General features: G+C 49.9%; 3 protein-coding genes and 1 long non-coding RNA gene across 5 annotated transcripts; 1 reads left to right on the plus strand and 3 right to left on the minus strand.

Annotated features, from left to right (window-relative positions):
• The first annotated feature begins 1,783 nt into the window (after positions 1-1,783).
• LOC105866338 (sialic acid-binding Ig-like lectin 8) lies at positions 1,784-8,289 on the plus strand. The gene is made up of 7 exons (XM_075998961.1): positions 1,784-2,198; positions 2,399-2,677; positions 2,892-2,939; positions 3,779-4,048; positions 4,651-4,747; positions 5,099-5,195; positions 8,071-8,289. The coding sequence occupies exons 1-7, from the start codon at positions 1,784-1,786 to the stop codon at positions 8,287-8,289; spliced, it is 1,425 nt and encodes a 474-aa protein (XP_075855076.1).
• Positions 8,290-8,433: 144 nt separating this feature from the next.
• Positions 8,434-13,665, minus strand: LOC105862910 (sialic acid-binding Ig-like lectin 8). 2 transcript variants are annotated; one of them, XM_075998963.1, is made up of 7 exons: positions 13,193-13,665; positions 12,720-12,998; positions 12,454-12,501; positions 10,247-10,504; positions 9,835-9,928; positions 9,421-9,501; positions 8,434-9,052 (listed from the first exon to the last, which is right to left on the minus strand). In XM_075998963.1, exons 1-6 carry the CDS (start codon positions 13,617-13,619, stop codon positions 9,429-9,431), a joined length of 1,179 nt encoding a protein of 392 aa, XP_075855078.1. In that variant the 5' UTR covers positions 13,620-13,665; the 3' UTR covers positions 8,434-9,052; positions 9,421-9,428. The 2 variants fall into 2 exon arrangements, with proteins under 2 accessions (XP_075855078.1, XP_075855077.1); XM_075998962.1 differs by having other exon boundaries at positions 8,434-9,047; positions 13,193-13,664.
• A 23,158-nt stretch (positions 13,666-36,823) lies between these two features.
• Positions 36,824-45,811, minus strand: LOC105865530 (sialic acid-binding Ig-like lectin 8). Its single transcript, XM_075998960.1, has 7 exons — positions 45,346-45,811; positions 44,867-45,145; positions 44,602-44,649; positions 43,490-43,759; positions 42,781-42,877; positions 42,341-42,437; positions 36,824-37,375 (listed from the first exon to the last, which is right to left on the minus strand). The coding sequence occupies exons 1-7, from the start codon at positions 45,770-45,772 to the stop codon at positions 37,184-37,186; spliced, it is 1,410 nt and encodes a 469-aa protein (XP_075855075.1). The 5' UTR covers positions 45,773-45,811; the 3' UTR covers positions 36,824-37,183.
• Positions 45,812-50,123: 4,312 nt separating this feature from the next.
• LOC142865767 (uncharacterized) lies at positions 50,124-51,266 on the minus strand. The gene is made up of 3 exons (XR_012915894.1): positions 51,118-51,266; positions 50,706-50,786; positions 50,124-50,345 (listed from the first exon to the last, which is right to left on the minus strand). It is a non-coding gene; the product is annotated as an uncharacterized LOC142865767 (long non-coding RNA).
• Positions 51,267-69,307: the final 18,041 nt, after the last annotated feature.

Raw genomic sequence — 69,307 nt, forward strand, 5'->3', positions numbered from 1 at the left:
TTATACACACACACACATGCAATGTTCATGGAGGGAAGACAACATTGTTAAGATCCCAGTTTTCTCCAAATTGATCCATAAATTCAATGAAATTTCAAACAAATTTTCGGGAAGAGCTTTTGTAGAAATTGGCAAGTAGATTCCAAAATGTATATGGAAAATGAAAGTCTAGAACGTCCTAACATTGTGAAAATCGCCCCTCAATCCATTTAAGGAGACGCCCTGAATCCCCTGTCCTGTCTCCCAGGACCCCCACTGCCTCCACAGCCCCGACTGACACGGCAGGGACAAGTTCTCCACATCCAGGGGCAGGAGCTGTTTCCCAACACAGCCCGATGGCTCCCAGGGATGGGCCACTCCCCGCTGGCTGTCCTCATTCCTTGTCCCTGAGCACAGACTCCCAGCAGAGGGGTCTGTGAGAGCAAAGCCCTGAGCCAGGGCAGAGTGGCAGGTTCTGGGACAGGGAGGGGAAGGAGGGCCAGGCACGGGGACAGCTGTCTAGCGATCAGTGTCAGAGGCTGGGACAGCGGTGAGCAAGGGGACACTGGTCCCTCTGTCACCTCCCACAGCCCCAGTGCTGAGAACGTGCCAGCATCTCTGCTGAGCTCTCACCCTGCTCTGGGCGCTGCGTGGTCTGCGCCATCCCACCTCTCCTCACCCCTCCCACCCCGAGTCCTGACCGCAGCCCTCACCCCGGCATCGCCAGGACTTGAACTCAGCCCGGGGGGAGCAGCCCCAGCCTCTGCCTGCGCAGCCCCAGCACAGGGTCCTCCGGTGACCTGTCCAGCGCCCTGCGGGACGGTGAGGGCAGCACTGGGTCTGCCACACTCGCCTGCTTCTCTCTTCCCCAGAGAGGACCCGTCCCTGTGTGTCTGGAGGAACCAATGACACAGTGAGCACAGGGAAGGCGGCCTCCCGCTACTACAGGAAACAGAAATATCACTTGAGGATTCAGAAAGTTTAACATTTAAGATGACAAATGATGACACTATGTAAGCAGTCAACAAAAGACAGTTGGTGGCACTTTCCTAATATCGATGAATGAGTCTCAAGGCAAAGTGCTTCAGCACCGATGAAGAAAGAGAACTTTATAGAGATCAAAACTTTAACTATCAGAATAAGAAACAAATTCTAAATATGTGTGCATCTACTCATGGAGCTTTGAAACACACAAAACACCCATATTCACAGAGTCCCAGCTGCTGTCGTGAGGGGCTCCAGGTGCCGGGAGACCTCATGTTTCCCCAGCTGGACGGTGACTCCATGAGGACAGCGCCCGGGTCTGCTGTGCTGACCTCCATGTGCAGAGAGGGGACGGCCACACGTGGCTGCAGGAGGGGAGGAGGCTGCTGCCCACCCCGCCTGGGCCTCCACCAAGGCCATGTCCCTCAGCCCCACCCCAGACCCCCCAAACTGTGACTCCGGGGTCCCGCCAGATGGGACCCATTATGACCTTCCAGAAAATGTCCCCTGAGTGGAAGGACTTTGATAGGGAGGCAGGGGATGTGGTTGGGGGCTGCATGGGGTGGGAACTTGGGTGACTGTCACCCGTCTGGGCACAGGGTCCCCAGGAGTGGATGTTGGTGGTGACAATTGATCTCTAAGTCCTGCCCTGGCCCTGACAGTGTCAGCCTGTGACGTTCCTCCTCTGAGGAGGGTCACGGTTCTGACCTCGCCCCCATCTTCCTGTGGGGCCTCCTCTAAGTCCTGCAGCTCTCAGTTCCCGAGAGAAGAACCCCGAGGAGCAGACTGTCCCCGGCGGCCCTGGCACCTGCGACCTGACATGCTGCTGCTACTGGCCCTGCTTTGGGGGACGGCGGGGGTGGAGGGATGGGGAGGGTACCGGCTGCAAGTGCAGAGTGTGGTGACGGTGCAGGAGGGCCTGTGTGTCCGTGTGTCCTGCTCCTTCCCCTGCCCTCTGTACCACTGGAGGGACTCTGACCCTGTTCATGGCTACTGGTTCCGGGAAGGGGCCAGTGTGGAGAGGGATGCTCCCGTGGTCACAAACAACCCAGCTAGGAAAGTGCAGGAGGAGACCCGGGGCCAATTCCACCTCTTAGGGGATCTTAGGAGGAACGACTGCTCCCTGAGCATCAGAGACGCCACAATGAGGGTCGAGGGGTCATACTTTTTTGGGGTGGAGCGTGGATTGATGAAATGGAACTATGAACAAAACAAGCTGGTTGTGCAGGTGACAGGTAAGGCTCCGGCTCCAGGAGTGTCCAGAGGTGGAGGTAGTGGGGGCCGCAGGGCGGGGATGGGCTGGGACCCCGTGCTGGGAGGGGCTGGGGGTGAAGTGTGTGGGGCTCAGGGCAGGAGCTGGACTAGAGCCTGAGTCCTCTCAGGGCCGCACCTCGACCCTCCCTCCTGACCCTGCGTGTCCCCCTCTCCTCCCCAGCCCTGACCCACACGCCCGACATCCTCCTCCCGGGGACCCTGGAGTGCGGCCGCCCCAGCACCCTGACCTGCTCTGTGCCCTGGGCCTGTGAGCAGGGGACGCGCCCCAGGATCTCCTGGGAGGGGGCTTCCGTGGCTCCCCAGGGCCCCACCATCGGCCACTCCTCAGTGCTCACCCTCGTCCCTCAGCCCCAGGACCACGGCACCAGCCTCACCTGCCAGGTGACCTTGCCTGGGGCCAGTGTGACCACGACGAGGACCGTCCACCTCAACGTGTCCTGTGAGAGCTGGCTGGGAGCCTGGGGTCCTGCTGGGGTCCCCAGTCCAGCGGTTGGGGTCAGGGCTGCACACGGGGTGCTGGAACCTGGGTCCTATTGGGGAAGGTTAGGGGGACCCTGGCTCCCTCCTCCCCCCTTACGTGGCTCCTGGGGACAGAGGCAGCGTCCACTCAGCCCTCAGCAGTGACTTAGGGCTGCCATGTGTGTCTGCCCCAGACTCTCCTCAGAACCTGACCATGACTGTCTTCCATGGAAACGGCTCAGGTAGGACGGGCCCTCCCTGGGCTGTGGGAGCTGGGCCTCTTCAGTCAGGGCAGGTGCGTCCTTCTCATCCTGGACTCACCTAGTCACCTGAGACCTCCCTGCTGGTGACCCAGGGCCCCTTCCTCCCCTAAGACACCTTCTCACCCCCTCGGCCCACAAGGACAGGGTGACAGTCACACAGCAGAACTGGCCTCCAAGACCCTTGTCATTCGTCTCCTGAACACTCCTTCAGCCTTGTCTGTTTTTTTCCCCAAGTGTTTACCTAATTCTGAGTGGGTGATACGGTCACATGGGTGACAATTCCAAATGCACAGCAGGGTGAGTCCTCAGAGGCCTGTCCCCTCCCCAGAACCCACCAGGGTCCCCCAGGCTGCTAGAGCCTTGGTCTGTTCACCTGCAGGACCTCAGAGGTGGTTTGACATCCGTAGTGCAGCCATCCCCATGGTCCTGTGTGACTGTGTGGTGTCCCCCTGCATGGATTTACCCTGAGTCTAGATACATCTTATGCCAATGGAAAGTCATGGCGTTATTTTATCTTATCAGCAGACACACTGCAAGGAATATCTTCTATCTCCTTTCACACTTGTGTGTATGTTTGTGGGATAAATTCTTACAAATAATAAATGGGTCCTAAGTTTTCTTTAATTTTGAGAAATATGGCCAAGTGTTTCTGTATAAAGGGTGTACACGTTACATTCCCAACAGGGATAGGTCAACGTGTGTGTTTGCCTCCACTGCACTCTCCGTATGTGTCTTCCCCTCAGCAGGGTCTTTCTCTGTCTTTCCTTCCTGTCTGCAGATCTCTCTGTCTCTCTGACCTTCTGTCTGTTACTCTGCAGAAGTCACTGGGCTTGGGAACGGCTCATCTGTGTCAGTCCTGGAAGGCCAGTCCCTGCGTCTGGTCTGCGCTGTCAACAGCAACCCCCCTGCCAGGATCACCTGGACCTGGGGGAGACTCACCCTCAACCCCTCCCAGCCCTTGGGCCCTGGGGTGCTGGAGCTGCCTCGAGTGCACCTCAGGGATGAAGGAGAATTCACCTGCCAAGCTCAGAACCCTCTGGGCTCCCAGCACGTCTCCCTGAGCCTCTCCCTGCAGACTGAGGACCCAGGTGGGTCGGGGAGAAATAGAGAAGAACACACCTGCCCCAACTTTGGAGTCCACCCAGCAATCCCTTAACCTAAAGGGAGGCTCAGCTGTGAGGCCTGGAACTTCCTTGTGACTCAGAGCACCACTGTCCTCTTCCTGCCTGGCAAGGGGCCTGGGGTGGGGCGAGGGGCAGAAGTGGACCTGGGGGGGAGGGGCTGGGGCTGGACAGGGGTGTTTGGGGAGAGAAGGTCCTTGCTCCGCAGGGCTGGGACTAGGGTGAGACACATCAGGAATTCAACTTGGGTACAAAATTTCAGAAGACATAAGGACAAACCAGTCACCAATCAAGGGAAGTAATATTGCTATGCAATGATTTTTTTTAAAACAATAAGTTGAACACAGTAAAATCTATGATGAACAAAATTTCTAAATTTTTAAAGGCTGCAGCAGCACTTCCATGTGTCACTGGTCCCACCAGCAGCCTCCCCACCTCCTCTCTCCCATCCTAGTTCCTTGCCTCTGAGATGGGGAGGGGAGTAGGAGCCCAGGGCCCTACAGGGCTGGGAGGAGGAGAGACCCAGCACTTGCAGGTGAGTCACCAGAGTTGCTCTCCTGCATCTGCAGGCACAGTGCAGCCTGTCTCGGGGGGGACGCTGGGGGCTGTCTGTGGAGCTGGAGCCACAGCCCTGGTCTTCCTCTCCTTCTGCGTCATCTTCATCATGTAAGCATTGACCGTGGGGGGAGGGCAGGCCCGGTGCAGAGTCCCTGTGGACAGAGGTGGAGGGAGCTGGATGGGGCATGAGCTTGAAGAAAGGGCAGGAAGGGGGTGAGGAGTGCACTGTGAGAATTTCATGAGCTCCCTTGTTTTGGGGGCTCCTAGTCTATGGCTATCTGGGGACCCCTCATCCAGGAGGCTGGTGGGTGTGTTCTCAGTATTGGCATCTGTGGGACTGGTAACCCCTGTCCCACCATGGCCATCCCTCCAGCCCCTTCCTAGGAAGAAAATGTGGGGTCACCCTTCCCACTGTGCCCTCATCTGCCCAGACTAAGGCTCTCTGGTCTGTCCTCTCAGCGTGAGGTCCCGCAGGAGGAAGGCGGCAAGAGCAGCAGCGGGCGTGGGGGACACAGGTGTGGAGGAGCCAGACGCTGTCAGGGTCCCAGGCTCTCGGGTAAGTTACTGGGTATGTCCACATCCAGCTTCCTGCCTGGACACCTCCCACAGGATGTCCTCCAGTATTGCTCAGCTGGCATGGCCAAAGTTGCCTCCTCATCTCCTCCTCCCACACAAAAGCTGCCGCCCCCTGCAGCATTCCCCAGGGTGCCAGTAGCACAGAAGTCCATCCCCTCTGCTTGTTCCACGGCCAGGGACACAGGAAGAGTTACCTCCTGTATGTCCTTTCTTTCTTCCCCTATGCCAAAAGTTTGCCATGTCTTGCCCGTTTATCCCCTAAGAACAGCCAGCATTGGTCCCCACTCTCCATCCTGACCCCTCTCATTGCTGAGGCCTCAGGTTCTCCTCTTGGACCCTCTCATCTCCCTGCCTCTCACCTCCCCTTCCCTACCTGGAGGGATTGTCCAAAAGCCATCACTGCCCTGTCCCCCCTTATTTGCCCAGATGCTCCCTCATCCCAAACACTGTTAGAACAGGGGCCAGAAAACATTTTCTGTAAAGACCAGATGGTAAATGTGTTTGGTTCTGTGGGTTATACAGTCTCTGCTGCAGTTACTCAACTCTGCTGTTGTAGCATGAAACTCGCCATAGACCACGTGTAAATGATGAGTTTAGCTGTGTTTCAATAAAACTTTATTTAAAGAGGCAGAGAGTGGGTGGACTTTGACCAGGGTATAGTTTGCCCACCCAAGGTCTAGAGAAGAAAACCCCAAGTTCTAGCCCAACAGCCCTGCCATTCAGGCCTCTTAGGTACCTACATGTCCCTTAGGGATGGAATTACCCAGAGGTGACTGAGACTCTTGAGCTAGATGCAAAATTTTAGGGGTTGGGAAAACTCTCAGTGATTGAGACAATTTATGTAATGTTTTTATAGATGGAAATCAAGGAAACAATTCATGATGAGTAAAATATCAACATTTTAAATAATGACAGTTCCAGTAAACTGAAGTTAATTAAAAGTTTTTAAGATCATCACTTAATCAAGACAAATTGTCTCTCAGGGCAGCATTCTCATCTGAGAATCAGGGAAGGAAAGAAGTGGATTTTGAAAGTATTGTCTCTTTTTTGCTTCCAGTAGAGCTAGGCTCCAATTTGTTCAGGAAAGCACACTCCCTAATCTGGGTGTATTTTAATTTTTATTCTTCATGGATATTTAGCATTCATTTTATATTTTAAAATGTTGCATTGAAATATTCTTCATCTCAATGGCTGATATCTTTGGCTATTTTGGACTCTGTTGAGTAACACCATTCTTCACCTTGGCCCAGCCCTGACCTCCAGCCACTTCCTGCCTCCTGCTCTGAGCTCCACCCACGCTGGGCTTTTCATTATTGTCACCCACAACAAGGTGATTTGCACGTCTGCATCTTTGCATGGGCTGTTCCTCCATCATCAGAGGCTCTTCCCTCCTCACTGCACTTCCTGTAGGACATTCAGAGCAACAGAGTGAAACGCGTCATTTCATTCTTTAAGGTGGTCCGAAAAATTATTGGGCACCTACCAAGAGACAAGCTCTGTATGTGCCTGGGTCCCATTTGTGAAAAGCAATTAAACATCATGGACTCAGTGAGGTCTTCTTTTAGAGAGAGGGATATATCCACACCAGTCACTAACCAACCAAGAAAACAATAAATTAATGAAGGAAATGTGAAAAATAGGCACGTAATTTGGGGAAAATACAGGTTATAGGAAATAGAATATGCTGAGGAGATGGAGATGGCCTATGGTATATTGTGTTACATATGATCTACATGTCATCTGTCTAGAGATCTACATATCTATGCAACTATTCTCTCTCTCTCTCTCTCTCTCTCTCTCTCTCTCTCTAACTCACTATCCTTCTATCTCTCCAACCTTCCATCATTTATGCATGTATCTATCTGTCTTGGTAAAAACGAAAGCACATAGCACAAAGTTGAACATAGTAACCATTTTTAAGTGTACAGTTGTACAACAGGTTCTAGAATTTTTCACCTTGCAAAACTGAAACCCTATGTCCACTGAATATCAACTCCCCACTTCCCCACCCTGCCGTCCTCTTATCCAAGAGACCCTGGTGACCACCATGATACTTCCTGTTTCTGTTAATGTGATGACCACATATTTCATATAAGTGGAGTCGTACAGTATTTGACTTCTTGTGACTGGCTTATTTACTTAACATTACAACCTCAAGATTCAGGACCTGGTGTGTCAGCCCCGTCCTCCCCCTGCTCCTCCTCCTGCCGCCTCTGCTGTCACACAGGGGCCCCCAGAGAGTCCCCAGCACCGGCCTGCCACTGCCTCTGAGCACTGCGCTCGCTGTTCCCTCTTCCCTCCTCCTTGTATGCTTTTCCTGACTCAGGTTCAGAGCCTGACTCCTCACCGCCCTCACGCCTGTGCCCACACATCACTCCTCACACTGTCCGACACAGAACCTGTCCCCAAAATGCCACATGCTCCTTTTTCAGTGTGATTTTTCTCCAAAGGCATATCACAATCCCACATACTCTTATTTTGTTTATTTAGTTTTTCCTTCTTTTCTCCTGAATGCCAATGTCTTCTTTACCTCTATTATTGTGGGAATGTATAAGTTACTTAAAATTGGCCATTTTTAAGATTTCATAGGATTCAGTGGCATCAAGCACATCTCAGTATTGTGCACTATGACCACTATCGATTTCCTGAGCTTTCTCGTCATCCCAAACCGACACTCAGCAGCAGTTGCACAATCGCTCCTGTCCCCGCCCTGTCCCCAGCTGCTGGCAACCGCCGTTCTACTTCCTGTCTCGATTAATTTGCCTATTCTAGGCAGGTCACATAAGCAGAATCACACAACATTTGGCCTTTTGTGTCTGGCCTACCATATCATTCCACTTACCATATTGTTTCAGAGTTCATCCCTACAGAAGTCTGCTCCTCCCTGTGTAAGGCTCCAGACTATCTCGTGGGCTGTGTGCACCACCTTGTGTTTCTCCCTTCATCCGCCAGGGGACACGGGCTGTTGGCATCACTTAACTGTTGTGAGTAACGCTGCTGCGAACACCGGCTTAGCTATAACAGCTGAAGTCCACACTCTCAGTTCCTTTAAGAATATGTCTAGGAGTGGATAGCTGGTCACTTGGAAATTCTATGTTTAACTTTTGGAGGAAATACCAAGGGGGGTTTCTGCAGAATTACAGCATTTTACATGCAATGCAAAAGGATTCCAATTTCTCCACAACAGTGCAAATATTTATTGTATTCTTCTTTTTAAATAACAGCTATCTTAATGGGTGTGAAGTCGCATCTCATTTGTAATTTTGATTTGTATTTTCCAAATGACTGTGGCGTTGACATCCTTCCATGTGCTCATCGGCTTCTTGTACCTCCTCTTTGGAAGCGCGACTGTTCAAGGCTTTGGATGTTGTTGAAGTTATATTCACCGATGCGACTCTCGCACTCTGACAGTCTTGGCACGTAGTAGGTGTTTAGTAATTCCTCCTGAACGAGTCTATGAATGGCTGAAGGACTGAGTGTCCCTCTGCCACCCAAAAGCACACAAGGAACACACACTACCCTGAGTGACATTTAAGGCTGAGCCTGAAGGATGAGCAGGACGTACAGGCAGAAATGGGGAGGGAAGGGCGTTTCAGGAGGAGGAACTGCACATGCAAAGTGTCAGATCGCAGAGGACTTGGCCCAGGGGGTGTGGGGACACGTGGGGAGATGCAGGGAAGGGAGGGATCAGGAGGACAGTCGGCAGGGGACAGACCCTGCGAGGACCCAGTCCCGGCCGTGGCGTTTGCACCACTGCAGCAATGGGGGAGGCACGGCCGTCCACACTGCGCGGGGCCGGAGGAGGACGCCTCTGGAGGCCCAGTCTGGAGGCCTGCGCTGGGGAGAGACAGAGGCAGGGGTGGGGTGGACTCAGGGAGCAGGGAGGAGGTGAGGCCGCAGGAATGACCAGGGCAGGGGTGGGGAAAAGGACACCAGGATGAGCGGAGCTCAGGAGAAGGAGGGACAAGAGTGAGTGACTCACAGGGTATAGGGGAGGAGGGTCAAGATGGGGAACCTCACCCTGGATCTGCACATAGAGACTCAGCAGCCCAGTCATCAGCGGGACAGGGGTTCCAACAAGACAAGGGGGCTTGGGGAAGAGATGGGTGGTTCAGCCTTGGCCATGCTGTGCAGAGCAACCCTGGAGGCCATCACGGAGGAGGTGTCCAGTGGGTTGTGGCAGGGTGAGATGCTGCATCACTCACCTGAGAGATTAGCCTGTGACAATGTCTACATCCTCCATGGCCCCTGCTGTCCGCTGCACCTTCCCCCTGCGGGACCTCACTCTGAGGGAACAGACTAGGGCCTGTCATTGGGCAGGACCAGGGTGCAGAGGGCAGCAGCCTCACCTCCCTGGGCCTGTCAGGGGCAGGAGGGGACTGAGGAGGAGAGAGCAGGTCTAGCCCCCAAGGCCCCCTCGATGACAGCAAGAACTTCCCCCCGGACTCCCATCCAGAGCTGGGGACAGACACACTGGCTGCGTGGGATCTCACCACCCGCTCAGCCCCTGCTGGCCCAGGCCCTCTCCCCTTTCTGGTCCCTCCAGCACAGGGCGTGGGGATCAGGGTCGTGTCCCCAGCCCTCCCACCCCTCCCCTTGGTCCCTGGGGCCACGCTCACCTGAGGAAGATGAGGCAGAGGCAGAGAAGCAGGATCTTCATAGCAGATCCCACGACGGCCACAAGAGCCACCTCTGCCACGGGCCCCGGGTTCCCTGTGGACAGTGGGGTGAGCCAGCTTCCCCTCAAAACCACAGTCCGCGTCCTTCCTCCCTTACTGGGACTCGGCTGTGGGCTCCCCAGGCCTCACTGTGTCCCTGGGTGTGGGGCCACCTCAGCACAGGGCTGACCCGCCCTGCCCAGACGGACCACAGCAGGCGGAGGGCTCTGGCCCCGGGGACGCTCTGAGCTCACAGCTGAGTGTGACCCTCAGTGGGGCACAGCCCTCTGACCCCACTGAGCCCAGGGGCTGCTTGCTCGGTGACCTGGGGGCTGCGGGCCATGGCTGGGCTCTGGTGTGCAGCCCCTGACACGCTGCAGGGAGAGGCTCAGGGAGATGTGCTGGGAGCCCAGAGGGTTCTGAGCTTGGCAGGTGAATTCTCCTTTATCCCTGAGATGCACTCGAGGCAGCTCCAGCAAAAGAGGTCCCGAAGGTTGTGAGGGGTACAGGGTCAGGCTTTCCCGGGTCCAGCTCAGCCTGGCAGGAGGGTTGCTGCTGACAGCACAGAGCAGATGCAGGGATTGGCCCTCTAGGACTGACAGAGATGAGCTGGTCTCCAGGACAGTGGGTGCTGTAGAGAAAGAGACAGAGGGTTAGAGTGACAAATCTGGTGAGAGAAAGAGGAATGTAGAAAGAGATCGGGAAGAGCGAAAGACTCAGACATATGGACGTAGACTGAGAGAAACAGACTCTGTGAGATGGACCCAGAGAGATGGAGCACGAGCCCCGAGCCTGGCTCCAGCCCCAGTTTCTCTGTGCCGGGCAATGTCAATTCTCCTCTGCACAGATGGGTCCTGTTGGGCTGGACTGTGGCCCCAGAAGTCACAGAGGAAGGGGCTCGGGCTCACAGGACACCAGATATGACGTCAGCTCAGGCCCATGTTCCAGGCTCTCTTCACTGCTCTCGCTGACGGCTCAGAATCCAGGTTCACCCGAAGAGTCTTGATCTCTCTCCAGCCCTTCCCGTGACAGTGGTTCACTGAGTTATTGTTGTGCCTCTACGTGGGGCTCACTCCAGAAATTCAGAGTCTGGGGGGAGCAAGGGCTTAGAAACAGCTGCCCCCAAGGTCACATGACTCGTAGTGGAGGGGACTCAGGCTGTACCAGCCCTGGACAATGTAAATGAGAAGACCCAAATGCTGTGGGCCAGGAGGGCTTCCTGGGGGAGGCACACCTACTTGGCACCTGGAGGGGGGTGTGAAGGACCAGCAGGCGGCTAGAGGATGAGGGGTGGAAGGGAGTTCCAGGCAGCAGGAACAGACAGTGCAAAGATGACCAGGGCCTGAGCCAGTTCAGGAAAATGTGAATAGACCTGGGGGTCTGGGGTTGGAGGTAGGGTGGAGCACGGGGTGGAGTCCAGAGACAGGACACAGGAGGAATGCAGGGAGATTTGTTTTCATAACCTCACAGTGGGGAACCAAAGGCATTGATAAATGTAGCTAAAAAATAAAGAGGTCCCTGAACGGTGTGAAAATCATAGACATCCAAGGACAAACCCACCTGGAATATTGGGAAATGTATTTACAAAAACATCTCAGGCAAAAATACTGACTTCTCAAACTGAAAAGAACTTCCAAGAATCATTAATTAAGGTCAAGCCACTCTTGAAAACTGAACAAAGACTATGAACAGACAGTTCCCAGAATAAAAGAAATACAGATGTCTCTTTGTGATAGAAACAGATGAACAACTTTATTCATAATAAAGGGAATGCTCCTTAAAGCTCCATGGAGATTCTGTCACCTGCTACTGGCAGAGACCAAAGGTCCCATCACACTGGGTTGGTGAGGCTGGGCGACACTCGCACATCCACTCCTCCCTGCTGGAAATCTAAACTCCTGTATCCTGGATGGGGAAGAACTTCGGGTGTGTCTCAATCTTAGACCCAGCTATTTTGCATTTGGACAATCATCCCTCAGAGACACAAACCCATTTGTGAAAGGAGGTACAAGATTATTCACGGCAGCATTTCTGTTGATAGATTAAATTAGTGCCTTGAGGTTTCACTAAAATAAAGTGTGTCCAAAACCAGAGTCCACCCATGCAGGGGGACACCACACAGGCCCAGAGGAACATGGGGACAGTCTGCACGACTGACGTCAAACCACCTCTGAGGTCCTGCAGGTGAACAGACCAAGGCTCGGAGCAGCCTGTGCAGGCCTGGTGGGTTCAGCAGAGGAGACGGGACTCTGAGGACTCACTCTGCTGTGCACTTGGAATTGTCGCCCATGAGACCGTATCACCCACCCAGAAGTGCATAAGGTATTGGAGAAATAGACAGATAAGGCTGAAGGAGTGTTCAGGACACGGATGACAAGGGGCCTGAGGTCGGCCCTGCTGTGAGTGTCACCCTGTCCTTGTTGTGGGCCAAGGGGGTGTCCAGGTGTCTGAGGGGAGGGAGGGGCCCTGGGGTCAACAGGAGGGAGGTCTCAGGTGACCCTGTGAGTCCAGGTGAGGAGGACGCGCCTGCCCTGATGGAAGAGACCCAAATCCCACAGCCCAGGGAGTGCCCCGTCCTACCTGAGCCGTCTCCTCGGAGGACAGTCACCGTCAAGTTCTGAGGAGAGTCTGGGGCAGAGAGACACAGCAGCCCCAAGTCACTGTTGAGGGCTGGGTGGACACTGGCCTCTGTCCCCAGGAGCCACATCAGGGGGGAGAGTGGCACCAGCATCCTCCTGTCCCTCCCCCCTGGACCCCACAGCCCAGCACCCCGTGTGCAGCCCTGACCCCATCCCGCTGCCCTGGGGACCCCAGCAGGACCCCAGGCTTCCCAGTCCGGCTCTCACAGGACACGTTGAGATGGACGGTCCTTGTCATGGTCACACTGGCCCCAGGCAAGGTCACCTGGCAGGTGAGGCTGGTGCCGTGGTCCTGGGGCTGAGGGACGAGGGTGAGCACCGAGGAGCGGCCGATGGTGGGGCCCTGGGGAGCCACGGAAGCCCCCTCCCAGGAGATCCTGGGCCACGTCCCCTGCTCACAGGCCCAGGGCACAGAGCAGGTCAGGGTGCTGGGGCGGCCGCACTCCAGGGTCCCCGGGAGGAGGATGTCGGGCGTGTGGGTCAGGGCTGGGGAGGAGACGGGGACACGTCAGGAGGGAGGGTCCAAGGTGGGGTCCTGAGAGGACTCAGGCTCTGGTCCAGCTCCTGCCCTGAGCCCCACACGCTTCACCCCCAGCCCCTCCCAGCACAGGGTCCCAGCCCAGCCCTGCCCTGAGGCCCAACCACCTCCCCAGTGGGCACCTGGGGATCCGGAGCCTTACCTGTCACATGTACAAAGAGCTTGTTTTCTACATAGCTCCATTTCAACCTTCCTCGCTCCACATGAAAAAAGTATGAGCCCTGGTCCCTCCTTGTGGCGTCTCTGATGCTCAGGGAGCAGTTGTTGCTCCGGGGATCCCAGAGGAGGAGGAATCGGCCCTGGGTCTCTGCCTGCACTTTCCTAGCTGGGTCGTTCGTGGCCACTGAAGCGTCATGATGTGGATCGGCCCCTTCCCTGAACCAGTAGCCATGAACAGGGTCAGAGTCAGTCCGGCTGTCCCCTTGGTAGGAGAAGGAGCAGGGCACACGGACACACAGGCCCTCCTGCACTGTCACCACCCTCTGCACTTGCAGCCTGTAACCTCCCCTGTCCCCTTCCTGTCCCTCCACCCCCGCCATCCCCCAGAGCAGGGCCAGCAGCAGCAACATGTCCAGGCCAAGGTGCCTGGGCCGCCAGGGACAGTCTGCTCCTCGGGGTTCTTCTCTTGAGAACTGAGAGATGCAGGACTTAGAGGAGGTCCCACAGGAAGACGGGGGCGAGGTCAGAACCATGACCCTCCTCAGAGGAGGAACTTGACACCCTGACGCTGTCAGGGCCTGGAAAGGACTTTCATATCAAGTGTCACCACCCCCATCCACACCTGGGTACCCTATGCCCACAGAGGGCAACAGTCACCCAATTCCTACCCCTGAAGGGCTCAAACACATCTCCTGCTTTTCTGACAACACCATTCCCTATTGGGTACCGTTTCTGAAAGGTGACAATGGGTCCCATCTGGCTGGACCCCTGAGTTTCAGGCTGTGGGTGTTTGTGGAGGTCAGGGGTGGCGCTCAGGGACATGGTGATGGGGGAGACCCCGGAGGGGAGGGCAGCAGCCTCCTCCCCTGTCACCAACCACATGTGGCCGCCCCTCTGCACATCGAGGTCAGCACAGCAGACCTGGGTCCTGTCCTCATGGAGTCACCGTCCAGGGAGAGACAATAAATCTCTGGACCTCTGATCTCCCTGTGACAGTAGGTTCACGGGGGCACACAGGCAGGGTGGGGGTGGCTCCCCCGAGGCTGAAGGTGTTGTGTCAGGAGGACTGGGCACAGGGACATGGGGTGCAGGTTGAGGATTCTACAAGGACACAGAAGGGAGCTGGGCTCACGGGAGGCCTGGGAACCTGCGATTATTCAGTGCGATTATACAGAAATGAAAGTGAGAAAGGGAAAGGAACATTTTTACATGGGTAGAAACTTCTATTTTTGTCAACACATTCTGGGTGTCAGGTCAGATTTTGTCACCCCTGTCACCTCACGCAGCCACATTCTGGCTCCTCCAGAGCATGATGGGTCCCCTCCCTCAGGGCTTTGCTGCAGGTTCTGCTCCCAGGAGTGGCCCAGGGAACAGGAGACATGGGGCGAGGGACACCAGCCTTGAGGCTGCCCACCCTCAGGGATGTCAGGGTTAACGGGGAGAAGAAACTTGCGCTTGAATTCAAGTGAAGATGAGTTTAAACTGTGTGGCTGCAGGCTGGCAGGAAGTGAGGTAGTTGTCAGGGGGGAAAACTGGCCCAGGTCAGATTTTGTTTAAAGTCTTTCCGGGAGGAGATACAAGACACATAGACAAAAGTGCCCACAAATGAACCTCTCAGTGATTTGCAGAAAGGAACACCCAGGACCACCTGTTTTCCCCCTTGCTGTGGTCCAAGCCCCACTCCCTCCTGGAGGAGCCCCTGCCAGATGGTAATGTTAATTATCCTCCTGCATTTTGTTTGTTTGTTTGTGTGTAATTGTACATCTGAGCATGCTGCCTGGAATCCTGTGACTTTGAGAATGGTTTCCTGAAGCGTGGGACACATGGAAAACAGTCTTTTCTTCCACTCGACCTCATGGATTGTCCTGTCCCCTGCTGTGCTCTGACTGCCCATAACCAGGGGCATCCCTTGGCTGTGAGGACTGAGGAGGGACAGTGCAGGGTGTGAGCAGCCACAGCCGCCCCCACTACCATGTCCTGCATTTCCAGCTGGTGTAACTTCCTGCAGCCTCATTCCCCCTGTCCCCCGACCCCGGACCTCTTCTTTGCCCAGTGACTCTCTCCAAGGGAGAAAGCTGCAGCAGTGCAGTGGTCAGAAGGGCTGTGTGTGGCTACTCTGTTTCCAAGAGTCCCCAATTTGCAATTGAAATGAGAAAATCGAAACAGGGAGATGAGACATCGGGACGCCAAAGATATTCTAGCCCTGTGCCAAACAGGAACATATGGTCCACTTATGACCCACAAGGGCTGGGAGGCCTCTGGCCCCATTTCCCCAATGTGGACAAAAGGCACTGGGGTCCCGACTGACAAGTGTTACGGCCTGAGTGTCTGTGGCCCCCCCTCCCCAGATCCATATGCTGAAATCCTGACTCCAAAGGCAACGGTTTCAGAAGGTGGGGTCTTCGGGAGGTGATAGGATCATGACAGTGGGGCACCCATGAATGGGATTTGTGTCCTTATAGGAGAGATGGAGGAAGCTTGTTTCTACCCTTTCACCATTTGAGAATGCAAAGAGAAGGAGGCCCTCATGAGACACCAAACCGGCTGGCATCTTGATCTTGCACTTCCTAGCATGGAGAACTGTGAGAAATACATTTCTATTCTTTAAAGGAAAAATGCAGTTTATGATATTTTTATAGCAACCTGAGGGGACTAAGGTTCTCACTGAATTCCCCAAATCCCATGGGTGCCCTGTCTCATGTGCCACTATCTCCTCATGAGACACTTGGTCAAACTTGGTCTGTCTAGGTCTGACTGGGCTGGGAGAGGGGAACCTTGTGTTAATCTGATAGGGAAGAATTGTAAAGTTTCTCCCATGAGATGAGGGAAGAGATTTCATTCATTCATTCACTCGCTCAGCAGCCAGGCACTAAGCATTAATGCTGTGCCTCAATGTTTCAGGGAAAGGTGTGAATAGCACAGACCCAGTCCTTGCCTTTGAACAGAGCGATATCCGCTTTGGAGACAGACAAGTCACCTGACGTTCCCAAGGTCAGAGGGTGGGTGGCTGTGATGGGGAGGCACAGACTGTTGATGGGGGATCTTGATCTTCTGGAGTGGAGGGTGAATTCTCAGGAAGGAACAGGCAGAGGAGACACAGTAGGGACTCTCAGGCAGTCACTGTGGGTGTGACTATCTGGGAAATCGGGGATCCCTGCACTTTGAGGTATTGTGTTTCCATTCCTCTCACCCTTCCACTGCCCTGGAGTCCCTCAGGCAGCTACCAAGCTCTGCCCTCTGTGTGTCACCAACCCCACCTCTGCCTTGGTGGGAGAGGTCACCACCCATAGGGGGCGTCCTTCTGCCCAGGATAGACTCTGGCTCCTGGAGATCTCTAAGACTGACTGAAGGTGCTGTCCGTGGTGCTGATACAGAGTTGAGCCCTCATTTGGGAGTTGTCTGCAGCTTGGGGAGGGGCTGATCACAGAACATTGGCCCTAGGTTAAAATCAACATGTCAGATGTGCTGGGAGAGTGTAGGTCCATCTGGAACGAGGCACTCGGGAGAGGGAATGGCCTATATTTTTGTGCCTTGTCCTTCTGTCCCACTCAGCAATGCCTGATGGACAATGCCAGGTTGTTGTCATGCTCCAGGGGCAGAAAAGGGAAGGCTCTGTGCAGCCCCTACACACCTGTTCCCTCTTCATGCTGTCGACATCCCTGACTGACAGAGGCAAACCCCCTCAACACATAGAGGGGGCATCTGACACTCAGACCCTGTGCAGCTCTAGGAACTTGTCTCCAAATACAGCCCCTAACAATGTCAGTACACCCTGTGCAAGAGAGTGTTCCTGTCATTACACAAGGGAGTTTATCATTATTATTGTCTCCTCTTCTTGAGTCTGGATTGGGCTTACGACTGCTTTCACAAACAGAAAGTGGAGGACAATACATGCTGAGACTTCCATGGATCAGACAGTAAGCAGGCCTGGAAGATTCCTCCCTGGACTTATGGATCCTGAAGCCTCTATGTGAGCATATCAGGGCACTCCTAAAAAAGACATACTACATGGAATAGAACTGAGCTGTCAGACATCCAGCCCCAGTCCAGGCCATGACTTCAATGCAACTGCCTGAAAGAGTCCAAAGAAAATCTACTAATGAAACTGCCCAGCTCAGTCCCAGCCAAACTGCAGCACCGTGACATACAGTGAAAAGATCGCTTTGGCCACTGAATTGGGGGATGGTTTGATGTGCGGCAGTAGATAACTAAAACATGAGCCCACACAAATCATTGCTAATAGGGAAACGGAAAGATGGGGGTTTACTTGCCTAACTAATTTATCTACATGGTTTATTTAAAGGATTACAGATTACTTGTCAAAGGAAATTCAAAGTCTTCAGTGTCTTCATTTCAACTTAGCCTGGATGAAAGCACATTTTCCAGAATCTCCTTCCCCATTAGCTTCCAGGTTGAAGTTAACATAAGAGAAGAAGGAAATTGAAGCAGGAGCCACAAGGCTCTGAGTGCCAGTAGATGTGAGGTGCTACTGCAGGTATCACACATGGTAGCTGATTGCTGGCCCACCTTGTTGCTGAGGCATAGCAGCTGGTGAACTACTGGGCTGCAAGGAGGCTGCTGGGAACAGACACAGTCTGGGTATCAGGGAGCAGAGAACCATAGAGTGACACATGCATTGGTGACACAGGTGTCCAAGACAGTGTGCAGTGACAGGCAAAGAATCCAGGAAAATGGCATCCCTAATATTCTGCTCTTCCTAACACATTGTCTCACCTCCCTTTGACCTGAAAAGTAGAGCTATTTGCCTATTCATGGGAGCCCCATCTTCCAAGGGCCAAGGGCAGGAAACACCTCAGTACTCAGAATGCTCGGCGTGCAGGTGTGGGTTTCTGTGTGAGTGTGTGAGTGTGTGGGTGTGTGGACCAGAGAGGGAGAGAGAAGAAGAGAGAGACTCTGAATGTGTGAGAGAGATTGAGTCTGATTGTGTGTCTGTGAGTCTGCACGTGCTGAGCATTGGCCTCCTAGGACAGTGGGACTGTTACTTTCATGTTTCAACTTGAGGGGTCCGTGAGGTGCTCAGATAAAACCTTATTCTCTTTGCGTGTGTGAGTGGGTTTGCAGACCACATTAGCATATGAGTCAGAGGATCAGTTGGGTAGATGGGCATCGCCTACACCTCTGAGGCCTCAACAGCATAAAACTGGAGCAGGGGAGGATTCCTTCCTTCCCGTCTTCTCCATGGGGCTGGAACACCCGCCTTCTGCTGCCCTGCACCAACACTGACCCCACTGGTGTTCCTGGTCCTGCAGCTCGCAGGTGGCAGACTGTGGGACATCGTGGCCTCTGAGATGACCTGAGCCAATCCCTCAGGATAAATGTTCATGTGCATACACACATACATGCATATATACATATATGTAACCCATAATGAGAGGGGTTCTGTTTTTCTGGAAAAAACTGACTCATACAGCCAAAAGGGGAAAGATAGGAAAGTCTCATGGGCCACTTTCCTAGTTTGACATGATTTTGGTGATAAATAGGGCCCAGGGAAGGGCTGTTTAAGTATGAGAGGCTGGGAGTGACACTGTCACATCTGTGTTTTCAGGTGTCCACTCTGGCTGCCCTGTGGGGACAGGGAGCAGGAGGGGCAGCTGGAGGGTACCAGGACAGCAAGCAGGAGTTTGGGGCCCCTTATCATCCCAAATGCTGTGGGCGGGGACTGCTGTCACTCAATGCAGAACGACCTCATTCACATTAGTAACCCCTGAGAATATTGAGCCTGGCTTTGCCAATAGTAGATGATACAAACGCAGAAATACAAAGGACAGATTTAGGGTGAAAAATGACAAATCTAATATACTATAGGAACCAGATTTGGGTGAAAACTGTATGAGCCAGGTTTGGGTGAAAACTGTATAGTGATAACAGGTAACTTTATTTTCTTCTTCTTTTTCTTCTCTTTAAGGCAGAGTCTCCCTCTGTTGCCCAGGCTAGAGTGCCATGGCATCAGCCTAGCTCATGGCAACCTCAAACTCCTGGGCTCAAGCGATCCTCATGCCTCAGCCTCCTGAGTAGCTGGGACTAGAGGCAGATGCCACCACACCTTGCTAATTTTTATGTTTTAAGTAGAGATGAGATCTCACTCATGCTCAGACTGGTCTCAAAATCTGACCTCAAGTGAACCCTCCTGCCTGGGCTTCCCAAAGTGCTAGGATAACAGGAATGTGCCGCCCCGCCTGGCAACAAGGTAACTTTTGAGTGGTGGGAGCACAAGGTCCTGAAGTCTGCTCTGCCATCAGAAGACTGGGACAGGGAACAGGAGGGAACAGGGATGGGCAGGACAGTGGGAGGTACATACATGGGGAGAGGGGCAGACAGGGCACAAAGGGGCAGGCAGTAGGGTGTGAGTGGACAGTTTCCAAAGAGAAGCTGACATGATGTCCCACGTCTGTCCCTCAGGGCCTGGTGTCCACAGCTCAGTTCTGTCTGGAGAAGGAGGGGTGAGTCAGGCCTCCCAGCCCAGCTCCCCTGGGGGCCCCACACCTGCACAGCCAACACGGGTCTCAGGTCACAGTTGGTCAGTTTAATTCTGGCTCCAGGTGGGTGAGGACAGCTCAGCCCCACGTGGGACTCAGGAACTCAATACTGGGTTTCCCTGGAGACAGGCAGGCCTGTTCACCTGCTGCAGTAGCTCCAGGTGAGGCCACAGGGGAAGAGGAAACCAGCCCTGATCAGGGTCCCCCATCAGGGTGAGGACCAAGGACCCAGGAGCCCTCGTGGTTCCCAGTCACACATCTGCAGCCAGAGGAGCCCCTGGGGAAGGGGAGAGGAGGTGAGGATCTGTCCCCAGGCCTCAGCCCCTCCCACAGCCCAAACACCTGACCAGCACCTGCCTCTCCATCCTCTACATGGGCAGCTCCAAGGCCCTGGTGCTGAGAGCTGGGGAGGATTCAGGGCTTTTGCCTCCTGGGACCTCAGTGTGGCAGAGGTTACTGCCAGCCACACTCACCAGGTGCAGGGACTGGCCCCCCTGATGGGCAGGGACGTGCCATTGCTCAGGGTCGTCAGGGCTGTGTGAGAGACAGAAGGAGCAGGAGGCTGAGCTGGGAGGCCTGTCTCTCCCTTACCCCAAATCAAAGACAAACAGAAGGCACATATTTGACCCATACTCATGAATAAACAGTCCATGAGTTCACAAAGCTGAAAGCCCCTGGAGGGAAAGTGGCTGAGCTGAGGGTGGAAGGAGGGGGAGTTGTCACAGAGCATCCTGGGTGGAGAGGAGGAGAAAGGCTCTGAGACAGCCTGGCAGGTGAAGGGACCTGCAAGTATATCCGGGATCTTCCAGGGGGACACGCTGGGACATGGTGAGCTAAGGGTGCTGGGAGAGCTCGGGGGCTCTGAGCAGGGAACAGCATGGTGGGTTGTGGGTGCAGGAAACTCTCTTTGGCCCTGGGTGCTGTGAGGGGCACAGCATGAGGGGAGGGGCTGTGGGGGGGAGGGTGCCATATCCAGGACAGAAAAGGACATGGGGATGGAGGAATGGGATGAGGCAGGGAGGGCAGGAGAAAGGGCTGAAGGGCAACATTTTTTGGAATGAAGGATACAGGACCCACCGAGTCCTGAGCATGGTGGGTGGGAAAAGGAGGCATCTAGGGTAAGTCCTGCGTTCTGCCTGGTGACAGGAGTCGGGAGTGGTGACCACAGGTGCAGGAGGAGGCTGGAGGGGCCGCAAGTGGGGGAGGCATCAGGGCAGAGCTCAGAGGAAAGGACTAGTCACTGGGGCACACGAAGGAGTAGCAGCAGCCCAGAGCACAGGCGCTATCCTGGAACTATCTGATCACAGGGTCAAGAGCAGAGGAAGAACAGACTGGGAAAAACTAGAGAAAACCACAACAGGAAGCCAGAGTGTGAGGACGAAACAGTCGTTGTGCACGTGAGGGAAGCTGCAGGCCCAGCGCTGCCGGAGACAGGAGGTTCCGGGAGCTGAGCCTTCCCCACTTCCTCCCCCTGCAGCCCACAGCACGGTCTGGAGACAGCAAAGCACTCCCCAAGGTCACAATGCTGCTCCTGTCTCTGTTACTTGGAAGAGTGTATGAGAAATTGGAATTACTTCTGCCTTGCACATGGGAAAGAAATTGCCAGTGAATTTGATCCTTAGAATGTAATATTAGCTACTAAATCATTCCTTAGTGAATGAAGGGTTATTTGGGTTGCTTTTTACTTCTAGAGGTGGTCAAAGTTAATTATGATTTTCCAATAGTTTTTCTATATCATCTAAATTTTATCATTGATTACCATTTATTTGTGTGAAGTATCCTTTTGTAGCTCATTAAAATTAAAGATATTGGAGCAGAACATACTATTCTGCTGTTGAGATCGTGCACATATGCTTGGTCAATTTTCATGACAGGAAAATATTCTTGTAACAGTGGTGCAGATCAGGAAGCCCCAGCCCCCATTCCTAGTTCCTGCCCCTCCACACAGAGCAAACCCTGTGATGATTTTTATTTTACATAATTGCAAACTTTCTGTGTGTACTCTTCTGCCTCTGACTTTTGTACTCTTGTAAAATCTCTCCCCACTATTTCACCCGTCAGTAACTGTCACTGCTGAAAGAATCGTACTGTGTGTTTGTGCCACACAGGATCCGACCCTCCTACTTTAGGGAGCTATTTAGATAATTTCCAGTTGCAGGCTTTGATGAGACCATGTCATCTAGTATGCACACTCACTGTGGCTGGGTATGTTTTCTAGAGTGGGATTTCTCAAAAATTCCAACTAAAAACTGGGTGGTGGAAGGCAGTGAGCTCTGCTAACTCTGTGACATGTACGGGTGTGGTTTGTACGGCTTCTCCTATGGAATTCTAGTCTTTGATTTCAGCCCAGTCTGTCCACCAGGTGAGTGAGCACATGTGCATATCTGTCTCAGTGACCATCTTCAGAGTTTTCACAGCTGAACTTTCTTTCCATAGTCCTGCTTCTGGAGAAGAGGTAAGTATTTAAGGGCATAGAATTTTTAAAGCCACCATATAACCTTCAATTTCTTTCCTATCTGATTTATTTAGAAGTATATGGCATTATGTTTTATTGGACACTGGTTTTGGTTGTTGCTGGTGAAAACTTTAGTTCCTGTTATTTAAATGTCATGTGTTCATTTAATACACTAAGAGACTTGGCGCTCCTGGCATCAGAGTACATTGACACCAGGAACTTCTTACCAGAGGGGTAAGAACCTAGAACTCGGCTGGGCGCCGTAGCTCACGCCTGTAATCCTAGCACTCTGGGAGGCCGAGACGGGCGGATTGCTCAAGGTCAGGAGTTCAAAACCAGCCTGAGCGAGACCTCGTCTCTACCATAAAAAATAGAAAGAAATTAATTGGCCAACTAATATATATATATATATATATATATATATATATATATATATAAATCAGCCGGGCACGGTGGCTCGTGCCTGTAGTCCCAGCTACTGGGAGGCTGAGGCAGCAGGATTGCTTGAGCCCAGGAGTTTGAGGTTGCTGTGAGCTAGGCTGAGGCCACGGCACTCACTCTAGTCTAGGCAAGAAAGCAAGACTCTGTCTCAAAAAAAAAAAAAAAAAAAAAAAAAAACTCAGGAACCCACGCCTTGTACTAAGACGCATATAGGATGATCTGCACAAGTCATCCCATCCCTGTGAGCTGGCACTTATTACTTCTGACTTAGCACGCAGGAAACTGAGGCACAGAGAGATGAAGTGATTAGGTAATCAGGATTGAATCCAAGGTTCCCTTATTCTAACACATGTATTTTTTTTCCTATACAAGAGAAGTCCCAGAAATAATTTCTCAACTATTAAGCAGAGACACATTTACTCCATAAGAACAAGTGTGTGAAGTGTCCCTTCCCCAGACAGGACTTGGGCTCCAACAGCAGGCCACAAGCCCTGGGTGGTTCCTCACCAGCATCTGTTCTCTGGGTACAATGAAAATCGGTCTCACATGTTTCTTTCTGATATTATAATATGACTACTGGACATTTTGCGTTGTATACCTGACTCACATTCCGCTAGAGTCACACTGGGAGCCTGTTGTGTGGAAGATGTAATAGCGCACAGTCGCTCAGGCCCTCCTGCACTGTCCCTGTCTGGCACTTCCAGCCCGAATCTCAAGTCCTGAGCCAGGATTTCCCTGTGGGGCAGTGAGGATTGCCCACCCCAGCCCCACCCCTAGCGAGTCTACAGGGAGTCATCAAGAGGGCTCACTGTGTTCCTGCAAGTGCAGGCTCAGAGCAGCCTGGTCTGGCCACAGTGGACCTCGCAGGCCACACACTGCTCAGCGGCCAGTCTGAGAGATGGGGCGGCTGAGAAGGTGGAAGGAGAAAAGGGAAGTGAGAGGTCTGGGGCTCCTCCCGCACCAGCTCTGCCTTCTGCACAGCTGGGACTTCCCCACCACACGCGCCCTCCCCTCCCCGCGACGCCACAGCGCCCTCTGCTGGCCGTGGCCCGCACTGCTCCCGCAGCCTGGGCGCGGGCTCCCACCTGTGCAGCGGAGTCCCTGGGGGCCAGGTGGGGTGAGGCCGACCCTGGAGGGGCACCCGCGGTGCCAGCGGGCAGAGACAGGGTCACGGCCTGGCGTGATCGGGCTGAGCCAGCGGGAGCCCAGGGAGGGAGTGAGGACCTGCCGGAGCCGGGACAGGTGAGCGGGGAGGAGAAAGGTGAGCAGGGCTGTCGGGGACGCGCGCTCAGCCCACAGCAGCGAGCACGGACGGAGCCCGCGACCCTGGAGGAAACATGAGTGAGAAAAAGCAATGACAGCACTCTGCCCACAGCGAGCTCACGTCCTAGTGTAATCGAGTAGGAAGAAGTGTTCCAAGGTGTGCAGTGGGGACCGTGAGAGGAAACAAAGCAGCGTTAATCGAGAGGACAGGGAAGTCACCGGGGACAGTAGCCTGGCTTCGCTGCCCTGACTGCAGAGCCCTGGCTGAAAGGAATATGCGCGCAGGAACGCCCAGGGCACCGCCCGCGGCATCTGATTGGCCAAGCCCTCAAGACTCTGCTGGGCTCACAATGGGGGGAGGGACTTGCATTGTCAGCTCCTGATTGGCTCTCACAGCTGAGTCTCAGCTCCAAGAGGCATGTGGCCCTGTACATGACAATCCATCTGCCTTATTGACTTCCTGAGGAGGAGCATCCAGCTGCAGATTGGCTAAAAGTAATCCTATGCAGCCCCTGATTGGCTGTGGGGCGGACGCGCTCTCTGTGAGGCAGGACCCACAGTGACAGTTGGGCGTCCACACCGCCTTCGCTGCGCACGGGACAGACGGTGACTGGACCCACGGGGCCCGAGCTGTCTTGCTGGTGTCCCCGGCATTCGTCGGGTGAGGGACCTGCCTTGGGGCTCCACACACTGGGCTTCCCGGAGAGCGGGGCTCCCGTCAGGCGGGGGACTCATTGGAGCATCCTTGAGCCCGAGGCGGCCGAGCCCCTTGGTGGCGCAGAGCCCGGTTCCGCGTCCGTCGTGCGGCCACACCGCGGACCGGTCGGTGGCTCACAGCAGCCGCGTCTGTGCTCCTCAGCCCGGCACCGCGCGGGGCGCCCGGCCAGCACGGAGGGCAGCCGGGTCATCCGCCCCGTGAGGGACCAGGTGAGTGGCCGGGTTAGGGATCAGGTGAGCGTCCTGAGTCAGAGCCCGGGTCACTTGCAAACCAGCTAATCAGATAATCCACCGTTCCCTTCCTGCCCTGTCATCGGTCAGTCAGGCTCCCACGAAGTCGGTCTCTTAGCGAGGCTGTCCCGACAGGGCACCGGGGGTTACTCACGCCCCTCCCGTGTGTGCCAGGTAATTGTCTCACACTGTCAGTCATTGGTTTTCTTAGAAATTCAGTTTTCAGGTCAGTCATCCCTAAGTCAGTACTGATGGGCTGCAGCCCCACCCACCATTTCACCCCTTTGGCCTCAGACACCTTCTTCAACCTCTCTGCTCCAGGGTCCGAGGAAATCCAAGCTTGAACCTCACACTCCATCTCCTCCTACTCCTCTTTTGGGGAATGGGGTGGTGACTCAGCCAGCAGGACAGCTCTGCAGCAGCAGGACTCCCTGGTGTCCGTGCAGGGGACTCTTCCCTTCTCCCCTGACTCACCTGTATGTCTGTGTTTCCTGAGGCCCAGAGCCGTTCCCACCTTCCTGACCAAGCCCAAGGGCCCTGCCCACCCCCAGTGGTCAGTCTGAGTGTGGATGCAGCTGCTGCTGCAGGAACAGGCCAGCACCACAGTGGCCAGGCCAGCAGGATCCACTGGACCTCAGGCAGCAGGGACAGGGAGACTGTGACATCAGTGTGTGGAGGAGGTGGAAATTGAAAGCTAAAAGGTCAACCAGATGACAGAAAGTGGTTGCTCAGATTTAGCAGCAGCACTGTTTTTGGTTTCCTGCTGGGGCTTTGGGTCTGGTTGGACTGGGAACCAGGGCTCCAGTCTTCCCAGGGAAAAGATCCCAGGGAGGAGCCATCTCAGGACCCAGGTGTCTGATGCCCCATGTTGTGTGTCTGTAATGTGTGTATGATAACCTTGTCAGTGTTTCTATATCTGTGGTGTGTGTCTATGTGCATGTGTGTGTTTCTGTTTCTGTGCATGTCTGTGGACTATATGCATGCATCTGGGATATGGGTGTGTGTGTGTGTGTGTGTGTGTGTTTGAAATATGTGTGTGTCTGTGTGGCTGTGTCTATATATGTGTGTCTTGGGTCTTTTTCTGCACGTCTGAGTTCTGTGTCTCCGTAAGTGCCTATGGTGTGTGTGTACATGGGTGCATACTCCAATGTCAGTTTCTCAGTGATGAGGTCATTACAACATAGTGAAGAATCCATCCCCTATTCTCTATATAGCTTTACTATCTTTTTAAGGGCAAACTCGTTATTACTGGTCAACATAATATCATCTAATTAATTATTCTTTACCATTCTCTCACACTATTAAAATTAAGCTTCATGAAGGATTTTTTGTCTTTTTTATTAATTACTCAGTATGCCCTTCTTGAAAAAAGCTTGGCATATGTTAGGTGCTCATTATATACTTATTTGAAAATTGTAAGGAAATTTGGAAGAAGCAAAATAGGAGTGGAGGGCGATGATGTGGGAGGGCAAGTCAGGGAAGGGATCACTTTACTGGTGGAGTGTGAGCAGCCAGTGAGACTGACATATTGACGATATAGTTTATATGAATGTCCACACTGTTCCTCTGGACCAAGTGTCACTAAGGGAGAAGTAACCAGTATGCAGGAAGCTCTCACTATGCCCCAAGACTGGTGTTTTCCATGTGCATCCTTATTTAATCCTTACAGCAGCCCTGTGAGATAGGACATCTTGCATTCATTTTGCAGAACAGGAAATTGAGACATGGAGGGGAAAGTAGCTCACCCAATGTCATGCGCTCAGCATATAAAAGAGCATAGATTGGTTCCAAGGCTTCTGGGAACAAAAGATAATATCAATATAGCAGGAAATTCACAAATGGTGCATTAACACATTGACTATGGGGAGTTAAATCTCCATGAATCAGCCCTTGATCGTCCTTCCCATAGAGGATGTGAATCTTCTTGCTCAGTCCAACGCTCCTGTCACTTCCTACTGGGTCCTAATCTCTGAGCAGTCACTGGCGGTTTACTCCAAAGGATTCATCCTAGGGAACCTGAGAGAGGCATAACATAACTCCTCCTCCATCCCCATGATAGAGGTAGCCCCCCAAAATTGATGGGTCAGTGGAGCTATGGAACTTGGACGACTTCTTGTGTTCCTGTGGGAGAGGAGAGAAGGGGCCAGAGAGGGGCAGTGGGAGGGGGACCTTGAGAAGGCAGAGAGGGTCCATGAACTAAGTCTGATTCTGAGCGGACATTTCTTCACCCTTCTATTCTTTCATCAAACGTTTCTTAAGGTCCACTTATTCAGTTAATGAACACATAGAGCACTTACTGATTCATTCCAATTCTCCTGAACACTCACACAGATGTATGTGGAAAACACTGTTATTTTACCCATTTTACAGATAGGGAAACGAAGTCTAAGAGAAGTTAGACACCTCCCTAGCTGACACATTTATTGACCATGAACGCAACCCCAGAGCTTGCTGAGAACTCCTGTGTGCTGGGAACTAAATCCACAGGCAGGCAGCAAAGCAGTGGTGGCCCTGTGACCTCCAGTACATCCAGGAGATGAAGACAGATGCAGAGTAGTAATACACATGCAACTGCAAATTGTGACCTGGTACAGGTGAACAGGAGAGAGTAGAAGAACAAAGGTCATATCAGACCCAAACTTGTCCTCGTGGAGCTTGCAGTGTCTTTGGGAAGCCATGGGAATACTGTCACCACAAGAAGTGAAAAGCCTCATGCAAATAAGCCCATGTGGTGTCATTGGAGACAGGAAGTCAGATTCTGCCAGAAATGGCAAAGATTTAGCGAGTGTAGCCATTTTCTGCTGCAGGCCCATTTCTTGCCTCTACATTTACTGCAACATGTCTCAAAAGAGTCCTTGGCACTCACAGTTTCTACTTCCTCCCTTCAGTGCTCTCTTGAACTCTCTGCAATGAAGATACATCTCCACTAGGCTACCATAACTCTTTTTGACAAATACACTGTGATACCACTTACGTAAATTCAAATGGTCGTTTTCAGTCCCTCTCTTACAGGATTTATCAGTGTTCGAAACAAATGACTAGTCTCTCTTCCCTGAAGTTCCTTGTTCTCTTGGTCATCAGTACCCGACCCTTGCGATCTCCTGGTCATTCATTCCTCTTCCCTAGCTGCTGCATCTCAGTCTTCGTGCCATTTGCACCTCATCTCCCTGACACTAAAAGCTGGAATTTCCCAGGGCTTTGTCTGTGGAACTGCAAGGAGACATTGGGACTTTATTGCTTACAGTGTGAGTTAATAAATGCTTGACAAGTACAAGAATTTCATCTTAGTAATCATAGACAATGTGAGATGTATAGAAAAATACCTTCTGATGAATAAGAAGGAGCAGATGAATAAACATGCAGAAAAAATTTCTTACCAAGCAATAGCCCATTGGAAGATTTGAGAAAGATCAATCGCATTGTGAATGTGCCTTACTGGAAACAGGTTTGTATATGGAAATGTCATCATCACTAATCAGGACCATTTTTCTAAGTCTTCCAGCCCTTCACCTTTTGCTGGTTCCACAATTTCCATCTCCATGGGGCTTGTGGCTGCTTTCACATCCTCTCCCACAATATGTAAATCACACACTGTCCAGGAAGTACCACAGTGGAGTTAATATTCACTTAAAAAATGAGACAGCCACATGCAGAAGAATGAAACAGGACCTCTATCTCCCACCACTCACAAAAATTAATTCAAGATGGATAAAAGACTTAAATGTAAGGCACAAAACCATATAATTTCATAAGAAATTTTAGGAAAAACTCTTCTAGACATTGGTCTATGCAAAGAACTTATGATCAAGACCACAATGTCAATTACAGCAGCAAGAAAAATAAATGCATGGGACTTGATTAAATTAAAATACTTCTGCACAGCTAACGAGTAAATACACAATCTACAAAATGAGAAAAATTTATTTGCAATCTACCCATCCAATATAGGGCTAATACCTGGAATCTACAAAGAAATAAAATCAGCAAGAAAATATCAACTCCATTAAAAAGTGTGCAAAAGACAAGAACAAAATTTTCTCAAAAGGTAGACAAATGGACAACAAACTTCAAAAAATGCTCAACATAACTAACCATCTGGGAAATGCAAATTAAAACCACAATGAGAGGGCCGGGCGCTGTGGCTCACGCCTGTAATCCTAGCTCTTGGGAGGCCGAGGCGGGCGGATTGCTCAAGGTCAGGAGTTCGAAACCAGCCTGAGCAAGAGCGAGACCCCGTCTCTACTATAAATAGAAAGAAATTAATTGGCCAACTGATATATATATAAAAAAATTAGCCGGGCATGGTGGCGCATGCCTGTAGTCCCAGCTACCCGGGAGGCTGAGGCAGAAGGATCACTCGAGCCCAGGAGTTTGAGGTTGCTGTGAGCTAGGCTGACGCCACGGCACTCACTCTAGCCTGGGCAACAAAGTGAGACTCTGTCTCAAAAAAAAAAAAAAAAAAAAAAAAAAAAAAAAAAAAACCACAATGAGATAATACCTTACTCCTGTTAGAATGGCTTTTATTATAAAGTACAAAAACATTAGATGATGGCATGGATGTAGACAGAAAGGAATTCTTATACACTCTTGGTGGGATTGCAAACTAGTACAACTCCTATGGAAAACAGTAGGGAGATTTCTCAAAGAACTAAAATTAGACCTACCATTTGATCCAGTAATCCCACTACTGTGTATCTACACAAAGGAAAAGAACTCATTTTATAAAAAGACACCTGAACTCAAATGTTTATTGCAGCACAATTCACAATAGCAAAGATGTGGAATCAACCAAAATGCCCATCAATTCATAAGTACATTAACAAAATATGATATATGTATATCGTGGTAGTATTACTAGGTGATAAAAATGAATTAATGCCTTTTCCAATAATTTCGAAGGTAATGGAGACCATTATCCTAAGTGAAGTATCACAAGAATGGAAAAACACACACGACATGTACTCTCTAATAAATTGGAACTCACTGATGGGCAGGCAAGTACATAGAGCAAAGTAAAAGTCACTGGAGAGGAGGGGAAGGGCAAAACCCCAGCTAACCAGTATAGTGAACACTACATGGGTTATGGGCACATTTAGACACTGACTCAAGCCATGTATCAGAAACTAATTTTGAAGTTAAAAACAAACAAAAATTTATAAAAGCAGAATAACATGTTTATGGGAATTTCATTAACTACCTTTATAAATGTCACTGATCTTTTTAAAAGGATTTTTTTCTATTGACATTCATTTGGTTAACCTGTTATTATTAAAATTTATTAAGTCTATAAACAAATGTAGAATTTGTACATTGAACATTAAAGTTTAGAGTAACTAGGTTTGGTGGTCTGTAACTTTAATAAACTGAGTATTGATTTGAGACACCGAGATATCCTCAAGAGACTTTTCCGTGCGCAGTTGCCATGCTCAGGTTTGAAGGGCTCACACGGACTAACCAGCTGGGGGATTCCCCACCAGCTCCATAGACACTCACTGCCTGCCACCCCATGCACACATGTGAGACATTAAGAAATACATACTTGGTTTTCATCCCTACTTCCTGACATACAGCTCCTCAAACCCTGGTAGATAGGGGCACTAGGAGTATTTTTTGTTCTAATATTTGGTCTTTGGCCCCTGGTTGATGAAGAACCCAGGAGACATTTCTAATATTCTTCATGATAGGAGCATCTTTTGTTCTAATGAGATGACGGTGGGAGGGCCCCTAGATGGCCTCAGGAGGGGTGCTGGTTGCCAGGGAAACCAACCATGTGATTGGAAGATTGGAACTTTCAGTTTGTCTTCCAGCTGCAAACCTCTTGGGAAGGAAGAGCGATTGAAGGTTATTGATCACCTATGGTCAACCATATAATCAACTATACCTAGAAGTTTCATGAAAACCTCAAAGGGCTGGGTTCATTGAGTTTCTGGGAAGCTGAACAGGTGGAGGTTCCTGGAGGGTGGTGCCCATGAAATGGGCATGGAAGCTCCACACCCTACCTGCCACGCCTCGCCCTGTGCATCTCTTCCATCTGGGGCTTCATCTATATCCTTTATTAACAAATCCAAAAACCCAGTAGAAGTAAGTAAATGTTTCCTTGAGGTTTGTGAGCAACTCTAGCAACTTCATTCAACATAAAGATGAGATTGTGGGAACCCCAATTCATAGCTGGACAATCAGGAGTACAGGTAGCAACCTGCTAATTGAACTGGCGTCTGAAGTGGGGGCACTGTTGTGGGACTGAGCTCTTAACTTGTGGCTCCTGATGCTATTTCCAGGCGATAGTGCCAGATTAAAATGAATTATATGTCTTCTACTCAATTTTGCTGTGAACATAAAACCATTGTAAAAAAAAAAAGTGTCTTTAAAATGAATTGAAAAGACTTAAACGCTCTGAAGTAGAGAATTGGTTGAACAATTCGAACCATATCCAGTTCAGTGGAATGCGATGCAGTCATGAGGAATTCACGGTGATGGTGCAGAGTCCTGCTTCTCCCATGGGAGTCCAGGACCGAGGGCAGGTGGTGGTAGGCAGTGTCAGAGGACCCAGAGACACAAGATTCGATTTGCATAACTTCTGGGGGCATCACTTATACTCAAATACTTGAGCAGGACCATTAAATAGCTTCAGTGGTAAGTAGTGCATTATTTTCCTATCATAACAATGGAGATGTATTTTGTATAGGCTGCAAATATTCCTATGAGTATTTAGGGTACAGCAGAAGTCCTCAGAGATATTTTATAAAACACTAGATACTCAGAGATGTAGATTCACCTTCCTGCAACTGTCTATGGGTTAAAGTGTGAGAAGCCCTAATAGAGAAGGATATTTAATGATGTCATTCCCCTTTGTTAAAAAAAAAAAAGGATATATGCATGAGTATATATAACATACGAAAATTGAAAATATACAGAGGAAAATGCTGGATTTGTCTCTCTGTGGTCAAATTATGGCAAGTGATTTGTAACTATTGTATTCATTATATTATAATGAATCATTTTAGTTTTATTTCTCATGTTTATATTTCTTAAAATGTAAAACTATGTACACGTACAAATATAGGTGAACCTTGACAACCATGGGATTGAAATCCATGGATCCACTTATATGCAGATTTTTTTCCCTAGAAATATAATGGAAAATTTTTTTGAGAGTATAACAATTTTGAAAAGCTCACAGATGAACTACATAGTCTACTAATAATAAAAATATTAAGAAAATGTTAGGTATGTCATAAATGCATAAAATCCATTAAGTACCCTAAAATATACTAGAGAACAGTGAGACCAACCCCTCCTCTTCCTCCTCCTGCTCAGCACATTCAGAATGTATAGTTAATGATGATCTACTTCCACTTAATGTATTATAAATATATTTTCTCTTCCTGATATTTTTCTTAATTATATTTTCTTTTCTCCATCTTGCATTATTGTAAAAATACAGTATGTGATGCACATAATGTACAAAATATGTGCTAGCTGAGTGTTTATGTTATCAATAAGCCTCCAGTCAACAGTAACCTATTATTCATTAAGTTTATAGGGAGTCAAAAGTTATACATGGATTATCAACCACACGGATGATTTGGTGCCCCTAACCTTGTGTTGTTCAAGGGCCAACTCTGTATGAATTTTTATACATTTATTGATTTATAAATATTCTTATATTTATCAATATATAGTAATTATTAAACTGTTTTAATAATTTTCTTCGTTTGTAAGGACATTCCAAATTCTATAGCAAATGTATTCATTTTATAATTTAAAAAGCAGTGTGTGTTCTTATTTAAAAAAATACAAACACATTCCCAAGTTCAGAATGAAAGACTTTGTCACTTGACTATTTCTCTCTGTGCCTCTCGCTCTGTTAGGTCTCAACACACAGTGGAACACACACAGTGTTCGATCTGTGTATGGCTCGACTCCCCCTTCCTCCACTCCCTTCTGCAAACCACACACTGTTTTCCCTAAACTAAAAAATTACCCGTAAAGGTGAATTTTAGGATGACCTTGAAACTCCAACAACAGGGAACAGGTTATACACACTTGGTTCAGGTCCATAACAAGCCCTGCAAACATTCAGAATGGCCATGGAGAATATTTAAGGAAGCTGGGCAACAGTACACTGTTGAGGAAAAGAAGCCACTTGTAACACAGGACGAGGCACATTAAAAAGTGGGCGAGGCAGTGGGTAGGAAAACCAAATGAAATAACAGGACAAACATGAGCAATTTTGTGTCTTGTCTTTGCTATGCTTTTTTGTATTTCCTGGTTCTCCCAACAGTAAGCCTTTGTTTGGTTTTGTTTGTTAATAACCTGAAAAAAATAATATAAATAAATATAAAAATAAGATAAGTAAATATTAAATGAAGGCAACATAAAGCCACAAAGATAAGAGTTTATTCCCAAGAGCCCTGTTTTCCCAGGCCCCAGCCCTGCTGGTCAGAGTCCACCATGGGAGGAAAGGCAACCCTGGAGGGCTGGAGAGACACGACCAGAAGCTCTGGGACCTGGGACGTGGGTCTGTGAAGGGCAGAGGGGCGGCCACGTCTCTGGGAAGACCCTCCTCCTGCAGGACCCCAGGCAGCTCATGCTCTTTTCCAGCCCCAGGTGCAGCCTGCGGAGGGGCCTCTTGCTCGTGGGTAAGAGAGCACTGACCGCCTTCCCAGGGCTGAGGGAAGAGCAGCTGGGAGCAGGGGTGGGAGGGGGGCTAGGACCACCCCATTTAGGAACACAGCTGAAATCCCTAGGGCTGGGGTGGGGGTGGGGAGAAAGACAGGACCCTCACCAGCACTTTCATGGGCTCAGACACCTGTGCACAGCTCACCATAGACACAGACCTGCACACATCCACAGACGTAGCATCACACGCACTGACACACACACACCTGCACAGGGCTGTGTGAACATGGGCACACACACACATACACACACACACAGGGTCACACACCCCACAGATACATGGTTTCCATCTACCCCAGGAGTGATGAGCTTGGACCCCCACCCTCACCACCCTGCAGTCACATCTGCCTGGGTGCCCCGTCTGCCCAGATGCCCCCCCCAGCACTCACACAAGGACGTCTCCTGGGCAGCAGGAGGCCCATGGGACCTGTGGGGGTGAAGTCAGCGCTTACTGGTAAAGAGCGTGGGGCAAGGACTAGTTCAGAGTCAGCACTCAATAAGATCTTTGGTAGTATTGTTGCTATTAAACTATTCAATGCACAATCCCAAACTGGCTATGATAAAATCTAGAAAGATCTAGAGTATTTCCAAGAGACTCAGTCAACCCTCCTTTCAGAACCTGGTGGGATCCCCCTACTAAGCAGAGCCACCTCCTCACACCCAAAACCCCCCAACACCACCATCCTATTGACGGTGCCACATGCTCCATTGTCTGAGCCTCCAGTCCGCATGACAGCAGGTGTCTGGCAGTCAGAGAAGCCAGGCTGAGAACCGTGTTCTCTGTCATGTTCTAGGAGTGTGACTTTGGGCAAATAACTCGACCTCTGTGAACCCAATTTCATCATCTGCAGTGTGGTTAGTGTCTCTCCGGTGTAGCTATTGGCAGGGTTAAAGACCATTTCTCTCTACTACAGAGCCAGGCATATAATAAGTGTGAAGTAAATTATTATTGTCCCTATGATCATTATTACTGTCACCACTGGTAATTAGGATGGCAGTGCCCATTCCTTCCTCAGGTCCATGAGCCTATTTTCCTCCCCACCCCCGACCCCCCCAATGGCATCTTCCTCCAGGGACCTAATATCTCAGAAATCTTTCAAAGTGTGGGGAATGCTGACGACTCCCACCCAGTCCCTGCACTTGTGTCCTGTGTGGCTCTGTGACTCCCCGAGTGACTGTGAAGCCTGCGTGAGACAGGACAGGTGCAGGATCCCATGCACAGTGGTGCCCAGCAGGTGCGCTGCCCTCACCGCACTGGCTTCTTAGGGCTGTTAGGACACATTGCCACAAACTGGGTGACTTAAAACCACAGAGATTGATTCTCTCACAGTTCCTGAGTCCAGGTGTCCAAACTCAAAGCATCAGCAGGGCCATGCTCACTCTGAAGGTCCTGGGAAGAATCCTTTGCCTCTTCCAGCTGCTGGTGGTTGCTGGCAGTCCTCAGCATCCCTTGGCTCATGGCAGCATAAGTCCAATCTCTGCCTCCGTTGTCACTTGGCCTTCATCCTGTGTGTGTCTCTGTGCACAAATTTCCCTCCTTGTATCAGGACTCCAGGCATTGTATTTAGGGACCAATGTAATCCTGTTCCATTTCATATTATCTTGATTGCATCTGATAAGACCCTATTCCCAAACTAACGCGCATTGGCAGGTACAGGGGTTAGGACTTGAACATATCTCTTGAGGGACAATATTCAACCCCCAGTACTGGGGTTCATGATCAGGATTATGGGACCACCTTATGTTTCCCAGTGTCCATCTCCAGTCCTCCCCTCATGAGCTGCTGGATGCTGGTCTCCCCAGGGACATGCCGGAGGCTCTGGAGCATCCAGCATGTGAATCCGTCCTCACTGCGCCATGCCACCCTTGCCCCCAACACCCGACAAAAATGGAAACATCTCAACACAGTCTTCTGCAAACATCTCAGCAGCTGTATTCATAATTACAAAAATGAAAGCAAATATTCATGAACAAAAACTAGTAGGTAAAGGAACAGTGATATACTCATACTGTGGGATCCTGCTCAGTGATAACAGGGACTACAATGCTGACACATGAAACCACATAGATGAATCCCAAAAAGTACCATGCTAAGTGAAAATAAAATGAGACACAAGAATACAGACCATAGAATGCCAAATATATAATGTTTAAAGACACGGAAAAGTAATGTCTAGTGATAAGAATCAGAAAGTGTTGGTTCTCAGGGTTGGGGATTGACTGGGCATGGGAGCCAGGAGTTCTCTGCTGTGATGGGAAATTTCCATATCCTTGATTGGGGTCCTGATTGGGGAACACAGGTGTACAGGTTTGGCAAAACTCATGGAATCACATGCTTAAGATTTGTGTATTTGTTGCGGGTGAATTTTGCCATAATTAAAAAAACAAATGATACTTTTCATATTCAAGAAAAAGATAAACAAACAACTTTCAATTAAAAGAGTTAATAACTAGGTGACAACAAACAAATAAATGAAGAACTGCCAAAAAATTTGAGGAGGTGTGCCCATCCTTCATCTACTCAACTGCACCTTTCTTCTCCCTCAGACTCTGGGCCATTTACTATCACCTCTCTAGCAAATATCAAGACCATTCAGGAATACTATTTCCTGCTAACTTATGGCCAAAGGGGGCCAGGCTTGCAGGTTACGTGACTCAATGTTAGATGAAAGCAGAGACTCAGAATCAGGTAGAGTTTAAACTCCAGCCCTGCCCGGAGTAGCTGAGTGGCCCTGAGACAGCCCCAGTGAGATTTCCATACATGTAAACCTTGTGGAATGATCAGGTCAGGAGAGTGAGTATACCTATCACTGAAACTGCATCAGATCAATCGGGTTCAATATTTATGTAACAAAGTTGTGATTTGTTTTGCAGTTGCCCCGAACCCCCAGTTTGAAGATCACATAACCTGAGTTTGCCCTGAGCATGCAACCACAGGCGGAACCTAAGTGCTTGGGCCCAGGAGTGGGGACTGAATTCAGATGCGCACAACACGTGGAAAGATCCAGGTTCCAATCAGACTGTGCCCTGGCGTCACCTCCATGTCAGGATCCAGTCACGGCTCATTACCCTGTCACTATAAAACCTGTCCTAACCCCTGCTCAGGGATACAGATTTGTGCCTGACTCCTGTCTCCTTGTTCGGCTGCTGGAAATAAACTTTTCTTGCTGCAAAAACCTGGTGCTTCCCTGTTTGTCTTTACATTGTGCATGGGGAGAAGGACCCAGATCTGTTTGTTAACATCAACTTACCTATTATCACTTCTTTTTAGTAAGAACATTTATAATCCTCTCTTCTACCTATCTTTAAATATACATTATTCTCTCATTTGGGAGAGCGTGCATCAAACTAAAGGACATTATGTTAAGTGAAATAAGCCAAGCACAGAGAGAGAGAGAAATACATTATGACCACACTTACATGTTGAATCTATAACACCCTATCTCACAGAAGTAGAAAGTGGAATAGTGGGTATGAGGAGCTGGGAGGCAGGGCCGAGCAGGACAGAGAAAGGGAAGACAGAGGTCAGTGGGCACAAGGTTTCAGTTTCACAGAAGGAAGAAGCTCTGGGGTTCTGCTGGGCAGCGTGGGGCTGTGGAGGGCTTGGACTCTGCAGGAATGAGCCTCTGATGTCCCCTTTGCCAGGAGGGGCGGGATGCCCCCACCAGGGCCCAGTCTCCACAGTTTCTCACTTGTGGATCTTGATCTCCGAGTACTCTTTGCCTGTGGCCTCCTGTCCTGCAGTGTCCTGAGCCTTCCTCTTCTGGAAGCTGAGGGTTGCATACTGCACCTCTTGTTCCTGCCCTGAAAAGGTGGTGGCCATGACTCCAAGAATCTGGTCTTGGGGTCTGTCATCTGCCTGCGGTTCAATCAGGGACACCTGAGTGAAGAGAGAAAGGAGGGAGTGAGAGCAGACAATGGGGACAAGACAAGGCAGGGAGGCCAGGGAGGAAGGCCATGATTTCCTTCACCCACTCGTCCTTCAGGCATTTTTGGTGGAATCTCCTTCTTCCAAGTTTCTATAAATATTTAGCACTTAATGAGCTCCTTTTTTGGCATTTACCAATTTCATTAAATTCTCACAACAACCTGATGAGGGAAATAGTAAATTCCCTTTATTTTATAGACAGGAGCACTGAGGTGGAGGCAGGAGGCAGCCTGCCCAACTCACTGTTGCACCAGGATCCGACCCAGGCAGTTCTCTGACCCCACAGCCTGCTGTCCTGCAGAGGCCACTGCGTGTGAGGCCCTAAGCTGGGAGCTGGATGTGCTGGGTGGACAAGGTGGACAGGGGCCCTGACCTCCTGCAGCTCACTCTGTAACTGTGGGACGTGGCAATAAATGACCATCAAACAAACAAGCTCTCATTTGTGAATTACTTATGATGGCCCGATGCACGGTCTGTGAGAATTATACGCCCCTGATTCCAACATGGCACCTGTCCTTAGGAAGCTCACAGTATGGTGAGGGGGCTGGGGTAGGGACAAGCCAGTCACAACAAGCATATCCCTGTGATAAGAAGGGGATGACTCACAAAAATGTCCCCACCCTAACCCCCTGGACTGTGGGGGTATGCAACTTTACATGGCAACAGGGACATTGCAGATTGAGTCCAGTTAAAGACATTGAGATGGGAAGGTTATCCTGAATTATTTAGGTGTGTCCGATGTGAGAGAATTAGATGCTTCATTGCTCGCCTGATAGCTGGAGGAAGGGCCCAGAGCCAAGGAACACAGGCACCTCTAGAAGCTGGAAGAGAAGAAAGTGCGTCCTCCCTGCAGCTGCCAGAAGGCACCACCCTGCCGGCCAACACCTTGATTTTAGCCCAAGGAACCCCCTTGTGGACATCTGAGCACCAGAACTGTAAGACAACACATTTATCCTGTTTGAAGCCACAGCAGAGAGTGACGGAGGCTGCCTGCAAGGCCATCTGCTTAACCTGAGCCCTTCTCAGCTGCCCCCTGAACACCAGAACCTTTGCACAAAACTGTGAGTTTGCTCCTCCATTCTCTTTTGATTATTCAGATTAATATTTGCACACACACACACACCACATTTCAGCACTGCTATTATCAAGATCACCAGGACCCCACGTGGCTAATCCCAATGACCACGTGTCAGTCTTCCCCGGCAGGGTGTTGCGGCAGCAGAGGACCCAGTTGCACACGGTGCCTGCACTGAGGCCCTTCTTTACTCAACTGCAGGACGTCACACTTTTCTGCGTCCATCCGACCTCCTTGGCAGCCCCCTTGTGGGTTATGCCACATCTCCCTGACCCCGATATAGCAGAGCAGACCCGGAATCTTCACTTCCTTGACTTTGCTTTGTGATCTGACCCACTGTGTTGCTTTCATCTCACCAATAGGCTGGTGATTCTCAAATCCAGAATTCCAGCCCCTTCCCTTCTCCTGGTTATAAACTTTCATCAAACAGTATACTTGAAACTCTGACTCCCTTGTCCAAAAACATATACAACTCAAACTATTTACACTGAACTTCTTTTCTCCCCAAAATCTCTTTCTCCTCCAATATTCTCAGCCTCAGTGACTGGTATGTCCATTCTCCCAGCAGCTCAGGTCAAAAATCCAGTAGACATCCCTCACCCTCTCTGTCTCCCACAGCCCAGTCCTGAGTCATTAGCAGTTCCCATGAACCTTCACTTCAAATTTGTCAGGAATCTGGTCCCACCTGGCCTCAATTGCCATCTCCTGCCTGGAATGTCCACCAGCCTCCTCTCTGACTCTCTGCTTCTGCTCTTCCTCTCCCACACCTGCTCTCTTCTGCACAAAACTCTCCAGATGCTCAGAGTGGCTGTGCGTTCAGACATGATGCACACACAGGCTGGGCTTGTCCACGCTCACTTCCTGCTCAGGGCCCCTGCCTCCCTCTGTCTAACCACACAGCCCTCCCTGTGGCTCCCCACTCCCCGCTCAGCCTCCTGTGTCTGAGCTCTGCCCCTGCCCTTCCCCCTTCCTACTGTCACACAATCGAGTGCCAGACTCTGAGCCTCTTTCCTGCCTTTGCTCAAAAATCATTAACAGAAACCACCAGTCAACCTACAAATGGGAGAAAAAATTTGTAAACATACATATGATTAGATGTTAATATAAAAAAATATAAAGACCTCATAAACCACCACAATGAAAACCAATTAAACCAGTTTAAAAATAGGTAAAAAATTCTGATAGACTTTTCTCTGAAGAAGACATATAAATGACCTAAAAACACATGAAAAGATGCTTTGATCACTAATTGTAAGAGAAATAGAATTCAGCACCATAGTGAGATATCACTTCACACCCATTAGAATGGCCACTGTAAAAATAAAACAAATAAACACAGGAAATACCAGCTGTTGGTGAGTATGCAGAGAAATGAGAACCCATAGATACTGTTGGTCTCAATGTAAAATAGCCACTACAGAGAAGAGTATGGCAGTTTCTCAAAAAATTTAAATCTCAAAAATAGAAGTAACATAGGATTCATCATTCCTCCTTTTGGACAAGAATTGAAAGCAAGATCTTGAGAAGATATAAGCACACCCAGGTTCACTGCAGCATAATTCACAATTGCCAAGAAGTGGAAGCAACCCAAATGCCCATCCATAGATAAATGGATTTTAACAAGCACTGTGTATATGCAGAATGGAATATTAATAATCATTCTTTGAAAGGAAGGAAATGCTAGCATATCCTACAACATGGATGAGTCTTGAAGATGTATGTTAAGTAAATAAACCAGTCACAAGAAGACCGTACGACTCCACTTATAGGAGATATATAGACATCAGATTCCAGGAACACAAAGTAGCATATGGTCACCAGGGTCTCACTGGGAAGAGGAGGGCCTGGTCAGGGAAGTGGGGAGTTGTTATTCAGTAGATATAGAGTTTCAGTTTTGCAAGGTGAAAATTTCTAGTATCTGTTGTAAAACTGTACACTTAAAAATGGTTAAGATGTTCAACTTTGTATTGTGTGATTTCTTTTTTAACCAAGACAGATAGATACATGCATGAATGGACGGAAGGTTGGAGAGAGAGAGAGATAGTGAGTTCGAGAGACAGAGAGACAGTAGATGCGTAGATATGTAGATGGCCAGATAGATGACAAGTAGATCATAGGTAACAAAATACACCATAGGCCATCTCCATCTCCTCAGCACTTTCTATTGACTTTAATCTAGATTTTTCCCAAATTATGTGCCTATTTTTCACATTTTCTTCATTTATTTGTTGTTTGGTGCATTGGTTAATGATTGGTTTGGGTATATCCCTCTCTCTAAAAGAAGACTTCACTAAGCCCATGATTTTTAAGTGCTTGTCATGGATGGGACCCAGGCACATACGGTGCTTGTCTCTTGGTAGGTGCCCAATAATTTTTCTGACCAAATTAAAGAATGAAAGGATGTGCGTCACTCTGCTGCTCAGAGTCTCCGACAGGAAGTGAAATGAGGAGGGAAGAGCCTTTGAGGATGGAGGAACAGCCCATGCAAAGATGCAGAGGTGCAAATCACCTTGTTGTGGGTGACAATAGTGAAAAGGCCAGCGTGGGTGGGGCTCAGAGCAGGAGGCAGGAAATGAAGAAATGCGGTACTAACGACAGTCCTAAATGAAAAGGCAGCCAAAGGTCTCAGGATTGAGATGAAGAATATTTCAATGCAACATTTGAGAAAATAACATCCATGCTAAATATCCATGGATAATAAAAATTTAAATAAACCCAGATTAGCAAATAGCCTTTCCTGAGCAAATTGGAGCCTACCTCTATTGGAGGGAAAAGAGAGACAATATTTTCAAAATCTACTTCTATTCTTCCCTAATTCTCAAATCAGAATGCTGCACAGTATGACAATTTCTATCGATTAACCGATCATCTTAAATAATCTTAACTAACTTCAGTTTACTGGACCTGCCATTATTTAAAATGTTGATATTTCACTCATCATGAATTGTTTCATTGATTTCTATCTGTTAAAAAATATGTAATTTTCTCAATTACTGAGAGTTTTGGCAACACGTTAAATTTTGCATCATGTTCAAGAGTCTCACTCACCTCAGACTAATTCCATCCCTAGGGTACATGTAGGTACCTAACAGGTAACAGTGGCAGGGCTGCCACCTGAGGACTTGGGGCTTCATTCTCTAGATGAGGGGTGGGCAAACTACAGCCCTTGGGTCAAAACCCACACACTGCCTGCCTTTGTAAATAAAGTTTTATTGCAACACAGCTAAACTCATCATTTATACATGGTCTATGGAGACATCCATGCTACAACAGCAGAGTTGAGTAGCTGCAGCAGAGAGTATATAGTGCACAGAACCAAACACATTTGCCATCTGGCCCTTACAGAAAAGGTTTCCTGGCCTCTGTTCTAGCAGAGTTGGGGGTGGGGAAGCAGCTGTGCAAATGAAGGGGGACAGGACAGTGATGGCTTTTAGACAATCCCTCCAGACAGGGAAGGGGAGGTGAGAGGCAGGGAGGTGAGAGGGTCCAAAAAGAGAACCTGAGAACTCAGCAATGAGAGGGGACAGGATGGAGGGTGGGGACCAATGCTGGCTGTTCTCAGGAGTAAAATGGGCAAGACATGGTGAAGTTTTGGCCATAGGAGAAGAAAGCAAGTACATACACAAGGCAACACTTCTGGTGCGTCTGGCCATGGAGGAAGCAGAAGGGAGGGGCTTCTGTGCTACTGGCACCATGGGGAATACCGCAGGGGGAAGCAGCTTTTAGGTAGAGGGAGGAGATGAGGAGGCAACTTTGGCCATGCCAGCTGAGCAATCCTGGAGGCCATCCTGAGGGAGATGTCCAGGCAGGAAGCTGGATGTGGAGACGCCCATGTCACTTACCCGAGAGCCTGGGACCCTGACAGCATCTGCCTCCTCCACGCCCGTGTCCCCCATGCCCGCTGTTGTTCTTGCTGCCTTCCTCCTGCGGGACCTCACGCTGAGAGGACAGACCAGAGAGCCTCAGTCTGGGCAGATGAGGGCAGAGTGGGCAGGGTGACCCCACCTTTTTTTCCTAGGAAGGGGCTGGAGGGGTGACCGTGGTAGGACAGGGGTTACCAGTCCCACAGATGCCAATACTGAGAACACACCCACCTCCCCTACTGGATAGGGGGTCCAGGTTTGAAATAGACCAGAAATCCCCAAAACAAGGGAGCTCCTGAAATTGTGCACCCTTGACCTCCTTCTTGCCCTTCTTTCAAGCTTATGACCCTCCCGGTCCCTCCAGCTCTGACAGCAGGGACTCTGTACGCCACCACCCTCCCCCCAGGGTCAATGCTTACACGATGAAGATGATGCACAAGGACAGGAAGACCAGGGCTGTGGCTCCAGCTCCCCAGACAGCCCCCAGCGTCCCCCCTGAGACAGGCTGCACTGTGCCTGCAGATGCATGAGAGCAACTCTGGTGACTCACCTGCAAGGGCTGGTTCTCTCCTCCTGCCTCCCTTGTAGGGCCCTGGGCTCCTACTCCCCTCCCCCATCTCAGAGGCAAAGAACTGGGATGGGAGTGAGGAGGGGGGAGGCTGCTGGTGGGACCAGGGACACATGGAAGTGCTGCTGCAGCCTTTCTTTATTTAGGATTTTGAAATTATGTTCATCATTGATTTCTTTGTGTTCAATTTTATTGTTTTAATAAGATCATTGCGTAACAATATTACTTCCCTTGATTGATGACTAGTTTGTCCTTATGTCTTCTTAAATTTTGTACCCAAGTTGAGTTCCTGATGTGTCTCACCCTAGTCCCAGCCCTGCAGAGCAAGGACCTTGTCTCCCCAAACACCCCTGTCCAGCCCCAGCCCATCCCCTCCAAGGTCCACCTCCGCCCCTCCTCCCACCCCAGGCCCCTGGCCAGGCAGGAAGAGGACAGTGATGCTCTGGGTCCCAAGGAAGTTCCAGAACTCACAGCTGAGGCTCCCTTTGTAGCTCAGAGGACTGCTGGGCAGACCCTGAGGGTGGGGCAGGTGTGCTCTTCTCTATTTCTCCCCCACCCACCTGTGTACTCACTCTGCAGGGAGAGGCTCAGGGAGAGGTGCTGGGAGCCCAGAGGGTTCTGAGCTCGGCAGGTGAATTCTCCTTCATCCCTGAGGTGCACTCGAGGCAGTTCCAGCAAAAGAGGTCCCGAGGGCTGGGAGGGGTACAGGGTCAGGCTTTCCCGGGTCCAGCTCAGCCTGGCAGGGGGGTTGCTGCTGACAGCACAGAGCAGGCGCAGGGACTGGCCCTCTAGGACTGACACAGATGAGCCGTTCTCCAGGAGAGTGGGTGCTGTAGAGAAAGAGACAGAGGGTCAGAGACACAGAGAGATCTGCAGACAGGAAGGAAGGACACAGAATGACACTGATGAGTGAACAGACAACAGACAGGGACTGCAGTGGAGAAAACACACACTGTCACCCCTCCCTGTTGAGAATGTAACTTGCACTCCGTTTTTACAGAAACAATTGACCATATTTCCCAAAATTAAGGAAATTGTAGGACCCATTTATTGTTTTAGAAATTTATCCCACAAACATACACACAGTGTGAAAGGAGATAGAAGATATTCCTTGCAGTGTGTCTGTTGGTAGGATAACATAATTCCATGACTTTCCAGTAACGTAGGAAGTATCTAGAATTAGGGTCCACCCATGCAGTGGGACACCACACAGCCCCAGAGGAGCATGGGGACAGTCTGCAAGACTGACATCAAACCACCTCTGAGGTCTTACAGGTGAACAGACCAAGGCTCTAGCAGCCTGGGGGACCCTGGTGGGTTCTGGGGAGGGGACAGGCCTCTCAGGACTCACCCTGCTGTGCATTTGGAATTGTCGCCCATGTGACCGTATCACCCACCCAGAATTAGGTAAACACTTGGAGAAAAAAACAGATGAGGCTGAAGGAGTGTTCAAGAGACGAATGACAAGGGGCTTGGAGGCCAGTTGTGCTGTGTGACTGTCACCCTGTCCTTTTTGTGGGCCGTGGGGGTGAGAAGGTGTCTTAGGGGACGAAGGGGCCCTGGGTTACCAGAAGGGAGGTCTCAGGTGACCAGGTGAGTCCAGGATGAGAAGGACACACCTTCCCGGACAGAAGAGGCCCTGCTCCCGCAGCCCAGGGAGGGCCTGTCTTACCTGAGCCGTTTCCATGGAAGACAGTCATGGTCAGGTTCTGAGGAGAGTCTGGGGCAGACACAGATGGCAGGCCGAAGTCACTGCTGAGGCTGGGTGGACGCTGCCTCTGTCCCCAGGAGCCATATGAGAGGGCATGGGGGAGTCAGCATCTTCCTAACCTTCCCCAATAGGACCCAGGTCCCAGCACCCCGTGTGCAGCCCTGACCCCATCCCGCTGCCCTGGGGACCCCCAGCAGGACCCCAAACTTCCCAGCCCAAATCTCACAGGACACATTTAGGTGGACGGTCCTCCTTCTGGTCACACCGGCCCCAGGCAAGGTCACCTGGCAGGTGAGGCTGGTGCCGTGGTCCTGGGGCTGAGGGACGAGGGTGAGCACCGAGGAGCGGCCGATGGTGGGGCCCTGGGGGGCCACGGAAGCCCCCTCCCAGGAGATCCTGGGGTGCGTCCCCTGCTCACAGGCCCAGGGCACAGAGCAGGTCAGGGTGCTGGGGCGGCCGCACTCCAGGGTCCCCGGGAGGAGGATGTCGGGCAAGTGGGTCAGGGCTGGGGAGGAGAGGGGGACACGCAGGGTCAGGAAGGAGGGTCGAGGTGCGGCCCTGAGAGGACTCAGGCTCTGGTCCAGCAATTCCCCTGAGCCCCACACGCTTCACCCCCAGCCCCTCCCAGGATGGGCTCCCAGCCCAGCCCTGCCCTGAGGCCCCCACCACCTCCCTCTCTGGACACTCCTGGAGCCAGAGTCTTACCTGTCACATGCACAACCAGCTTGTTTTGTTCATAGTTCCATTTCATCCATCCTCGCTCCACCCGAAAAAAGTATGACCCCTCGACCCTCATTGTGGCGTCTCTGATGCTCAGGGAGCAGTCGTTCTTCCTGAGATCCCCTAAGAGGAGGAATTGGCCCTGGGTCTCCTTCTGCACTTTCCTAGCTGGGTCGTTTGTGGCCACGGGAGCATCGCTCTCCACACTGGCCCCTTCCCGGAACCAGTAGCCATGAATAGGGTCAGAGTCCTTCCAGCCGTACAGAGGGTAGGGGAAGGTGCAGGACACACGGACACACAGGCCCTCCTGCACCGTCACCACACTCTGCACTTGCAGCCTGTAACGTCCCCTGTGCCCTCCCTGTCCCTCCACCCCCGCCATCCCCCAGAGCAGGGCCAGCAGCAGCAGCATGTCCGGGCACAGGTGCCAGGGCCACTAGGGACAGTCTGCTCCTCGGGGTTCTTCTCTCCGGAACTGAGAGATGCAGGACTTAGAGGAGACCTCACAGGAAGACGGGGGCGAGATCACAACCCTGACCCTCCTCAGAGGAGGAACGTCACAGCCTGACACTGTCAGGGCCAGGGCAGGACTTAGAGATCAATTGTCACCACCGACATCCACTCCTGGGGACCCTGTGCCCAGACAGGGTGACAGTCACCCAAGTTCCCACCCCATGCAGTCCCCAAACACATCCCCTGTCTCCCTGTCAAAGTCCTTCCCCTCAGGGGACATTTTCAGGAAGATGATCATGGGACCCATCTGGCCGGACAACAAGTCACAGGTTGGGGATGTTTGTGGGGTCAGGGGTGGGGCTGAGGGACATGGCCATGGTGGGGGCCCAGGCGGGGTGGGCAGCAGCCTCCTCCCCTCCTGCAGCCACGTGTGGCCGTCCCCTCTCTGCACATGGAGGTCAGCACAGCAGACCCGGGCGCTGTCCTCATGGAGTCACCGTCCAGCTGGGGAAACATGAGGTCTCCCGGCACCTGGAGCCCCTCACGACAGCAGCTGTGACTCTGTGAATATGGGTGATTTTGTGTTTTAAAACTTCATGAATAAATGCACACATACTTAGAATTTTTATCTTATTCTGATGTTGAAAGCTTTGATCTTTATAAAGTTCTCTTTCTTCATCTGTGCTAAAGCACTTTGCCTTGCGACTCATTCATCTGATATTAGGAAAGTGCCACCAACTCCCTTTTGTTTACTGCTTGCATAGTGCCATCATTTGTCCTCTTAAATTTTAAACTTTCTGAATTCTTAGGTGATATTTCTGTTTCCTGTAAGTACCGGGAGGCCACCTTCCCTTCACTTAATGTGTCATTCATTCCTCCAGAGACACAGGGCTGTGTCCTCTCTCGGGGGAAGAGAGAAGGAGGCGAGTGTGACAGACCCAGTGCTGCCCTCACTGTCCCGCAGGGAGCCCAGGCTCTGCTGGGAAACAGCTCCTGCCCCTGGATGAGGAGAACTTGTCCCTGCTGGGAGGTGGGGGCTGTGGAGGAAGTGGGTTCCTGGGAGACGGGACAGAGGATTCAGGGAGTCTCCTTAAATGGATTGAGTGGAGATTATCACAATGTTAGCACATTCTAGTTCTTTGATGTTCCATGTACGTATTAGAATCAACATGCCAATTTCTATACAAGCTCTTCTGGAAAATTTCTTTGAATTGCTTTGAATGCATGGATCAATTTGGATAAAACTGGGATCTTAAGAATATTGTCTTCCCCTCCTTGAACATTGCATGTGTGTGTGTTTGTGTGTGTGTGTGTATAAACATGTATGTATTTAGGACATATGTATTATGTAGATCTCTTTTTATTTGTCTCAGCAATGTTTTGTATTTTTCAAATAAAGTTTTTACATGTATTTTTGAAATTTATTTCATGTTTATAATGTTATACTAAAGTGTACTTTTAAAAAATATTTTATTTTTAATTGTCCTTGGCTAACATGTAGATATCCAATAGAATTTTCTAGTTTGAACCAATATGCTGCCACCTCAGTCAGTCATTTATTGGTTTAGTAGCTTCTTTGTGGATAACTGTGGATTTTGTCTGTACTCAATCATGTTGTCTGTGAATAAAAACAGGTTGACCTCCTCCTCTAAGATCTGAATAGCTCTAATTTCTTTTCTTGTTTTTATTGCACTGGGAAGAGGCTGCAATATGTTTCCTAGAAGTGGTGACAGCAGCCACTCTGCCTTGTTTCCAATCCTAGGGGAGAAAGTTCTCAGTCTCTCAGATTGCTGGGGGCTGATTCTGGTGTTATGCCTTATACTAATCATTCCCTATAGCCTGTAATGTACGGGTGCTACATGACGTAACGATAGTCAGCATTTTCTTCAGACATGGTTGCTGCCTCGTGACATGATAAGAGGCCTGAGTTTCTGCACGTCAGCAAATGCTGCCCGGCTCCCACACGGAGGGCCCCTGTGGTAGGAGTCTGGAGGCCGTATTAATAAAGAAAACACTCCCAAAACCTGGCCCCCGTTTGAAGGTTAATAGTCAATGACAGATAAGACTGCTCAGCAAAAGAGCGACTAAGACACACACAAACATATGGGTCAGCCACTGGCTGAGAGAGAGCCGCTGGCTAAAAAAAAAGCACAAAAAGTTCCTCTGATGGCTGCATTATTTAACGTTGCTTATCTCGGCCTTGGCTTTTAAGTCATGTCTGGCAATAGCGCCTCAAGTAACCGTTTCGAGGTCTGAGACCATAAAAAATTATTACCTTATGAAACAACTCCAAAATTAACAGTTATCGCTACTATGCCAAAATGCTCACATACAAAAAAAGCTTAAATCTAAAAAATATAAAAATAAAGCAACCAATATATTAGACATTCAAGTCATTTCATGTCCATATGTGTCTGTGTTATTATTTTATGTTCTATGTCCATCTCCTGTCCTATAATCAGGCCACAACACAGATCAAAGTGGGATGTTGCAGATCCCATCCTCAGAAAGTACGTGTTCTCCGCTATTTCCAGATTACTGAGAATTTTAATCACAAATTGGTATTAAAGTTTGTCAGATGATTTTGCATATGGTTTTCCTACATTGCTCCTTTAAAGGCATAAAATACATTATTTGTTTTTTAAATGTTTTAATTGTAGAAAAAACACATAACATAGAATATGCATCTTAACTATTTTTAAGCATAGAGTTCAGTGGTAATAAGTATATTCACAATGTTGTGCAACACATCTCCAGAGCTTTCTTGTCTTGCAAAACCAAAATTCCACCCCATTAACTACAGTTCCCTAAGTCTTCCCATCTCCTACTTCCTGGATCCACTGCTCTACTTCTGTCTCTACTTCAACTCAAGGAAGTGGAATCACAGAGTATTGGTTTTTTTGGTGACTGAGAATTTCACTTAGCACAGTGTCCTCAAGGTCCTTCCATTCGGTGGCATGTGTCAGAAAGTCCTTTCTAAAAGGAAGAATAGTATTTTGTATTCAGTTAGACATGTTTTTGTGTATCCATGCATCTGTCACTGGAAACTTGGGTCACTTCCACTTCTTGGCGATTGTGAATAAATCTGCCATGGACAGGGGTTTGCCAGCATGTGATCAAGTCCCTGCTTTCAGTCATTTTCTTACATACGCACAAGGGCACTTGCTGAATTAGGCTAATGCTGCTTGTGATTTATGAGGAATTACTTGGTCACGTCACACCTTTCATTCCCTCGTCAGTTGCCGTGTTATGCCCACAACGCTCCACCTGGAGTCCCCTACTGAGCTGCCGACACGCGTGTCCAGCTGTGTCCAAGGTGTCCCCACTCCGACGCCAGGTGGACTGTCAGGACTGACCCTGCCCTGCAAAGCCCTCCCTCCGCAGCCTGTGGACACAGCTCCTTCCTTCCAGGAGCTCAGGGGACAACTCTGGAACATCCGTGTCTTCCCGTCCCCTGATGACCACGCCCATTGGAAACCCCTGTGAGGGTGACCTTCCACACGTCCCAAAGCACGCGCTCAGCCTGGCCCCGCCTCCCTGCTGCAGCCACCGTCCCTCCCCCTGATGGCGCCTTCCCAGTCTCCCTGACCAGGGCAGCCAAGGTCCTGTCATGGTGCAAGTGCAGTCCTGTCTCTGCTGTCCCCAAAGGCTCCGGGTTCCTGGGTGTCAGCCCCATCCTCCCCCTGCTCCTCCTCCTGCCACCTCTGCTGTCACACACGGGCCCCGGAGAGTCCCCAGCACCCGGCCTGCCACTGCCTCTTAGCACTGCGCTTGCTGTTCCTTCTTCCCTCCTCCTGCAACGCTGTTGCTGACTCACACACGGAGCCTGACTCCTCACCACCCTCACGCTGTGCCCAGACTCCACCTCCTCAACCGTCACACGGAAACTGTCCCCAGTGTGTTGTATTCTCCTTTCTCTGAGTTATTTTCTCTCTAACCCAGGTGGCCACCCAGCATGGCCTCACATTCTTTATCCATTTTCACCCTTTTCCATCCAGTCTGCAGAGCAACAGCTCCTGACGACGGGCCTGAGGCTGCGTGTGCGGACGCTCCCTGCACACACAGCAGGGCTGGGACAGCGCAGGGGACACCAGCAGCCACCAAGGACCTCTGTTAGTGAATGGAGGGACGGCACCCTCCAGTTTGTATCATATGAGACTCACGCGCACACACACACACACACACACACACACACACGCACACACCTGGATGACAGTGGAGACGGGGCCTGCAGGTGACCAGGGCTGGCAGAGATAGGGGTGGGGAGGGAATGGCATTTCAGGAGGAGGAACTGCTTATGCAAAGCCTCAGAGTCACAGGATGGCTTTACCCAGGGGTTGTGGGGACACGTGGGGAGATGCAGGGAAGGGAGGGTTCAGGAGGACAGTCCAGCAGGGGACAGACCCTGCGAGGCCCCCAGTCCCCAGCCGTGGCATTTGCACCTTGTTCTCCAGCAATGGTGGAGGCACGGGCTTCCACACTGCGCAGGGCTGGACGAGGACGCATCTGGAGGCCCAGTCTGGAGGCCTGTCCTGGGGAGAGACAGAGGCAGGGGTGGGGTGGACTCAGGGAGCAAGGAGGAAGTGAGGCCGCAGGAATGAACAGGGCCTGGTGGAGAAAAGGGCTCGGGATGGGCCGTGCTCAGAAGGAAGGACAAGAGTGAGTGACTCACAGGGATGTGGGGGAGGGGGTGAAGGTGGGGAACCTCACCCTGGATCTGCACATAGAGACTCAGCCACCCAGTCATCAGCCAGATGGGGGACTAGCAGGACAAGGGGGCTAGGGAGGAGATGAGGTGCTCAGACTTGGCCATGCTGACAAGAGCAACACTGGAGGACATCACGGAGGAGGTGTCCAGTGAGTTTTAGGAGCTGAGACGCCACATCACTCACCTGAGGGATTAGCCCGTGACAGTGTCTGCATCCTCCGTGCCCCCTGCTGCCCGGTACACCTTCCCCCTGCGGGACCTCACTCTAGCAACAGACCAGGGCCTGTCATTGGGGCAGGACCAGGGTGCAGAGGGCAGCAGCCTCACCTCCCTGGGCCCTGTCAGGGGCAGGAGGGGACTGAGGAGGAGACAGCAGGTCTAGCCCCCAAGGCCCCCTCGATGACAGCAGGAACGTCCCCCCTGGACCCTTGTCCAGAGCTGGGAACAGACACACTGGCTGCGTGGGATCTCACCACCCGCTCAGCCCTGCTGGCCCAGGCCCCTGTCCCCTTTCTGGTCCCTCCAGCACAGGGCGTGGGGATCAGGGTCGTGTCCCCAGCCCTCCCACCCCTTCCCTTGTCCCAGGCCACGCTCACCTGAGGAAGATGAGGCAGAGGCAGAGAAGCAGGATCTTCACAGCAGATCCCACGACGGCCACCAGACCCACCTCTGCCACGGGCCCCGGGTTCCCTGTGGACAGTGGGGTGAGCCGGCTTCCCCTCGAAACCACAGTCTGCGTCCTTCCTCCCTTACTGGGACTCGGCTGTGGGCTCCCCAGGCCTCGTTGTGTCCCTGGGTGTGGGGCCACCTCAGCACAGGGCTGACCCGCCCTGCCCAGACGGACCACAGCAGGCGGAGGGCTCTGGCCCCGGGGACGCTCTGAGCTCACAGCTGAGTGTGACCCTGAGTGGGGCACCGCCCTCTGACCCCACTGAACCCAGGGGCTGCTTGCTCGGTGACCCTGGGCTGCGGGCCATGGCTGGGGTCTGGTGTGCAGCCCCTGACACTCACGCTGCAGGGAGAGACTCAGGGAGAATTGCTGGGAGCCCAGAGGGTTCTGAGCTCGGCAGGTGACTTCTCCTCCCTGAGGTGCACTGGAGGCAGCTCCAGCTCCCCAGGGTTCGAGAGCTGAGAGGGGCACAGGGTCAGGCTCCCCCGGGTCCAGCTCAGCCTGGCAGGGGGGTTGCTGTTGACACCACAGAGCAGGCCCAGGGACTGGCCCTCCAGCACTGACAGAGATGAGCCGATCTCCAGGGCTGTGGGTGCTGTAGAGAAAGAGACAGAGGGTCAGAGTGACAAATCTGTTGAGAGAAAGAGAAATGTAGAAATAGATCGGGAAGAGCGAAAGACTCAGACATATGGACGTAGACTGAGAGAAACAGACTGTGAGATGGACCCAGAGAGAGACGGAGCACGAGCCCCGAGCCTGGCTCCGGCCCCAGTTTCTCTGTGCCGGACGATGTCGGCAGTGTCCTCAAGGTCCTTCCCTTTGGTGGCATGTGACAGAAAGTACTTTTTAAAAGGAAGAATAGTATTTTGTATTCAGTTAGACATGTTTTTGTGTATCCACGCATCTGTCACTGGAAACTTGGGTCACTTCCACTTCTTGGCTATTGTGAATAATTCTGCCATGAACACGGGTTTGCCAGCATCTGATCAAGTCCCTGCTTTCTCCCTGGAGGCCACCTGGAGCCCCTCACGACAGCAGCTGTGACTCTGTGAATATGGGCATTTTGTGTGTTTCAAAGCTCCATGAGTAGATGCACACATATTTAGAATTTGTTTCTTATTCTGATAGTTAAAGTTTTGATCTCTATAAAGTTCTCTTTCTTCATCGGTGCTGAAGCACTTTGCCTTGCGACTCATCATCGATATTAGGAAAGTGCCACCAACTGTCTTTTGTTTACTGCTTGCATAGTGTCGGCATTTGTCATCTTAAATCTTAAACTTTCTGAATCCTCAAGTGATATTTCTGTTTCTTATAGGTAGCGGGAGGGAGGCCACCTTCCCTTTGCTCACTGTGTCACTGGTTCCTCCAGACAACAGGGACGGGTCCTCTCTGGGGAAGAGAGAAGCAGGCGAGTGTGGCAGACCCAGTGCTGCCCTCACCGTCCCGCAGGGCGCTGGACAGGTCACCAGAGGACCCTGTGCTGGGGCTGCGCAGGCAGAGGCTGGGGCTGCTCCCCCGGGCTGAGTTCCAGTCCTGGGGTCGCCCAGGCGAGGGCCATGGCCAGGACTCGGGGTGGGAGGGGTGAGGAGAGGTGGGATGGCGCAGACCACGCACGCAGCGCAGCGCCCGGAGCAGGGTGAGCACCCAGCAGAGGTGCCGGCAGGTTCTGAGCACTGAGGCTGTGGGAGGTGACAGAGGGACCAGTGTCCCCTTGCTCACCGCTGTCCCAGCCTCTGACACTGATCTCTAGACAGCTGCCCCCGTGCCTGGCCCTCCTTCCCCTCCCTGTCCCGGAACCTGCCACTCTGCCCTGGCTCAGGGCTTTGCTCTCACAGACCCCTCTGCTGGGAGTCTGTGCTCAGGGACAGGGAATGAGGACAGCCAGCGGGGAGTGGCCCACCCCTGGGAGCCATCGGGCTGTGTCGGGAAACAGCTCCTGCCCCTGGATGTGGAGAACTTGTCCCTGCCGTGTCAGTCGGGGCTGTGGAGGCAGTGGGGGTCCTGGGAGACAGGACAGGGGATTCAGGGCGTCTCCTTAAATGGATTGAGGGGCGATTTTCACAATGTTAGGACGTTCTAGACTTTGATTTTCCATATACATTTTGGAATCTACTTGCCAATTTCTACAAAAGCTCTTCCCGAAAATTTGTTTGAAATCGCATTGAATTTATGGATCAATTTGGAGAAAACTGGGATCTTAAGAATGTTGTCTTTCCCTCCATGAACATTGCATGCGTGTGTGTGTATAAACATGTATGTATTTAGGACATATATATTATTTAGATCTCCTTTTGCCTCAGCAATGTTTTGTAGTTTTCAAATAAAGGTCTCACATGTATTTTTTTAATTTATTTCATGTGTATAATGTTATACTAAAGTGTAAACAAAATAAAACATAAACTTTTTATTTCTAATTGTCCTCGGCTAACATATAGAAATCCAATAGAATTTTGTACTTTGAACCAATAAGCTACCACCTCATTCAGTCATGTATTGGTTTAGTAGCATCTTTGTGGAAAACTGTAGATTTTGTCTGTACTTAATCATGTTGTCTGTGAATAAAAACACGTTTACCTCCTCCTCTAAGATCTGAATAGCTCTAATTTCTTTTCCTCTTTTTATTGCTCTGGGAAGAGGCTACAGCATGTTTACTAGAAGTGGCGACAGCAGCCACTCTCGCCTTGTTTCCAATGCTAGGGGAGAAAGTTCTCAGTCTTTCAAACAAAGTGGGATATTGCAGATCTCACCCTCGGACTGTACACCGTGCCCTGCTATTTCCAGATTGCTGAGAATTTTAATCACAAATTCGGATTAAAGTTTGTCAGATGATTTTGCATATGGTTTTCCTACTTTGTCCATTAAAAGAATAAAATACATTATTTGTTTTTTTAAAATATTTTAATTGTGGAAAAAACACATAACAGAATATACATCTTAACTATTTTTAAGCATGCAGTTCAGTGGTATTGAGTATATTCTCAGTGTTGTGCAACAGATCTCCAGAGCTTTCTTATCTTGCAAAACCGAAACTCTACACCCATCAACTACAGTTCCCTGAGTCTTCCCATCCCCGACTTCCTGGCGACCACCGCTCTACTTCTGTTTCTACTTCCACTCAAGGAAGTGGAGTCGCACAGAATTGGTCTTTTCGTGACTGGCTGATTTCACTTAGCACAGAGTCCTGAAGGTGCTTCCATTTGGAGGCATGTGTCAGAAGTTCCTGTTTTAGAAGGAAGAATAATATTTTGTATACAAATAGACATGTTTTTGCTTATCCATTCATCTGTCACTGGAGACGTGGGTCACTTCCACTTCTTGGCGATTGTGAATAAACTGCCATGGACACAGGTTTGCCAGCATGTGATCAAGTCCCTGCTTTCAGTGACTTTCATAGATGCGCACAAGGGCACTTGCTGAATTAGGCTGATGCTGCTTGTGATTTATGAGGAATTACTTGCTCACGTAACCCCTTCATTCCCTTGTCAGTTACCGTGTTATGCCCACAACACTCCACCTGGAGTCCCCTACTGAGCTGCCGACCCTCGCATCCAGCTGTGTCCCTGGTGTCCCCACTCCGACGCCAGGTGGACTGTCAGGACTGACCCTGTCTTGCAAAGCTCTCCCTCCGCAGCCCCTGTGGACACAGCTCCTTCCTTCCAGGAGCTCAGGGGACGACTCTGGTTCATTCCTGTCTCCCGGTCCCCTGATGACCAGAACCATCAGAAACCCTGTGAGCGTGACCTTCCACACGTCCCAAATCACGTGCTCAGCCCGGCCCTGCCCTCCTGTTGCAGCCACCGTCCCTCCCCCTGATGGCGCCTTCCCAGTCTCCCTGACCAGGGCAGCCGAGGTCCTGTCACGGTGCAAGTGCAGTCCTGTCCCTGCTGTCCCCAAAGGCTCTGGGTTCCTGGGTGTCAGCCCCGTCCTCCCCCTGCCACCTCTGCTGTCACACACGGGTCCCCGGAGAGTCCCCAGCAACCAGCCTGCCACTGCCTCTGAGCACTGCGCCCACTGTTCCCTCTTCCCTCCTCCTGGGACGCTGTTCCTGACTCACAGGCAGAGCCTGACTCCTCACCGCCCTCACGCTGTGCCCAGACACCACCTCCTCACACCGTCACACGGAAACTGTCCCCAGTGTGTCATATTCTTCTTTCTGTGAGTTCTTTCTTTCTAACCCAGGTGGCCACCCAGCATGGCCTCACATTCTTTATCCATTTTCACCCTTTTCCATCCAGTCTGCAGAGCAACAGCTCCCAACGACGGGCCTGAGGCTGCGTGTGCGGACGCTCCCTGCACGCACAGTAGGGCTGGGACAGCGCAGGGGACACCAGCAGCCACCAAGGACGTCTGTTAGTGAATGGAGGGACGGCACCCTCCAGTTTGTATCATACGAGACTCACGCACACACACGCACACGCACACACACACACACACACACACACACACTTGGATGGCAGTGGAGACGGGGCCTGCAGGTGACCAGGGCTGGCAGAGATAGGGGTGGGGAGGGAAGGGCGTTTCCGGAGGAGGAACTGCTCATGCAAAACCTCAGAGTCACAGGATGGCTTTACCCAGGGATGTGGGGAGATGTTGGGAGACCCCAGAGACCTGCTCATTGAAAGAGCAGAGACCATGTCCCCCTCCCACCTTGGCATTACACTCAGGTACCAGAGCCTGAATCACACACTGGGGTCCTGCCCGTCTGGCCTGTGGACTTTCACCGATGTCCCCATCCTTTGAGGGGCTCACCATAGACCTCCATCTCTGGAGAGAAGGGCACACGAGTGTCCTAAGGGTCCTGCTGCGCAGGCTGCAGTGACTTTACTGCTTGCTGGTTTGCACCAGGAAGTGTCCCCTTCCCGGCCTGGCCTGAGAGAGTCTCAGTGTTGTGCAAACCTGAAGTTTTCAGTTGGGGCCAACTCTACCCATGGACATCTGGTGTCCTCAGACATCTTCTGTTGTCCCAACTTGGCCCGGGCTGGGTATTGGGTGGAGGCCGGGGATGCTGCTAAACATCCATGGTGCACAAGACAGCCCTGCAACAAAGTGTCATCCACCCCGAATGTCACCAGTGTGGAGACTGGGAGCCCCACTGACACCCTGGAGCAGGCGGTTCTGCCCGGTGTGGGTGTTGGGGGTTCTGTGAGGGCACAGGGCACGGGGATAAGGAAGGGTCTCAGGTGAAGTCCTCATTCACTCAGTCACTCCACAAACGCAGGACGAGACTCTGCTGTGAGTTGGGGCTGGAGGCTACACAGCAAACCTCATTCATGCCCTTGACATGCTGCCGTGCGGGGAGAGCCCTGCCAGCTGAGCTCCTGTCACCTGATCCCTCTCGATGAATGAGGTGGAGTCAGACAGACAGACAGACAGGACAGGAACGTGGCACCAGATCTTCATGACCTCCCATGGGAACTGGCATGGTTTGTCCAGATTGCACAGGGACCTCTGCAGGCCGTGTCTCTGTCCTTCCTGCCCCGACACATGAGGGCAGGGCTGGGTACACGGCGCAGGCTCAAAAGAGGGTCACGTGAACACAAGCTTGAATAAAGGGGTGGAGAATTTTCCAAACCCTTTTCCCAATTCACACACAGCAGCCATCCCCATGTGGCCTCCCCAGTGCTCTTGCTTCCTGAGCGGTTCCAGCAGAGGCTCACCCGTGTGGCCACCAGATGGCAGTCGTGAGCCTCAAGTGCTTGTCCTTTCTGACCACAGCCCCTGGGTCAGGTAAATGGTCATGTGAGACATGTGTAATGACCTGGAAATGAGCAACACAAAGCTCTTACTGAGCATTTAGTATTAATCAATTACTGCTCCATATGCTTTACCTAAAGTAGGTCTTTTGAGCCTTATGAGGTTGTAGACCCAAAATACGCCACCCCCAAATACAGCTGTAGGAGACCAGAATACGCCTTAAAATGTGCCTGTTGGATCAGGATTAGTTTCAGGTGATTATTTTGAGAACCTGCAGACACAGGAGAAGCTCAGAAAACGAGAGTAGAAGTTTCCTTTCTGCAAGAGAAAATTGCCAAGGAGTCTCCATCTGTACGCTGTGTCCCCTGCACCAGTTTGCAGAGGGGCGTCTCTTGGCCCGTCTCCAGGACGACTGTCACTGGCCACAGACCCTCCTCAGGGAGGGAGGCCCAACCCACTCTGCACGACAACCTTGCTCTCACTGCCAGCGTGTTTCCTGACTGTGTCCCCAAACCTGCTTCCGCACACCCTTCTCGGTTTGCCTGGAAGACAGTGTTGAAGCCTGAATTCACAGCCAGCTCCTGAGACTCACTCTGCTTACCTGCCTGTGTACCTCGAGCACACAGGCTACACTTGTTGTGAACCTCCTGTTTGTTTTTCTCTTATTAGTCTGTCTTTTGTCGTGGGGGCCATTTGCAGCTCCGAAGTATGAAGATTAGATATTGAACCATCTCATCCATATTTCTAAAAGTGTTTCTTATGTCTATGTCAAACCTAAATGAACTCCCTGCTGTTCTATATTAACGGTTATCTATTTTTCCCAATGGCCTTATTGAATCTAACTCACAAAACACAGAGTTGACCCATTTAAAGTGTACAATTCTTTGCTTTTTTAAGTATATTCACAGAGTTGCACCACCATCATCATAATCAATTTTAAAACTTTTTCATTACCCCCAAAAGAAACCCTGTACTTATGAGCAGTCACACCCCAATTGTCTCCATTCCATCTGAGCCCAAGGCAGCCACACTGTCTAGCTCTGTAGATTTGCCTATTCTGCACGTTTTATATAAGTGGAATCATGCAATCGTTTGTGTGTCTGGTTTCTTTCGTGTAGCATAATGCTTGCTACGTTCATCCATGTTTCGGTGTTAATACCAGTGCTTCCTTCCTTTTTATGGCTGGACGATATTCCTGTGTATTGCATAAAGCACAATGTTTATCCATTGGTCAGTTGATGGATATCTGAGTTGTTTCCAATTTTTGCCTACCGTGAATAGTGCTGCTAAAAACATTCATGTGCAAGTTTTTGCCAGGACATGTTTTTATTTTTCTTGGGTAGATACCTAGGAGTGGAATCTCTAGGTCACATGATAACTCTATGTTTAACCTTTGAAGGAACTTCCAGGTGTTTTCCAAAGTGGCTGCCCCATTTTACATGCCCAGCAGAAGTGTATGAGGCTACTGATGTCTCCATATCGCCACCAACACTTGTCTTTTTGATTACAGCCCTCCTACTGGGTATGAAGTGGTGTCTTATTGTGGTTTCAATTCGAATTAACCTGATGACCAATGAGGTTCATTATCCTTTCATGTGCTTTTTGGCCATTTCTATCTCTTCTTCTGAGAAATGTATATTCAGATCTTTTGCTTATTTTTAATTTAGTTTTTTGGTCTTTTTATGGTTGAGTTGTGCAAGTTCTTTATTTATTCAAGATACAAGTTCCTTATTGTATATATGATTCGTGAGATACTTTTCCTAAAAGCAGGTGCATAGCTATAATAATTTCTTCAGATAACATTTTTTGGCAAATATATTAGTTTATTAGATTTTATTGTAGCAATATTTAGGGTATACATCTAAAGGTCCACACAAATAAAATGTGCCCAAGATTATCAGTTTGGGGTCACCTAGATCATGTCACATCAGTTTCTGTCTGTAATTCTCAGGATATTTGAGTGACATTGGCTCTGAGGTTGACATATCAAAAGGTGAGCTGCCAAAAATTCTCTGCCACAAAGTTGAAGTTCATTTTTTAAAAGTATATTGAGCTACAGTCCATCTACAAAGGATCCCCACTGTCAAGTGAAGAACGTAATATTGGCACTTCCTGATGAGATCAATTGCTTCATAAATGTAAACAGGAATTTCATGAGTGCCTTGTCATAAGCCTTATGACACGAAGAAGAGAAAAAATAGTTTCTATTCCTTCTACCACTAAGCTGCCTTGGTTGATACACACACAGACACACACACACACACACACATATATATATATACACACACACACACATATATGTGTATATATATATAAACAACACACACATACATGTGGGATGTGTACATCTATGATATAGGTATGCATATGATACAGTAGTGCTATATGGAAAGTACCCAGCCATATAACATGAAAAATTGTATTAACAATGGCTGGATACTTACCAGATATCCCTTGAATGTATAAATCCCTTATCTCACTTGTGTCTGTATAGAGCTGCCTAACATATAGGAATATGTATATATATAAAATCTCTTTTATGGGCACATATATAGTCTATTTCATAAGCATGTACATATAAAGTCTAATTATACATACAGGTTGGGAAGAGAGAGAAAGTAAATTAATGGTCCCAGGGGATGGAGGGGACATTGGCTTTGGGGAGAGGCGGCTAAAAGCGCTGAGTTCATTCTGTGGTGTCAAGAGTGTTCTAATACTGATCATAATGATGAATACACAACTTTGTGAGCACACTGAGACCACTGAATTTCACACTTTAAAAGTGGAGCTAAATTATATCTCAATAAAGCTGTTTCCAAATACAGCAGATAAAGAGTTCTGCATTAAGGGTTAAACTCTCACACTTTTATGTATATGCATTAATATAAAACACACTTTTTAGATATACAGAAAGATTGAGAACTTAGTACAGTGATTTCCATACGTCCCACATCCAATTATCTCTATGGTAAATAGCTTACATTAGTGTGGTATATTTCTTTCAATGAATATAACAACATTGGTACATTATTGTTAGGTGAAGCCAACGGTTTATCCAGCTTTCTTTATTTTTACCTAATATCCTTTTTCTGTTCCAGGATCCCATCTGCGATCTCTCATTAAGTTTAGTGGTTTTCTTTCCTTGGGCTCCTCTTGGACGTGATAGCTCCTCAAGCTTTTCTTGTCTTTGAGGACCTTCATGGTTTCGCAGGTTACCCCTCTATCAGAATTTACCGCTACTTTTCTCATGTTTGGAGTAGAGTTATGAATTTGGGGGAGGAATTCAGCTGCTTGTTCAAAATAATCACTCAACTTTGCATCAGGGCTCAGTAGCAGACAACAACAGGACTGAAACTGATTAGGAATATTGGCCGGGTCTGTGAGAGGCCAGCTTTGAGAAGTTTATGCTAAAGCCTTTTCAGCATTAGCCCTGGGTCAATCTTAAAGTTAACCATTGGTGAGAAGAATGACTATTGAGGAATGTTAATCATTAGTAAGAAGAATGAATAGTCATTCTATGACTTGTGTTAAAGAGAGGTAGACCTTAAATTTTCATCACATACAAATGCCCCTTCCACACTAAATTTCATTACCTATAGTGGTTATATGTTACATATCACTTATATGTATTTAATAATACTGTTTAATCATGAAAAAATGGTTAACATTCTATTCTGAAAATATTTTACACTTAAGTCTTTAGAGTTCTTGTATGGGTTTTAATTTTTAGAACAAGTTAAAAAATAAATCAATTCAGATTTTATTTAACTTTCCAACTGATAAGTTCTATGCAATATGAGCATGAATTAAGATTATGGATAACTGTAAGCTGATCAAGTGTCTGCTGACAGCCAAGGGAATTTTTCAGGCATCACCACTGTGGAGATGTTCCCTGGGGCCCTCGAGGGATGGCAGCTCTGGAATCCACACGACATCTTCAGCAATTATTGGAAATTTACATTTAATGAAAATTAGCTCTGTATTTACAATGCAAAGCACGTGTACACATGCAGCGCCACGCATGAATCACACACACACAAAGCCTGGTGAGTAAGCACGAGGGGTGAGTAAGGATTTGGTGATTCTAGACCCTTTAACAAATACAGACAGGCCGTTGTTTCCTTTTACATATAAGCAAAACATCCAAAGAAGCTAATTTCAATTCTGTTAAGAGATGAATTTCAGAAAAGCAGTTGAATGGGTATAAAATTGAGTCAGGGGTTTCTCTGAAATAAATTAATGCAGGGGGAAGGACAGTTAGTGACACATTTTAAAACAAAAGTCTTAATTGCAACTAGTAAAAATACAAACTTGATTCAATTTTGTAGAGTGTATAAAGTAAACTAAACACCTCTTTTTGTCTTGCCTATTTTCAGGTTATTCTGATCATTCTAAGAAAACTTTACTCTCTAAATGTAAGGTGGCCAGAGAACTGTGCCTAGACACAGGGATTTCCAGTCATAGAATGTGAGTTAATCAAAACTTCACAAATAAAAGGAATTCTTTTTAGTAATTATTGATAATATGAAGTGCATGGAGCAATGACGTGTGATGAATAAGAAAGAGCCCATGAATAAGTACACAGAAAACTCTTTCTGACTAGGGCTAAAAGCCCACTTGAATTTTTTAGGAGGATTAACAACGTTGAACAGATGGAAACCTGTCTCTCTGGAGACAGGTTTGCCTGTGGAAATGTCATCGTCACTTACCTGGACAGGTTTTCTAAGACTTACGGCCCTTGGCCATCTGCTGGTTCCATGATCTCCATTTCCATATGACTTTCTGGCTGCTCTCATGGCCTCCCCACAACATGTAAATCGGGCACTGCCAGGAACCAACACCAGAAAATTGATGTTCACATGAAACACCACAGTCGTTTCCCACCCAGAATGACAGCATGATATTTTGGCTTTGCATTAAAAAAATGCTTTGACTTCTGTTGTCTGGGAGATCTGGGGATGGGCTTGGCTTTACACACAGATGGACTCCAGGGTTCCCATGATAGAAGAGCCTTTCTCTCTGCTTGCGTTTTGCTGTTGTTTTGTTGTTGCTGCTGTGGTTGTTCATTTTATTCTGTCTGGTGCCAGTTCTCAGGTTTATGAAGGTCAAAACAGTGATGTCCACTTTGCAGGTGAGGACACTGAGGCACACGGGGTTCAGGTAATTTTCCTTCTGAGGTGGAGTCTGTGGTCCCACTGCCCCATGAAGCCCCCATGTCTGTGCAGCCCATTCAACATCCCCTGGCCTGATGAGGGTGCCCCCTGCTGCTCATCCAGAGAGTTACAGGGATCCCTGCACAGATCTCCTGCCTCAGTCCCTCTTCACTGACCCCTAGATGCTTCCTGACCCTGCTGCAGCCCTGTCACTCAGAGACTAACCTATCCCAAAATTCACAATCTCACTAAATAGGAGTGATGACTACAAGGCATGGTTATTATTGTTAATGCTATTACTAGTGACGTTATCGCTATTGTTAATGTCATCATTACTATTTCTTCATTCCACTCCCATCTTGTCTGGAAGCTGATTTGGGCAGCTGGCTCCAACTTTCTCCATCCAGTTCTCACTTCCACCCCCAGGAGTTCTCACACCAGCTTCAGGGTTGCTGCATCACACGACTCCATGACACTGCCTGGTGGTGTGAGGCGTCTGAGGAGATGGAGCTCGCCCAGACAGGGTCACAAGGGCTGGGGCTGGGGGCTGTGAGAACCACACCCTGTGTACAGATAGTAGAAGACCCCAGGTTAAAATTCCTTGTGGTCTGTAGGGCTGATGAACAAAGAGTGGCTGTTTATCTGTGTCCACTCTGCCTGTGCCAGGTAGAATTTTGCCCTGGGAGCAACTGTGACATTTTGCTCTCTAGATAAGAAGGTACTAAGCCGGGCTCCAGGAGGAGGATGAGGACTCCCTGGAGCTTGTCCCGAGTCTCACACCTGCCCCAAGGGGAGCACTGATGAGGCTACTCCAGAATGAACAGACAGAGATTTGGACAACATGCTTCAAGTCATGGTGAATACTAGACAGGATGGATCAGGTCCAGCTCTGGGGACTTCAGGGAATGAGAGTGAGTGTTTGAAGCTCAAGGTATCCTCCAAGCCTGCACCACCTCCTGAAAGCAGGGTCTTCATAAGTCTCTTTGCAATAATCTACTGGATTTACTCCCAAAGCTCAGAATAAACCCACTTCTGCCACCTTGGTCCTGATTGTTCAGACCAGGCATCATGTACAGTCAGGATTGGTGGGAGGGACATTTTTCTGCAATGACTTGGCACAAAACTACATCTAAAAGGAATGCTCCATGTTGGTGTCACCAAATACGTCTAATTAGACGCTCTCTGTGGCAGAGGCTGCTGGTTTTTCCTCAATATCCATCCCCCCTTTTCCTTAGTTATAAAGACCCTAAACACACAGGAGCCCAGCTAAAAGAGAGTTTACATTCTAAATTTTAAAGTTTACCCTGCAGATAAGTGTGGCCCCATTAATATGTTTTGGCCAATAAGCTATAAACATCACTGTTGTAATCCATTCTCAGGAAGGGTCCTGCATTCAAGGGAATCTTTCCTACCCCTCCTGCTCCTTCCTGCTGTCTGCTGGGTGGACATGTTGGTGCAGCCATCTTGGGTCAGGAGGAGGAGCCACAAGGATGGCAGAGCAACAACACTGAGGGAGCCTGAGCCCCTCACAATTGTGAAGCTGCCCAACTCTCCTAGGACTTTACACCACAAGACTCTACATAAGAGAGAAATCCATATCTGTTTTTAAAGACACTTTGCATATTATTGTTTATTACTTTCAACTAAACACAGTCCTAAACAGCAGGGCCTGCCAGGGAGAACGTGAGCTGTGAGGGATGCAGACTGGATGTTTTCCTCTTTGATGTGGTCCAGACGCCCCTTGCTCAAGCTGAGGCTTTGCATAATTTCTAGGCAAATAGAAGCAAGAGACCAGACACCTGTTAACCACAAGTTCCTGCTTTAGAGTGCTGGGGACTTCCCCAGAGCCACCACAGGCACAGGAGCAGTCAGGCTTAAGCTCCAACTTATAGTAAATTTTCTGCATTTTAATAGTGAAAATCGCATCCATGGGTAAGATTTGAAGTGCCACTGCTGCCCACAGTGCATGAAGAAGTATGTGAAGCTACCGTGCAGGCACTAGAAACACCCTCCTCTATGTGATTTGACATAACCCTTCCCTATAGAAAAGTCTGATAAAACCAATCCCCTCACTACCCTCATTCAGGGAGCAGCCTGAAATTTTCCTTTTTCAGTGCTTGCTTCCTGGTGCACAAGCTAAATAAACTTTTTTCTTGCTGCTATGTCTGGTGATCTCTCTTGATTTCCACCCTGGGTGGTTGCAAGAACCCAGGGACTTCAGTTAGAGCTGGGTGTATCCACTACGGTCCTTGTAAGTGAAAGAGGGAGGCAGGACAGTCAGAGACAGAGAATTAGAAACAATGACAGAGACAAAGTTTGGAGTGAGGCAACTTGGAGATGAAGGCAGGGCCACAGCCAAGAAATGTAAGAGGCCCTAGAAGCTTGGAAAGACAAGGACATGGGTGCTCCCCTGGAACCTCCAAAAGGAACTAACTGCCAACACGTTGATTTGAGCCCCATGAGATTCGATTTAGACTCCCGGCCTCTAGAATTCAAAGATAATACATTGTGTTATTGGAAGTCACTGAGGCTGGGGCCATTTGTTACAGCAGCAATAGGAAACTAATATCGGTGTTTAGAAGAACGTGGCACATGAGAGACAAATTAGCCTTATGAATACAACTTAAAACATGAAATGGAACTAGCCATTAGGCACTTGTAGATTCTGTTGAGTGGTATGAGAGAGTCTTGTTAAGTGAGTAAACAATAACAAGAAGTTGAGAACCTGAGTCCCTGTGTTTATGTATTTAATTAATTATATTAACAAAGGAATTTAAATACCTGGGAAAATTGTGTGGTTAGCTCATGCAATTGAAGTGTTTCTGAACAATTTATGAAAGCAGCTTAAAATGTTTATGGGACTTTAAGTAACCATGTTTGTAAATGTTGATGTTTTTTTCAAAAGGAGTTTTGTCTCTTGACACTTCTTTGTTCCACCTGTGATTATTAGAACTTTGAAACCATTAGAACAACAAGACCACCCTTACTCTTGAGAGTTCTCCAGGAGAACTAACAGAACTCACTGAATGTTGTTATCCTGGTCTTATGGATTGTCCCGGCAAAAGGATACAGATTAAAGTCAGCCCATGGAAGAAGAGCACGGAGCAGAGTCCAGGGGATTCCAAATGGGGAGTTCCCAGCTGTCCTTTCCCAGGGGGACCACAGACAGCGTCACCTCCTCCTGACTCTGCTGTGTGATGACGTGTGTGGACTATTGCCAGCCAGGGTAACCCCTGGAGCCCTGGTGTCCAGGATTCACATTGTTCTTTTCACATAGACGTGGGTGACTGTCCCATGGCTGGCCTTTGTCACCAGCCCAGAAGCGATGGATTGACACCATGTTGTTACTGAAAGTTCAGCACTTGTCCCTGAGTCCACACCAGAGGAATTAGGACAAGTGTTTTGAGGAAAAGGAAAGAGAAGTTTATAATTTGCCATCAAATGAGGAGAACAGTAGACGCTTGTCTTATGGTACCCTTGTCCTATCTAACAGCAGAAATGCAGAGCTTTTGAAAGGAGTTTTCAGCTTGGCACGATTGCCAAGGTTTTCATGTAGGTTTTAATTCCCCAAAACAGCGGATGGAGTTAAAGAGAGAATTCAGAAAACATTTTACCCCTTTTCAGGCCTTTCCCTCTGCTACAACGTGACCAGGTCCCCACCATCAATCACACTGGCAGACCATCTGGTAGAGACCAAGGCTCTCAGGTAAACAAAGACTCTCTTACCAGCCAGCACATTCCAGGGGCTTAGAAGTTCCCTCCCCGCAGCTTAGAGCGAAAAGCAGACCTGTCCTTGGGCAGCATGTAGTTCTTTACTACAAAAGTCCACCCTCAGGTGTAGATTCAACTTCCTCTGACTCTATTTGGCTGTAAAGTTTGAACAGGCCTAATAGAGAAGGAAATTTAATGGTATGATTCCACTTTGGCAAAAAAAATGCTTATGTGCCTAACTATACTGTTTATAACATACCAAAACTGAAAAGACACATAGAGACAGCACTGGATGTATCTCTGGGTGATCAAATTGTTACAGGTGATTTTAAAAGACAGTATCCATTAAATTTTAATAAATAATTTTATATAAAAATGTTTTCATAAAAATGAAACACAAACACGTTCCCAAGCACAGTCTGAAAGATTTTGTTGATTGAACATTTCTGAGTTGCTCTCTCTTTCTCTGTATCTCTCTCTCTATCTCAGTTTGCTTTCTTTTTTTTCTTATTTCAGCATATTACAGAGCTAGAAATGTTTAGGTTACGTATATTGCCTTTGCCTCACCCCAGTCAGAGCTTTAGGAATGTCCATCCCCCTGACGGTGCACACTGCACCCATTAGTGTGAATATACCCATCCACTCCTCCCCCTCCCATCTGCCAGACACCCGATGAATGTCACTACTATGTGCACTTAAGTGTTGATCAGTTAATACCAATTTAATGGTGAGTACACGTGGTGCTTGTTTATCCATCTTGTGGTACTTCACTCAGCAGATTGGGCTTTCTGTATCTCACTCAGCCCACGTCCCTTTTTGTGTCTCTATATCCTTAGTCTTTCTCTCTGTCTCTCAGTGTCTCTCTCCCAGGTCTCAACATGCCTACCATCATTGCATCTGTGCACAGCTCAGCTCCTCCTCCCTCACTCCCGTCTGCAGGGAGCACACACGCCCTTTGCTCCCAATCCCAGCATCACCCCTGATGGTGGATTTCAGGATGAGCCTAAAGCCCCAACAGCAGGGAACAGGTTATAGACACTCAGTTCAGGTGTGTAAGAGCAGGCCCTGCAGCCATTCAGAATGGCCACGGAGAATATTGAATGATGTTGGAAAATGGCACACTGTTGAGGAGAAAAGAAGCAATTTGCAACAGGACCAGGCAAATTAAAAATCGGGCCGGCCAGGCACAGTGGCTCATGCCTGTAGTCCCAGCACGTTGGGAGGCCAAGGCAGGAGGATCTCTTGAGGCCAGAAATTAGAAGCTGCAATGAGTTATGACTGCACCACTGCACTCCAGCCTGGGTGACAGAGTGTGTGACCCTATCTCTAAACAAAATAACAAACAAAAATTGGGTGAAACACTGAACATGACACTCTTATCTTTGTTGTGCTTTTTCATATTTCCCAGTATTTCCAATATTGAGCCTGTGTTGTTTTCTTAATAACCAGGAAAAATTTTAATAGCATAAATAAATGTAAAAATAAGATGAATAATAAATGAAGGTGCCATAAAGATAAGGGCTGACTCCCAAGAGCCCTGTTCCCCCAGGCCACACCCCTGCTGGTCAGAGTCCACCTGGGAGGAAAGGCCGCCCTGGAGGGCTGGGGAGACACGGCCAGAAGCCTCTGGGCCCCGAGACGCAGGTCTGTGAAGGGCAGAGGGGCGGCCACGTCTCTGGGAAGACCCACCTCCTGCAGGACCCCAGGCAGCTCCTGGACCTTTCCAGCCCCAGGTGCAGCCTGCGGAGGGGCCTCTTGCTCGTGGGTAAGAGAGCACTGACCGCCTTCCCAGGGCTGCGGGAAGAGCAGCTGGGAGCAAGGGTGGGAGGGTCTAGGACCACCCACCTAGGGGCACAGCCCACACTCCTGGGGCAGGGATGGGGGGAGGGGAGAAGGACAGGGCCCTCACCAGGACTTTCATGGGCTCAGACACCTGGGCACAGCTCACCATAGACACAGACCTGCACAGACCCACAGACGTAGCATCACACGCACTGACATATACACACCTGCACACAGCTGCGTGAACATGGGCACACACACACACACAGGGACACACACACACACACACACACACACACACACAGGGACACACGCAGCACAAACACATCGTTTCCATCCTCCCCCAGAGCGATGAGCTTGGACCCCACCCTCACCCCTGGCGTCCCCGTGTGCTGAGATGCCCTCCCCAACCTCTCAGGCCAAATCTCCTCCCAACCCCTCACCTTCCCCAGGACCCCCCATGCCCCCTGTCGTGCACAGCTCTCATGCTTCAGTGGCCGCCACAAGCACTGTCTCGGGAATGTCCCATGTCACAGCCCAGGCCTGGAGCCGGGGCCTTGAGTCAGCTCTGCCTCTTCTGCACATGTGGCACTTGGTGTTCACAGAGCAGAGGACCCTGGCCTCTGTCTCAGGTGGCGGTGGGTTCCTACCCACTCCCGTGAATTTGATACCAAATCGCAGACATATGTGGACAGGCTTAGGGGAGGATTCATCACCAGACAGTCACTGCTGAACGCTGCCCCTGCCTTCTGCCCTGTGCTCAGGGCTCTGGGGACTCAGTGGTGACCGACATGGCCAGGCCCTGCCCTCCTGGAGCTCTCAGTCCAGTGTGACATGCGGATTTGTCACCAGACCCTGATGTCTGCCAGAGGACAAGGCTGGGAGGAAGGGAGCTCAGAGAGGCCGCCTGACCCGGGCTGGGGAGGAGGAGACGGCAGAGATGAGAACTGAAGGATGAGTAGAAGTGAGTCACAGGAGGATGCAGGTGCAAATAGGGAGCAGCAAGCAGGGAGCAGTGTGTCAGGAATGAGGAACAGAATGAGCAAAGTCTGTAGCAAGGAGGGAGTGTGGTGCATCAAGAGAGCTGTACGTACGATGGGGCAGAGAGTGGAAGTCGTGTCTCCTGATAAGGAAATCCAAGGATGAATAAATGGATGAATGAGGGAGTACATGGTACAGATGGGATGGGGTAGGTTGTTCCAAAAGGAAGCCAGATGTGTCATAAAGACCAGCTCTTGCAGAGAGTGTCTCATAAGCCAGCCTAAGAGTTGGAACTTTACCATAAGAGCACTGGGGAGCCATGGAAGGTACTAGAGCAGAGGACGGCAGAGTCACACCTGGGTTTTATTAAGATCTACCTGACTGTCACATAAGGATGGATTGGGGGCTGAGTGCCCAGGGAGAGAGTGGGCTGGGAGAGGATAAGGACAAAATGGACCAGGGCAGGGGGTGAGGGGATGGAGGAAGGGACAGGCTGAGAGTCCTCCAGGAACTGGGAACTCTTGCTTGTTCACCAGCGTTTCCGGGACTCAGTGCCCGGATGGTGAGGATCTATCCACGAGTTTTTCTCTTTGTCTTCCTCAGCCAGTCTGCTGGCCTGTGGCATCTGCCAGGCCTCGGGCCAAATCTTCATCCCCCACGTCCAAGGGGTCCAGGGATATTCGAGTGTCCTGGGCCTAGAGAACGCCCCCGAGGATGCCCAGGAATACCGCTGGTACCGGGGCACACAGGACAGCGCAGAAAGTATGATTCTCAGCTACAAACCTCCCAGTCCCC

The sequence above is a fragment of the Microcebus murinus genome, chromosome 32 (genome assembly GCF_040939455.1).
Source record: "Microcebus murinus isolate Inina chromosome 32, M.murinus_Inina_mat1.0, whole genome shotgun sequence".
Lineage (NCBI taxonomy): Eukaryota > Metazoa > Chordata > Mammalia > Primates > Cheirogaleidae > Microcebus > Microcebus murinus.

Excerpts from the sequence above, each read along its gene's own strand:
- LOC105866338 (XM_075998961.1), top strand. The coding sequence starts at position 1,784 with ATGCTGCTGCTACTGGCCCTGCTTTGGGGGACGGCGGGGGTGGAGGGA. Across the intron at positions 2,199-2,398 it reads GCTGGTTGTGCAGGTGACAG|CCCTGACCCACACGCCCGAC; the intron begins GTAAGGCTCCGG and ends TCTCCTCCCCAG. Across the intron at positions 2,940-3,778 it reads CTTCCATGGAAACGGCTCAG|AAGTCACTGGGCTTGGGAAC; the intron begins GTAGGACGGGCC and ends GTTACTCTGCAG.
- LOC105862910 (XM_075998963.1), bottom strand. The coding sequence starts at position 13,619 with ATGTTGCTGCTGCTGGCCCTGCTCTGGGGGATGGCGGGGGTGGAGGGA. Across the intron at positions 12,999-13,192 it reads GCTCTTTGTACATGTGACAG|CCCTGACCCACACGCCCGAC; the intron begins GTAAGGCTCCGG and ends TCTCCTCCCCAG. Across the intron at positions 9,502-9,834 it reads CTCTGCCTCATCTTCCTCAG|AGTGAGGTCCCGCAGGGGGA; the intron begins GTGAGCGTGGCC and ends CTGTTCCCTCAG.
- LOC105865530 (XM_075998960.1), bottom strand. The coding sequence starts at position 45,772 with ATGCTGCTGCTGCTGGCCCTGCTCTGGGGGATGGCGGGGGTGGAGGGA. Across the intron at positions 44,650-44,866 it reads CGTCCACCTAAATGTGTCCT|ACTCTCCTCAGAACCTGACC; the intron begins GTGAGATTTGGG and ends TGTCTGCCCCAG. Across the intron at positions 42,438-42,780 it reads TTGTGCATCATCTTCATCGT|CGTGAGGTCCCGCAGGAGGA; the intron begins GTAAGCATTGAC and ends CTGTCCTCTCAG.